We start from the raw sequence: 72,089 nt of genomic DNA on the forward strand, positions 1-72,089 counted from the left end.
TAATAGCGTAAGATTTTATCTTAAAATAGAAGAACTTTTCGTGGTTCTTGTCAATTTTTGTTGGTTTTCATTCAATGAACTTATTTCAGTCAGCAAGATCTTTCTTCTTCAAAGCAAAAAGATTTTATCTTCAAATACAAGAACTTTTCGCGGTTTTGTTGTTTTTCAGCAAATGAACATATTTCAGCGAGCTGGGAGTTTTTTCCTTAATAGAGTAAGATTTTATCTTAAAATACAAGAACTTTTCGTGGTTCTTGTCAATATTTGTTGGTTTTCATCTAATGAACTTATTTCAGTCAGCTAGATCTTTCTTCTTCAAAGCAAAAAGATTTTATCTTCAAATACAAGAACTTTTCGTGGTTTTGTTGGTTTTCAGCAAATGAACATATTTCAGCGAGCTGGAAGTTTTTTCCTTAATAGAGTAAGATTTTATCTTAAAATACAAGAACTTTTCGTGGTTCTTGTCAATTTTTGTTGGTTTTCATCTAATGAACTTATTTCAGTCAGCTAGATCTTTCTTCTTCAAAGCAAAAAGATTTTATCTTCAAATACAAGAACTTTTCGTGGTTTTGATGGTTTTCAGCAAATGAACAGATTTCAGCGAGCTGGAAGTTTTTTCTTTAATAGCCTAAGATTTTATCTTAAAATACAAGAACTTTTCGTGGTTCTTGTCAATTTTTGTTGGTTTTCATCTAATGAACTTATTTCAGTCAGCTGGATCTTTCTTCTTCAAAGCAAAAAGATTTTATCTTCAAATACAAGAACTTTTCGTGGTTTTGATGGTTTTCAGCAAATGAACATATTTCAGCGAGCTGGAAGTTTTTTCCTGAATTGAGTAAGATTTTATCTTAAAATACAAGAACTTTTCGTGGTTCTTGTCAATTTTTGTTGGTTTTCATCTAATGAACTTATTTCAGTCAGCCAGATCTTTCATCTTCAAAGCAAAAAGATTTTATCTTCAAATACAAGAACTTTTCGTGGTTTTGATGGTTTTCAGCAAATGAACATATTTCAGCGAGCTGGAAGTTTTTTCCTGAATAGAGTAAGATTTTATCTTAAAATACAAGAACTTTTCGTGGTTCTTGTCAATTTTTGTTGGTTTTCATCTAATGAACTTATTTCAGTCAGCTAGATCTTTCTTCTTCAAAGAAAAAAGATTTTATCTTCAAATACAAGAACTTTTCGTGGTTTTGTTGGTTTTCAGCAAATGAACATATTTCAGCGAGCTGGGAGTTTTTTCTTTAATAGCGTAAGATTTTATCTTAAAATACAAGAACTTTTCGTGGTTCTTGTCAATTTTTGTTGGTTTTCATCTAATGAACTTATTTCAGTCAGCTGCATCTTTCTTCTTCAAAGCAAACAGATTTTATCTTCAAATACAAGAACTTTTCGTGGTTTTGTTGTTTTTCAGCAAAGGAACATATTTCAGCGAGCTGGGAGTTTTTTCTTTAATAGTGTAAGATTTTATCTTAAAATACAAGAACTTTTCGTGGTTCTTGTCAATTTTTGTTGGTTTTCATCTAATGAACTTATTTCAGTCAGCTAGATCTTTCTTCTTCAAAGCAAAAAGATTTTATCTTCAAATACAAGAACTTTTCGTGGTTTTGATGGTTTTCAGCAAATGAACATATTTCAGCGAGCTGGAAGTTTTTTCCTTAATAGAGTAAGATTTTATCTTAAAATACAAGAACTTTTCGTGGTTCTTGTCAATTTTTGTTGGTTTTCATCTAATGAACTTATTTCAGTCAGCTGGATCTTTCTTCTTCAAAGCAAAAAGATTTTATCTTCAAATACAAGAACTTTTCGTGGTTTTGATGGTTTTCACCAAATGAACATATTTCAGCGAGCTGGAAGTTTTTTCCTGAATAGAGTAAGATTTTATCTTAAAATACAAGAACTTTTCGTGGTTCTTGTCAATTTTTGTTGGTTTTCATCTAATGAACTTATTTCAGTCAGCTAGATCTTTCTTCTTCAAAGCATAAAGATTTTATCTTCAAATACAAGAACTTTTCGTGGTTTTGATGGTTTTCAGCAAATGAACATATTTCAGCGAGCTGGGAGTTTTTTCCTTAATAGAGTAAGATTTTATCTTAAAATACAAGAATTTTTCGTGGTTCTTGTCAATTTTTGTTGGTTTTCATCTAATGAACTTATTTCAGTCAGCTAGATCTTTCTTCTTCAAAGCAAAAAGATTTTATCTTCAAATACAAGAACTTTTCGTGGTTTTGATGGTTTTCAGCAAATGAACATATTTCAGCGAGCTGGAAGTTTTTTCCTGAATAGAGTAAGATTTTATCTTAAAATACAAGAACTTTTCGTGGTTCTTGTCAATTTTTGTTGGTTTTCATCTAATGAACTTATTTCAGTCAGCTAGATCTTTCTTCTTCAAAGCAAAAAGATTTTATCTTCAAATACAAGAACTTTTCGTGGTTTTGATGGTTTTCAGCAAATGAACAGATTTCAGCGAGCTGGAAGTTTTTTCTTTAATAGCCTAAGATTTTATCTTAAAATACAAGAACTTTTCGTGGTTCTTGTCAATTTTTGTTGGTTTTCATCTAATGAACTTATTTCAGTCAGCTCGATCTTTCTTCGTCAAAGCAAAAAGATTTTATCTTCAAATACAAGAACTTTTCGTGGTTTTGATGGTTTTCACCAAATGAACATATTTCAGCGAGCTGGAAGTTTTTTCCTGAATAGAGTAAGATTTTATCTTAAAATACAAGAACTTTTCGTGGTTCTTGTCAATTTTTGTTGGTTTTCATCTGATGAACTTATTTCAGTCAGCGAGATCTTTCTTCTTCAAAGCAAAAAGATTTTATCTTCAAATACAAGAACTTTTCGTGGTTTTGATGGTTTTCAGCAAATGAACATATTTCAGCGAGCTGGAAGTTTTTTCCTGAATAGAGTAAGATTTTATCTTAAAATACAAGAACTTTTCGTGGTTCTTGTCAATTTTTGTTGGTTTTCATCTAATGAACTTATTTCAGTCAGCTAGATCTTTCTTCTTCAAAGAAAAAAGATTTTATCTTCAAATACAAGAACTTTTCGTGGTTTTGTTGGTTTTCAGCAAATGAACATATTTCAGCGAGCTGGGAGTTTTTTCTTTAATAGCGTAAGATTTTATCTTAAAATACAAGAACTTTTCGTGGTTCTTGTCAATTTTTGTTGGTTTTCATCTAATGAACTTATTTCAGTCAGCTAGATCTTTCTTCTTCAAAGCAAAAAGATTTTATCTTCAAATACAAGAACTTTTCGCGGTTTTGTTGTTTTTCAGCAAATGAACATATTTCAGCGAGCTGGGAGTTTTTTCTTTAACAGAGTAAGATTTTATCTTAAAATACAAGAACTTTTCGTGGTTCTTGTCAATTTTTGTTGGTTTTCATCTAATGAACTTATTTCAGTCAGCTAGATCTTTCTTCTTCAAAGCAAAAAGATTTTAGCTTCAAATACAAGAACTTTCCGTGGTTTTGATGGTTTTCAGCAAATGAACATATTTCAGCGAGCTGGAAGTTTTTTCCTTAATAGAGTAAGATTTTATCTTAAAATACAAGAACTTTTCGTGGTTCTTGTCAATTTTTGTTGGTTTTCATCTAATGAACTTATTTCAGTCAGCTGGATCTTTCTTCTTCAAAGAAAAAAGATTTTATCTTCAAATACAAGAACTTTTCGTGGTTTTGTTGGTTTTCAGCAAATGAACATATTTCAGCGAGCTGGGAATTTTTTCTTTAATAGCGTAAGATTTTATCTTAAAATACAAGAACTTTTCGTGGTTCTTGTCAATTTTTGTTGGTTTTCATCTAATGAACTTATTTCAGTCAGCTAGATCTTTCTTCTTCAAAGCAAAAAGATTTTATCTTCAAACACAAGAACTTTTCGTGGTTTTGATGGTTTTCAGCAAATGAACATATTTCAGCGAGCTGGAAGTTTTTTCCTGAATAGAGTAAGATTTAACTTAAAATACAAGAACTTTTCGTGGTTCTTGTCAATTTTTGTTGGTTTTCATCTAATGAACTTATTTCAGTCAGCTGGATCTTTCTTCTTCAAAGCAAAAAGATTTTATCTTCAAATACAAGAACTTTTTGTGGTTTTGATGGTTTTCAGCAAATGAACAGATTTCAGCGAGCTGGAAGTTTTTTCTTTAATAGCCTAAGATTTTATCTTAAAATACAAGAACTTTTCGTGGTTCTTGTCAATTTTTGTTGGTTTTCATCTAATGAACTTATTTCAGTCAGCTCGATCTTTCTTCGTCAAAGCAAAAAGATTTTATCTTCAAATACAAGAACTTTTGGTGGTTTTGTTGGTTTTCAGCAAATGAACAGATTTCAGCGAGCTGGAAGTTTTGTCCTTAATAGAGTAAGATTTTATCTTAAAATACAAGAACTTTTCGTGGTTCTTGTCAATTTTTGTTGGTTTTCATCTAATGAACTTATTTCAGTCAGCTAGATCTTTCTTCTTCAAAGCAAAAAGATTTTATCTTCAAATACAAGAACTTTTCGTGGTTTTGATGGTTTTCAGCAAATGAACAGATTTCAGCGAGCTGGAAGTTTTTTCTTTCATTGCCTAAGATTTTATCTTAAAATACAAGAACTTTTCGTGGTTCTTGTCAATTTTTGTTGGTTTTCATCGAATGAACTTATTTCAGTCAGCTAGATCTTTCTTCTTCAAAGCAAAAAGATTTTATCTTCAAATACAAGAACTTTTCGTGGTTTTGATGGTTTTCAGCAAATGAACATATTTCAGCGAGCTGGAAGTTTTTTCCTGAATAGAGTAAGATTTTATCTTAAAATACAAGAACTTTTCGTAGTTCTTGTCAATTTTTGTTGGTTTTCATCTAATGAACTTATTTCAGTCAGCTAGATCTTTCTTCTTCAAAGCAAAAAGATTTTATCTTCAAATACAAGAACTTTTCGTGGTTTTGTTGGTTTTCAGCAAATGAACATATTTCAGCGAGCTGGGAGTTTTTTCTTTAATAGCGTAAGATTTTATCTTAAAATACAAGAACTTTTCGTGGTTCTTGTCAATTTTTGTTGGTTTTCATCCAATGAACTTATTTCAGTCAGCTAGATCTTTCTTCTTCAAAGCAAAAAGATTTTATCTTCAAATACAAGAACTTTTCGTGGTTTTGATGGTTTTCAGCAAATGAACATATTTCAGCGAGCTGGAAGTTTTTTCCTTAATAGAGTAAGATTTTATCTTAAAATACAAGAACTTTTCGTGGTTCTTGTCAATTTTTGTTGGTTTTCATCTAATGAACTTATTTCAGTCAGCTGGATCTTTCTTCTTCAAAGCAAAAAGATTTTATCTTCAAATACAAGAACTTTTCGTGGTTTTGATGGTTTTCACCAAATGAACATATTTCAGCGAGCTGGAAGTTTTTTCCTGAATAGAGTAAGATTTTATCTTAAAATACAAGAACTTTTCGTGGTTCTTGTCAATTTTTGTTGGTTTTCATCTAATGAACTTATTTCAGTCAGCTAGATCTTTCTTCTTCAAAGCATAAAGATTTTATCTTCAAATACAAGAACTTTTCGTGGTTTTGATGGTTTTCAGCAAATGAACATATTTCAGCGAGCTAGGAGTTTTTTCCTTAATAGAGTAAGATTTTATCTTAAAATACAAGAATTTTTCGTGGTTCTTGTCAATTTTTGTTGGTTTTCATCTAATGAACTTATTTCAGTCAGCTAGATCTTTCTTCTTCAAAGCAAAAAGATTTTATCTTCAAATACAAGAACTTTTCGTGGTTTTGATGGTTTTCAGCAAATGAACATATTTCAGCGAGCTGGAAGTTTTTTCCTGAATAGAGTAAGATTTTATCTTAAAATACAAGAACTTTTCGTGGTTCTTGTCAATTTTTGTTGGTTTTCATCTAATGAACTTATTTCAGTCAGCTAGATCTTTCTTCTTCAAAGCAAAAAGATTTTATCTTCAAATACAAGAACTTTTCGTGGTTTTGATGGTTTTCAGCAAATGAACAGATTTCAGCGAGCTGGAAGTTTTTTCTTTAATAGCCTAAGATTTTATCTTAAAATACAAGAACTTTTCGTGGTTCTTGTCAATTTTTGTTGGTTTTCATCTAATGAACTTATTTCAGTCAGCTCGATCTTTCTTCGTCAAAGCAAAAAGATTTTATCTTCAAATACAAGAACTTTTCGTGGTTTTGATGGTTTTCACCAAATGAACATATTTCAGCGAGCTGGAAGTTTTTTCCTGAATAGAGTAAGATTTTATCTTAAAATACAAGAACTTTTCGTGGTTCTTGTCAATTTTTGTTGGTTTTCATCTGATGAACTTATTTCAGTCAGCGAGATCTTTCTTCTTCAAAGCAAAAAGATTTTATCTTCAAATACAAGAACTTTTCGTGGTTTTGATGGTTTTCAGCAAATGAACATATTTCAGCGAGCTGGAAGTTTTTTCCTGAATAGAGTAAGATTTTATCTTAAAATACAAGAACTTTTCGTGGTTCTTGTCAATTTTTGTTGGTTTTCATCTAATGAACTTATTTCAGTCAGCTAGATCTTTCTTCTTCAAAGAAAAAAGATTTTATCTTCAAATACAAGAACTTTTCGTGGTTTTGATGGTTTTCAGCAAATGAACATATTTCAGCGAGCTGGGAGTTTTTTCTTTAATAGCGTAAGATTTTATCTTAAAATACAAGAACTTTTCGTGGTTCTTGTCAATTTTTGTTGGTTTTCATCTAATGAACTTATTTCAGTCAGCTAGATCTTTCTTCTTCAAAGCAAAAAGATTTTATCTTCAAATACAAGAACTTTTCGCGGTTTTGTTGTTTTTCAGCAAATGAACATATTTCAGCGAGCTGGGAGTTTTTTCTTTAACAGAGTAAGATTTTATCTTAAAATACAAGAACTTTTCGTGGTTCTTGTCAATTTTTGTTGGTTTTCATCTAATGAACTTATTTCAGTCAGCTAGATCTTTCTTCTTCAAAGCAAAAAGATTTTATCTTCAAATACAAGAACTTTCCGTGGTTTTGATGGTTTTCAGCAAATGAACATATTTCAGCGAGCTGGAAGTTTTTTCCTTAATAGAGTAAGATTTTATCTTAAAATACAAGAACTTTTCGTGGTTCTTGTCAATTTTTGTTGGTTTTCATCTAATGAACTTATTTCAGTCAGCTGGATCTTTCTTCTTCAAAGAAAAAAGATTTTATCTTCAAATACAAGAACTTTTCGTGGTTTTGTTGGTTTTCAGCAAATGAACATATTTCAGCGAGCTGGGAATTTTTTCTTTAATAGCGTAAGATTTTATCTTAAAATACAAGAACTTTTCGTGGTTCTTGTCAATTTTTGTTGGTTTTCATCTAATGAACTTATTTCAGTCAGCTAGATCTTTCTTCTTCAAAGCAAAAAGATTTTATCTTCAAACACAAGAACTTTTCGTGGTTTTGATGGTTTTCAGCAAATGAACATATTTCAGCGAGCTGGAAGTTTTTTCCTGAATAGAGTAAGATTTTATCTTAAAATACAAGAACTTTTCGTGGTTCTTGTCAATTTTTGTTGGTTTTCATCTAATGAACTTATTTCAGTCAGCTGGATCTTTCTTCTTCAAAGCAAAAAGATTTTATCTTCAAATACAAGAACTTTTTGTGGTTTTGATGGTTTTCAGCAAATGAACAGATTTCAGCGAGCTGGAAGTTTTTTCTTTAATAGCCTAAGATTTTATCTTAAAATACAAGAACTTTTCGTGGTTCTTGTCAATTTTTGTTGGTTTTCATCTAATGAACTTATTTCAGTCAGCTCGATCTTTCTTCGTCAAAGCAAAAAGATTTTATCTTCAAATACAAGAACTTTTGGTGGTTTTGTTGGTTTTCAGCAAATGAACAGATTTCAGCGAGCTGGAAGTTTTGTCCTTAATAGAGTAAGATTTTATCTTAAAATACAAGAACTTTTCGTGGTTCTTTTCAATTTTTGTTGGTTTTCATCTAATGAACTTATTTCAGTCAGCTAGATCTTTCTTCTTCAAAGCAAAAAGATTTTATCTTCAAATACAAGAACTTTTCGTGGTTTTGATGGTTTTCAGCAAATGAACAGATTTCAGCGAGCTGGAAGTTTTTTCTTTAATAGCCTAAGATTTTATCTTAAAATACAAGAACTTTTCGTGGTTCTTGTCAATTTTTGTTGGTTTTCATCGAATGAACTTATTTCAGTCAGCTAGATCTTTCTTCTTCAAAGCAAAAAGATTTTATCTTCAAATACAAGAACTTTTCGTGGTTTTGATGGTTTTCAGCAAATGAACAGATTTCAGCGAGCTGGAAGTTTTGTCCTTAATAGAGTAAGATTTTATCTTAAAATACAAGAACTTTTCGTGGTTCTTTTCAATTTTTGTTGGTTTTCATCTAATGAACTTATTTCAGTCAGCTAGATCTTTCTTCTTCAAAGCAAAAAGATTTTATCTTCAAATACAAGAACTTTTCGTGGTTTTGATGGTTTTCAGCAAATGAACAGATTTCAGCGAGCTGGAAGTTTTTTCTTTAATAGCCTAAGATTTTATCTTAAAATACAAGAACTTTTCGTGGTTCTTGTCAATTTTTGTTGGTTTTCATCGAATGAACTTATTTCAGTCAGCTAGATCTTTCTTCTTCAAAGCAAAAAGATTTTATCTTCAAATACAAGAACTTTTCGTGGTTTTGATGGTTTTCAGCAAATGAACATATTTCAGCGAGCTGGAAGTTTTTTCCTGAATAGAGTAAGATTTTATCTTAAAATACAAGAACTTTTCGTAGTTCTTGTCAATTTTTGTTGGTTTTCATCTAATGAACTTATTTCAGTCAGCTAGATCTTTCTTCTTCAAAGCAAAAAGATTTTATCTTCAAATACAAGAACTTTTCGTGGTTTTGTTGGTTTTCAGCAAATGAACATATTTCAGCGAGCTGGGAGTTTTTTCTTTAATAGCGTAAGATTTTATCTTAAAATACAAGAACTTTTCGTGGTTCTTGTCAATTTTTGTTGGTTTTCATCCAATGAACTTATTTCAGTCAGCTAGATCTTTCTTCTTCAAAGCAAAAAGATTTTATCTTCAAATACAAGAACATTTCGCGGTTTTGTTGTTTTTCAGCAAATGAACATATTTCAGCGAGCTGGGAGTTTTTTCTTTAACAGAGTAAGATTTTATCTTAAAATACAAGAACTTTTCGTGGTTCTTGTCAATTTTTGTTGGTTTTCATCTAATGAACTTATTTCAGTCAGCTAGATCTTTCTTCCTCAAAGCAAAAAGATTTTATCTTCAAATACAAGAACTTTTCGTGGTTTTGATGGTTTTCAGCAAATGAACATATTTCAGCGAGCTGGAAGTTTTTTCTTTAATAGCCTCAGATTTTACCTTAAAATACAAGAGCTTTTCGTAGTTCTTGTCAATTTTTGTTGGTTTTCATCTAATGAACTTATTTCAGTCAGCTAGATCTTTCTTCTTCAAAGCAAAAAGATTTTATCTTCAAATACAAGAACTTTTCGTGGTTTTGATGGTTTTCAGCAAATGAACAGATTTCAGCGAGCTGGAAGTTTTTTCTTTAATAGCCTAAGATTTTATCTTAAAATACAAGAACTTTTCGTGGTTCTTGTCAATTTTTGTTGGTTTTCATCTGATGAACTTATTTCAGTCAGCTAGATCTTTCTTCTTCAAAGCAAAAAGATTTTATCTTCAAATACAAGAACTTTTCGTGGTTTTGATGGTTTTCAGCAAATGAACATATTTCAGCGAGCTGGAAGTTTTTTCCTTAATAGAGTAAGATTTTATCTTAAAATACAAGAACTTTTCGTGGTTCTTGTCAATTTTTGTTGGTTTTCATCTAATGAACTTATTTCAGTCAGCTAGATCTTTCTTCTTCAAAGCAAAAAGATTTTATCTTCAAATACAAGAACTTTTCGTGGTTTTGATGGTTTTCAGCAAATGAACAGATTTCAGCGAGCTGGAAGTTTTTTCTTTCATTGCCTAAGATTTTATCTTAAAATACAAGAACTTTTCGTGGTTCTTGTCAATTTTTGTTGGTTTTCTTCGAATGAACTTATTTCAGTCAGCGAGATCTTTCTTCTTCAAAGCAAAAAGATTTTATCTTCAAATACAAGAACTTTTCGTGGTTTTGATGGTTTTCAGCAAATGAACATATTTCAGCGAGCTGGAAGTTTTTTCCTGAATAGAGTAAGATTTTATCTTAAAATACAAGAACTTTTCGTGGTTCTTGTCAATTTTTGTTGGTTTTCATCTAATGAACTTATTTCAGTCAGCTGGATCTTTCTTCTTCAAAGCAAAAAGATTTTATCTTCAAATACAAGAACTTTTTGTGGTTTTGATGGTTTTCAGCAAATGAACAGATTTCAGCGAGCTGGAAGTTTTTTCTTTAATAGCCTAAGATTTTATCTTAAAATACAAGAACTTTTCGTGGTTCTTGTCAATTTTTGTTGGTTTTCATCTAATGAACTTATTTCAGTCAACTCGATCTTTCTTCGTCAAAGCAAAAAGATTTTATCTTCAAATACAAGAACTTTTCGTGGTTTTGTTGGTTTTCAGCAAATGAACAGATTTCAGCGAGCTGGAAGTTTTGTCCTTAATAGAGTAAGATTTTATCTTAAAATACAAGAACTTTTCGTGGTTCTTGTCAATTTTTGTTGGTTTTCATCTAATGAACTTATTTCAGTCAGCTAGATCTTTCTTCTTCAAAGCAAAAAGATTTTATCTTCAAATACAAGAACTTTTCGTGGTTTTGATGGTTTTCAGCAAATGAACAGATTTCAGCGAGCTGGAAGTTTTTTCTTTAATAGCCTAAGATTTTATCTTAAAATACAAGAACTTTTCGTGGTTCTTGTCAATTTTTGTTGGTTTTCATCGAATGAACTTATTTCAGTCAGCTAGATCTTTCTTCTTCAAAGCAAAAAGATTTTATCTTCAAATACAAGAACTTTTCGTGGTTTTGATGGTTTTCAGCAAATGAACATATTTCAGCGAGCTGGAAGTTTTTTCCTGAATAGAGTAAGATTTTATCTTAAAATACAAGAACTTTTCGTAGTTCTTGTCAATTTTTGTTGGTTTTCATCTAATGAACTTATTTCAGTCAGCTAGATCTTTCTTCTTCAAAGCAAAAAGATTTTATCTTCAAATACAAGAACTTTTCGTGGTTTTGTTGGTTTTCAGCAAATGAACAGATTTCAGCGAGCTGGAAGTTTTTTCTTTAATAGCCTAAGATTTTATCTTAAAATACAAGAACTTTTCGTGGTTCTTGTCAATTTTTGTTGGTTTTCATCGAATGAACTTATTTCAGTCAGCTAGATCTTTCTTCTTCAAAGCAAAAAGATTTTATCTTCAAATACAAGAACTTTTCGTGGTTTTGATGGTTTTCAGCAAATGAACATATTTCAGCGAGCTGGAAGTTTTTTCCTGAATAGAGTAAGATTTTATCTTAAAATACAAGAACTTTTCGTAGTTCTTGTCAATTTTTGTTGGTTTTCATCTAATGAACTTATTTCAGTCAGCTAGATCTTTCTTCTTCAAAGCAAAAAGATTTTATCTTCAAATACAAGAACTTTTCGTGGTTTTGTTGGTTTTCAGCAAATGAACATATTTCAGCGAGCTGGGAGTTTTTTCTTTAATAGCGTAAGATTTTATCTTAAAATACAAGAACTTTTCGTGGTTCTTGTCAATTTTTGTTGGTTTTCATCCAATGAACTTATTTCAGTCAGCTAGATCTTTCTTCTTCAAAGCAAAAAGATTTTATCTTCAAATACAAGAACATTTCGCGGTTTTGTTGTTTTTCAGCAAATGAACATATTTCAGCGAGCTGGGAGTTTTTTCTTTAACAGAGTAAGATTTTATCTTAAAATACAAGAACTTTTCGTGGTTCTTGTCAATTTTTGTTGGTTTTCATCTAATGAACTTATTTCAGTCAGCTAGATCTTTCTTCCTCAAAGCAAAAAGATTTTATCTTCAAATACAAGAACTTTTCGTGGTTTTGATGGTTTTCAGCAAATGAACATATTTCAGCGAGCTGGAAGTTTTTTCTTTAATAGCCTCAGATTTTACCTTAAAATACAAGAGCTTTTCGTAGTTCTTGTCAATTTTTGTTGGTTTTCATCTAATGAACTTATTTCAGTCAGCTAGATCTTTCTTCTTCAAAGCAAAAAGATTTTATCTTCAAATACAAGAACTTTTCGTGGTTTTGATGGTTTTCAGCAAATGAACATATTTCAGCGAGCTGGAAGTTTTTACCTTAATAGAGTAAGATTTTATCTTAAAATACAAGAACTTTTCGTGGTTCTTGTCAATTTTTGTTGTTTTTCATCTAATGAACTTATTTCAGTCAGCTAGATCTTTCTTCTTCAAAGCAAAAAGATTTTATCTTCAAATACAAGAACTTTTCGTGGTTTTGATGGTTTTCAGCAAATGAACATATTTCAGCGAGCTGGAAGTTTTTTCTTTCATTGCCTAAGATTTTATCTTAAAATACAAGAACTTTTCGTGGTTCTTGTCAATTTTTGTTGGTTTTCTTCGAATGAACTTATTTCAGTCAGCGAGATCTTTCTTCTTCAAAGCAAAAATATTTTATCTTCAAATACAAGAACTTTTCGTGGTTTTGATGGTTTTCAGCAAATGAACATATTTCAGCGAGCTGGAAGTTTTTTCCTGAATAGAGTAAGATTTTATCTTAAAATACAAGAACTTTTCGTGGTTCTTGTCAATTTTTGTTGGTTTTCATCTAATGAACTTGTTTCAGTCAGCTGGATCTTTCTTCTTCAAAGCAAAAAGATTTTATCTTCAAATACAAGAACTTTTCGTGGTTTTGATGGTTTTCAGCAAATGAACATATTTCAGCGAGCTGGAAGTTTTTTCCTGAATAGAGTAAGATTTTATCTTAAAATACAAGAACTTTTCGTGGTTCTTGTCAATTTTTGTTGGTTTTCATCTAATGAACTTATTTCAGTCAGCTAGATCTTTCTTCTTCAAAGAAAAAAGATTTTATCTTCAAATACAAGAACTTTTCGTGGTTTTGTTGGTTTTCAGCAAATGAACATATTTCAGCGAGCTGGGAGTTTTTTCTTTAATAGCGTAAGATTTTATCTTAAAATACAAGAACTTTTCGTGGTTCTTGTCAATTTTTGTTGGTTTTCATCTAATGAACTTATTTCAGTCAGCTAGATCTTTCTTCTTCAAAGCAAAAAGATTTTATCTTCAAATACAAGAACTTTTCGCGGTTTTGTTGTTTTTCAGCAAATGAACATATTTCAGCGAGCTGGGAGTTTTTTCTTTAACAGAGTAAGATTTTATCTTAAAATACAAGAACTTTTCGTGGTTCTTGTCAATTTTTGTTGGTTTTCATCTAATGAACTTATTTCAGTCAGCTAGATCTTTCTTCTTCAAAGCAAAAAGATTTTATCTTCAAATACAAGAACTTTTCGTGGTTTTGATGGTTTTCAGCAAATGAACATATTTCAGCGAGCTGGAAGTTTTTTCCTTAATAGAGTAAGATTTTATCTTAAAATACAAGAACTTTTCGTGGTTCTTGTCAATTTTTGTTGGTTTTCATCTAATGAACTTATTTCAGTCAGCTGGATCTTTCTTCTTCAAAGCAAAAAGATTTTATCTTCAAATACAAGAACTTTTCGCGGTTTTGTTGTTTTTCAGCAAATGAACAGATTTCAGCGAGCTGGAAGTTTTTTCTTTAATAGCCTAAGATTTTATCTTAAAATACAAGAACTTTTCGTGGTTCTTGTCAATTTTTGTTGGTTTTCATCTAATGAACTTATTTCAGTCAGCTCGATCTTTCTTCGTCAAAGCAAAAAGATTTTATCTTCAAATACAAGAACTTTTGGTGGTTTTGTTGGTTTTCAGCAAATGAACAGATTTCAGCGAGCTGGAAGTTTTGTCCTTAATAGAGTAAGATTTTATCTTAAAATACAAGAACTTTTCGTGGTTCTTGTCAATTTTTGTTGGTTTTCATCTAATGAACTTATTTCAGTCAGCTAGATCTTTCTTCTTCAAAGCAAAAAGATTTTATCTTCAAATACAAGAACTTTTCGTGGTTTTGATGGTTTTCAGCAAATGAACAGATTTCAGCGAGCTGGAAGTTTTTTCTTTAATAGCCTAAGATTTTATCTTAAAATACAAGAACTTTTCGTGGTTCTTGTCAATTTTTGTTGGTTTTCATCGAATGAACTTATTTCAGTCAGCTAGATCTTTCTTCTTCAAAGCAAAAAGATTTTATCTTCAAATACAAGAACTTTTCGTGGTTTTGATGGTTTTCAGCAAATGAACATATTTCAGCGAGCTGGAAGTTTTTTCCTGAATAGAGTAAGATTTTATCTTAAAATACAAGAACTTTTCGTAGTTCTTGTCAATTTTTGTTGGTTTTCATCTAATGAACTTATTTCAGTCAGCTAGATCTTTCTTCTTCAAAGCAAAAAGATTTTATCTTCAAATACAAGAACTTTTCGTGGTTTTGTTGGTTTTCAGCAAATGAACATATTTCAGCGAGCTGGGAGTTTTTTCTTTAATAGCGTAAGATTTTATCTTAAAATACAAGAACTTTTCGTGGTTCTTGTCAATTTTTGTTGGTTTTCATCCAATGAACTTATTTCAGTCAGCTAGATCTTTCTTCTTCAAAGCAAAAAGATTTTATCTTCAAATACAAGAACATTTCGCGGTTTTGTTGTTTTTCAGCAAATGAACATATTTCAGCGAGCTGGGAGTTTTTTCTTTAACAGAGTAAGATTTTATCTTAAAATACAAGAACTTTTCGTGGTTCTTGTCAATTTTTGTTGGTTTTCATCTAATGAACTTATTTCAGTCAGCTAGATCTTTCTTCCTCAAAGCAAAAAGATTTTATCTTCAAATACAAGAACTTTTCGTGGTTTTGATGGTTTTCAGCAAATGAACATATTTCAGCGAGCTGGAAGTTTTTTCTTTAATAGCCTCAGATTTTACCTTAAAATACAAGAGCTTTTCGTAGTTCTTGTCAATTTTTGTTGGTTTTCATCTAATGAACTTATTTCAGTCAGCTAGATCTTTCTTCTTCAAAGCAAAAAGATTTTATCTTCAAATACAAGAACTTTTCGTGGTTTTGATGGTTTTCAGCAAATGAACAGATTTCAGCGAGCTGGAAGTTTTTTCTTTAATAGCCTAAGATTTTATCTTAAAATACAAGAACTTTTCGTGGTTCTTGTCAATTTTTGTTGGTTTTCATCTGATGAACTTATTTCAGTCAGCTAGATCTTTCTTCTTCAAAGCAAAAAGATTTTATCTTCAAATACAAGAACTTTTCGTGGTTTTGATGGTTTTCAGCAAATGAACATATTTCAGCGAGCTGGAAGTTTTTTCCTTAATAGAGTAAGATTTTATCTTAAAATACAAGAACTTTTCGTGGTTCTTGTCAATTTTTGTTGGTTTTCATCTAATGAACTTATTTCAGTCAGCTAGATCTTTCTTCTTCAAAGCAAAAAGATTTTATCTTCAAATACAAGAACTTTTCGTGGTTTTGATGGTTTTCAGCAAATGAACAGATTTCAGCGAGCTGGAAGTTTTTTCTTTCATTGCCTAAGATTTTATCTTAAAATACAAGAACTTTTCGTGGTTCTTGTCAATTTTTGTTGGTTTTCTTCGAATGAACTTATTTCAGTCAGCGAGATCTTTCTTCTTCAAAGCAAAAAGATTTTATCTTCAAATACAAGAACTTTTCGTGGTTTTGATGGTTTTCAGCAAATGAACATATTTCAGCGAGCTGGAAGTTTTTTCCTGAATAGAGTAAGATTTTATCTTAAAATACAAGAACTTTTCGTGGTTCTTGTCAATTTTTGTTGGTTTTCATCTAATGAACTTATTTCAGTCAGCTGGATCTTTCTTCTTCAAAGCAAAAAGATTTTATCTTCAAATACAAGAACTTTTTGTGGTTTTGATGGTTTTCAGCAAATGAACAGATTTCAGCGAGCTGGAAGTTTTTTCTTTAATAGCCTAAGATTTTATCTTAAAATACAAGAACTTTTCGTGGTTCTTGTCAATTTTTGTTGGTTTTCATCTAATGAACTTATTTCAGTCAACTCGATCTTTCTTCGTCAAAGCAAAAAGATTTTATCTTCAAATACAAGAACTTTTGGTGGTTTTGTTGGTTTTCAGCAAATGAACAGATTTCAGCGAGCTGGAAGTTTTGTCCTTAATAGAGTAAGATTTTATCTTAAAATACAAGAACTTTTCGTGGTTCTTGTCAATTTTTGTTGGTTTTCATCTAATGAACTTATTTCAGTCAGCTAGATCTTTCTTCTTCAAAGCAAAAAGATTTTATCTTCAAATACAAGAACTTTTCGTGGTTTTGATGGTTTTCAGCAAATGAACAGATTTCAGCGAGCTGGAAGTTTTTTCTTTAATAGCCTAAGATTTTATCTTAAAATACAAGAACTTTTCGTGGTTCTTGTCAATTTTTGTTGGTTTTCATCGAATGAACTTATTTCAGTCAGCTAGATCTTTCTTCTTCAAAGCAAAAAGATTTTATCTTCAAATACAAGAACTTTTCGTGGTTTTGATGGTTTTCAGCAAATGAACATATTTCAGCGAGCTGGAAGTTTTTTCCTGAATAGAGTAAGATTTTATCTTAAAATACAAGAACTTTTCGTAGTTCTTGTCAATTTTTGTTGGTTTTCATCTAATGAACTTATTTCAGTCAGCTAGATCTTTCTTCTTCAAAGCAAAAAGATTTTATCTTCAAATACAAGAACTTTTCGTGGTTTTGTTGGTTTTCAGCAAATGAACAGATTTCAGCGAGCTGGAAGTTTTTTCTTTAATAGCCTAAGATTTTATCTTAAAATACAAGAACTTTTCGTGGTTCTTGTCAATTTTTGTTGGTTTTCATCGAATGAACTTATTTCAGTCAGCTAGATCTTTCTTCTTCAAAGCAAAAAGATTTTATCTTCAAATACAAGAACTTTTCGTGGTTTTGATGGTTTTCAGCAAATGAACATATTTCAGCGAGCTGGAAGTTTTTTCCTGAATAGAGTAAGATTTTATCTTAAAATACAAGAACTTTTCGTAGTTCTTGTCAATTTTTGTTGGTTTTCATCTAATGAACTTATTTCAGTCAGCTAGATCTTTCTTCTTCAAAGCAAAAAGATTTTATCTTCAAATACAAGAACTTTTCGTGGTTTTGTTGGTTTTCAGCAAATGAACATATTTCAGCGAGCTGGGAGTTTTTTCTTTAATAGCGTAAGATTTTATCTTAAAATACAAGAACTTTTCGTGGTTCTTGTCAATTTTTGTTGGTTTTCATCCAATGAACTTATTTCAGTCAGCTAGATCTTTCTTCTTCAAAGCAAAAAGATTTTATCTTCAAATACAAGAACATTTCGCGGTTTTGTTGTTTTTCAGCAAATGAACATATTTCAGCGAGCTGGGAGTTTTTTCTTTAACAGAGTAAGATTTTATCTTAAAATACAAGAACTTTTCGTGGTTCTTGTCAATTTTTGTTGGTTTTCATCTAATGAACTTATTTCAGTCAGCTAGATCTTTCTTCCTCAAAGCAAAAAGATTTTATCTTCAAATACAAGAACTTTTCGTGGTTTTGATGGTTTTCAGCAAATGAACATATTTCAGCGAGCTGGAAGTTTTTTCTTTAATAGCCTCAGATTTTACCTTAAAATACAAGAGCTTTTCGTAGTTCTTGTCAATTTTTGTTGGTTTTCATCTAATGAACTTATTTCAGTCAGCTAGATCTTTCTTCTTCAAAGCAAAAAGATTTTATCTTCAAATACAAGAACTTTTCGTGGTTTTGATGGTTTTCAGCAAATGAACATATTTCAGCGAGCTGGAAGTTTTTTCCTTAATAGAGTAAGATTTTATCTTAAAATACAAGAACTTTTCGTGGTTCTTGTCAATTTTTGTTGTTTTTCATCTAATGAACTTATTTCAGTCAGCTAGATCTTTCTTCTTCAAAGCAAAAAGATTTTATCTTCAAATACAAGAACTTTTCGTGGTTTTGATGGTTTTCAGCAAATGAACATATTTCAGCGAGCTGGAAGTTTTTTCTTTCATTGCCTAAGATTTTATCTTAAAATACAAGAACTTTTCGTGGTTCTTGTCAATTTTTGTTGGTTTTCTTCGAATGAACTTATTTCAGTCAGCGAGATCTTTCTTCTTCAAAGCAAAAAGATTTTATCTTCAAATACAAGAACTTTTCGTGGTTTTGATGGTTTTCAGCAAATGAACATATTTCAGCGAGCTGGAAGTTTTTTCCTGAATAGAGTAAGATTTTATCTTAAAATACAAGAACTTTTCGTGGTTCTTGTCAATTTTTGTTGGTTTTCATCTAATGAACTTGTTTCAGTCAGCTGGATCTTTCTTCTTCAAAGCAAAAAGATTTTATCTTCAAATACAAGAACTTTTCGTGGTTTTGATGGTTTTCAGCAAATGAACATATTTCAGCGAGCTGGAAGTTTTTTCCTGAATAGAGTAAGATTTTATCTTAAAATACAAGAACTTTTCGTGGTTCTTGTCAATTTTTGTTGGTTTTCATCTAATGAACTTATTTCAGTCAGCTAGATCTTTCTTCTTCAAAGAAAAAAGATTTTATCTTCAAATACAAGAACTTTTCGTGGTTTTGTTGGTTTTCAGCAAATGAACATATTTCAGCGAGCTGGGAGTTTTTTCTTTAATAGCGTAAGATTTTATCTTAAAATACAAGAACTTTTCGTGGTTCTTGTCAATTTTTGTTGGTTTTCATCTAATGAACTTATTTCAGTCAGCTAGATCTTTCTTCTTCAAAGCAAAAAGATTTTATCTTCAAATACAAGAACTTTTCGCGGTTTTGTTGTTTTTCAGCAAATGAACATATTTCAGCGAGCTGGGAGTTTTTTCTTTAACAGAGTAAGATTTTATCTTAAAATACAAGAACTTTTCGTGGTTCTTGTCAATTTTTGTTGGTTTTCATCTAATGAACTTATTTCAGTCAGCTAGATCTTTCTTCTTCAAAGCAAAAAGATTTTATCTTCAAATACAAGAACTTTTCGTGGTTTTGATGGTTTTCAGCAAATGAACATATTTCAGCGAGCTGGAAGTTTTTTCCTTAATAGAGTAAGATTTTATCTTAAAATACAAGAACTTTTCGTGGTTCTTGTCAATTTTTGTTGGTTTTCATCTAATGAACTTATTTCAGTCAGCTGGATCTTTCTTCTTCAAAGCAAAAAGATTTTATCTTCAAATACAAGAACTTTTCGCGGTTTTGTTGTTTTTCAGCAAATGAACATATTTCAGCGAGCTGGGAGTTTTTTCTTTAACAGAGTAAGATTTTATCTTAAAATACAAGAACTTTTCGTGGTTCTTATCAATTTTTGTTGGTTTTCATCTAATGAACTTATTTCAGTCAGCTAGATCTTTCTTCTTCAAAGCAAAAAGATTTTATCTTCAAATACAAGAACTTTTCGTGGTTTTGATGGTTTTCAGCAAATGAACAGATTTCAGCGAGCTGGAAGTTTTTTCCTGAATAGAGTAAGATTTTATCTTAAAATACAAGAACTTTTCGTGGTTCTTGTCAATTTTTGTTGGTTTTCATCTAATGAACTTATTTCAGTCAGCTGGATCTTCCTTCTTCAAAGCAAAAAGATTTTATCTTCAAATACAAGAACTTTTCGTGGTTTTGATGGTTTTCAGCAAATGAACAGATTTCAGCGAGCTGGAAGTTTTTTCTTTAATAGAGTAAGATTTTATCTTAAAATACAAGAACTTTTCGTGGTTCTTGTCAATTTTTGTAGGTTTTCATCTAATGAACTTATTTCAGTCAGCTCGATCTTTCTTCGTCAAAGCAAAAAGATTTTATCTTCAAATACAAGAACTTTTCGTGGTTCTTGTCAATTTTTGTTGGTTTTCATCTAATGAACTTATTTCAGTCAGCTAGATCTTTCTTCTTCAAAGCAAAAAGATTTTATCTTCAAATACAAGAACTTTTCATGGTTTTGATGGTTTTCAGCAAATGAACATATTTCAGCGAGCTGGAAGTTTTTTCCTGAATAGAGTAAGATTTTATCTTAAAATACAAGAACTTTTCGTGGTTCTTGTCAATTTTTTTGGTTTTCATCTAATGAACTTATTTCAGTCAGCTGGATCTTTCTTCTTCAAAGCAAAAAGATTTTTTCTTCAAATACAAGAACTTTTCGTGGTTTTGATGGTTTTCAGCAAATGAACAGATTTCAGCGAGCTGGAAGTTTTTTCCTTAATAGAGTAAGATTTTATCTTAAAATACAAGAACTTTTCGTGGTTCTTGTCAATTTTTGTTGGTTTTCATCTAATGAACTTATTTCAGTCAGCTCGATCTTTCTTCGTCAAAGCAAAAAGATTTTATCTTCAAATACAAGAACTTTTGGTGGTTTTGTTGGTTTTCAGCAAATGAACAGATTTCAGCGAGCTGGAAGTTTTTTCCTTAATAGAGTAAGATTTTATCTTAAAATACAAGAACTTTTCGTGGTTCTTGTCAATTTTTGTTGGTTTTCATCTAATGAACTTATTTCAGTCAGCCAGATCTTTCTTCTTCAAAGCAAAAAGATTTTATCTTCAAATACAAGAACTTTTCGTGGTTTTGATTGTTTTCAGCAAATGAACAGATTTCAGCGAGCTGGAAGTTTTTTCTTTAATAGCCTAAGATTTTATCTTAAAATACAAGAACTTTTCGTGGTTCTTGTCAATTTTTGTTGGTTTTCATCTAATGAACTTATTTCAGTCAGCCAGATCTTTCTTCTTCAAAGCAAAAAGATTTTATCTTCAAATACAAGAACATTTCGCGGTTTTGTTGTTTTTCAGCAAATGAACATATTTCAGCGAGCTGGGAGTTTTTTCTTTAACAGAGTAAGATTTTATCTTAAAATACAAGAACTTTTCGTGGTTCTTGTCAATTTTTGTTGGTTTTCATCTAATGAACTTATTTCAGTCAGCTAGACGTTTCTTCCTCAAAGCAAAAAGATTTTATCTTCAAATACAAGAACTTTTCGTGGTTTTGATGGTTTTCAGCAAATGAACATATTTCAGCGAGCTGGGAGTTTTTTCTTTAATAGCGTAAGATTTTATCTTAAAATACAAGAACTTTTCGTGGTTCTTGTCAATTTTTGTTGGTTTTCATCTAATGAACTTATTTCAGTCAGCTCGATCTTTCTTCTTCAAAGCAAAAAGATTTTATCTTCAAATACAAGAACTTTTCGTGGTTTTGATGGTTTTCAGCAAATGAACATATTTCAGCGAGCTGGAAGTTTTTTCCTTAATAGAGTAAGATTTTATCTTAAAATACAAGAACTTTTCGTGGTTCTTGTCAATTTTTGTTGGTTTTCATCTAATGAACTTATTTCAGTCAGCTAGATCTTTCTTCTTCAAAGCAAAAAGATTTTATCTTCAAATACAAGAACTTTTCGTGGTTTTGATGGTTTTCAGCAAATGAACATATTTCAGCGAGCTGGAAGTTTTTTCCTGAATAGAGTAAGATTTTATCTTAAAATACAAGAACTTTTCGTGGTTCTTGTCAATTTTTGTTGGTTTTCATCTAATGAACTTATTTCAGTCAGCTAGATCTTTCTTCTTCAAAGAAAAAAGATTTTATCTTCAAATACAAGAACTTTTCGTGGTTTTGTTGGTTTTCAGCAAATGAACATATTTCAGCGAGCTGGGAGTTTTTTCTTTAATAGCGTAAGATTTTATCTTAAAATACAAGAACTTTTCGTGGTTCTTGTCAATTTTTGTTGGTTTTCATCTAATGAACTTATTTCAGTCAGCTAGATCTTTCTTCTTCAAAGCAAAAAGATTTTATCTTCAAATACAAGAACTTTTCGCGGTTTTGTTGTTTTTCAGCAAATGAACATATTTCAGCGAGCTGGGAGTTTTTTCATTAACAGAGTAAGATTTTATCTTAAAATACAAGAACTTTTCGTGGTTCTTGTCAATTTTTGTTGGTTTTCATCTAATGAACTTATTTCAGTCAGCTGGATCTTTCTTCTTCAAAGCAAAAAGATTTTATCTTCAAATACAAGAACTTTTCGTGGTTTTGATGGTTTTCAGCAAATGAACAGATTTCAGCGAGCTGGAAGTTTTTTCTTTAATAGAGTAAGATTTTATCTTAAAATACAAGAACTTTTCGTGGTTCTTGTCAATTTTTGTAGGTTTTCATCTAATGAACTTATTTCAGTCAGCTCGATCTTTCTTCGTCAAAGCAAAAAGATTTTATCTTCAAATACAAGAACTTTTCGTGGTTCTTGTCAATTTTTGTTGGTTTTCATCTAATGAACTTATTTCAGTCAGCTAGATCTTTCTTCTTCAAAGCAAAAAGATTTTATCTTCAAATACAAGAACTTTTCATGGTTTTGATGGTTTTCAGCAAATGAACATATTTCAGCGAGCTGGAAGTTTTTTCCTGAATAGAGTAAGATTTAATCTTAAAATACAAGAACTTTTCGTGGTTCTTGTCAATTTTTTTGGTTTTCATCTAATGAACTTATTTCAGTCAGCTGGATCTTTCTTCTTCAAAGCAAAAAGATTTTTTCTTCAAATACAAGAACTTTTCGTGGTTTTGATGGTTTTCAGCAAATGAACAGATTTCAGCGAGCTGGAAGTTTTTTCTTTAATAGAGTAAGATGTTATCTTAAAATACAAGAACTTTTCGTGGTTCTTGTCAATTTTTGTTGGTTTTCATCTAATGAACTTATTTCAGTCAGCTCGATCTTTCTTCGTCAAAGCAAAAAGATTTTATCTTCAAATACAAGAACTTTTGGTGGTTTTGTTGGTTTTCAGCAAATGAACAGATTTCAGCGAGCTGGAAGTTTTTTCCTTAATAGAGTAAGATTTTATCTTAAAATACAAGAACTTTTCGTGGTTCTTGTCAATTTTTGTTGGTTTTCATCTAATGAACTTATTTCAGTCAGCCAGATCTTTCTTCTTCAAAGCAAAAAGATTTTATCTTCAAATACAAGAACTTTTCGTGGTTTTGATTGTTTTCAGCAAATGAACAGATTTCAGCGAGCTGGAAGTTTTTTCTTTAATAGCCTAAGATTTTATCTTAAAATACAAGAACTTTTCGTGGTTCTTGTCAATTTTTGTTGGTTTTCATCTAATGAACTTATTTCAGTCAGCCAGATCTTTCTTCTTCAAAGCAAAAAGATTTTATCTTCAAATACAAGAACATTTCGCGGTTTTGTTGTTTTTCAGCAAATGAACATATTTCAGCGAGCTGGGAGTTTTTTCTTTAACAGAGTAAGATTTTATCTTAAAATACAAGAACTTTTCGTGGTTCTTGTCAATTTTTGTTGGTTTTCATCTAATGAACTTATTTCAGTCAGCTAGACCTTTCTTCCTCAAAGCAAAAAGATTTTATCTTCAAATACAAGAACTTTTCGTGGTTTTGATGGTTTTCAGCAAATGAACATATTTCAGCGAGCTGGGAGTTTTTTCTTTAACAGCGTAAGATTTTATCTTAAAATACAAGAACTTTTCGTGGTTCTTGTCAATTTTTGTTGGTTTTCATCTAATGAACTTATTTCAGTCAGCTCGATCTTTCTTCTTCAAAGCAAAAAGATTTTATCTTCAAATACAAGAACTTTTCGTGGTTTTGATGGTTTTCAGCAAATGAACATATTTCAGCGAGCTGGAAGTTTTTTCCTTAATAGAGTAAGATTTTATCTTAAAATACAAGAACTTTTCGTGGTTCTTGTCAATTTTTGTTGGTTTTCATCTAATGAACTTATTTCAGTCAGCTAGATCTTTCTTCTTCAAAGCAAAAAGATTTTATCTTCAAATACAAGAACTTTTCGTGGTTTTGATGGTTTTCAGCAAATGAACATATTTCAGCGAGCTGGAAGTTTTTTCCTGAATAGAGTAAGATTTTATCTTAAAATACAAGAACTTTTCGTGGTTCTTGTCAATTTTTGTTGGTTTTCATCTAATGAACTTATTTCAGTCAGCTAGATCTTTCTTCTTCAAAGAAAAAAGATTTTATCTTCAAATACAAGAACTTTTCGTGGTTTTGTTGGTTTTCAGCAAATGAACATATTTCAGCGAGCTGGGAGTTTTTTCTTTAATAGCGTAAGATTTTATCTTAAAATACAAGAACTTTTCGTGGTTCTTGTCAATTTTTGTTGGTTTTCATCTAATGAACTTATTTCAGTCAGCTAGATCTTTCTTCTTCAAAGCAAAAAGATTTTATCTTCAAATACAAGAACTTTTCGTGGTTTTGATGGTTTTCAGCAAATGAACATATTTCAGCGAGCTGGAAGTTTTTTCCTGAATAGCGTAAGATTTTATCTTAAAATACAAGAACTTTTCGTGGTTCTTGTCAATTTTTGTTGGTTTTCATCTAATGAACTTATTTCAGTCAGCTAGATCTTTCTTCTTCAAAGCAAAAAGATTTTATCTTCAAATACAAGAACTTTTCGCGGTTTTGTTGTTTTTCAGCAAATGAACATATTTCAGCGAGCTGGGAGTTTTTTCATTAACAGAGTAAGATTTTATCTTAAAATACAAGAACTTTTCGTGGTTCTTGTCAATTTTTGTTGGTTTTCATCTAATGAACTTATTTCAGTCAGCTGGATCTTTCTTCTTCAAAGCAAAAAGATTTTATCTTCAAATACAAGAACTTTTCGTGGTTTTGATGGTTTTCAGCAAATGAACAGATTTCAGCGAGCTGGAAGTTTTTTCTTTAATAGAGTAAGATTTTATCTTAAAATACAAGAACTTTTCGTGGTTCTTGTCAATTTTTGTAGGTTTTCATCTAATGAACTTATTTCAGTCAGCTCGATCTTTCTTCGTCAAAGCAAAAAGATTTTATCTTCAAATACAAGAACTTTTCGTGGTTCTTGTCAATTTTTGTTGGTTTTCATCTAATGAACTTATTTCAGTCAGCTAGATCTTTCTTCTTCAAAGCAAAAAGATTTTATCTTCAAATACAAGAACTTTTCATGGTTTTGATGGTTTTCAGCAAATGAACATATTTCAGCGAGCTGGAAGTTTTTTCCTGAATAGAGTAAGATTTTATCTTAAAATACAAGAACTTTTCGTGGTTCTTGTCAATTTTTTTGGTTTTCATCTAATGAACTTATTTCAGTCAGCTGGATCTTTCTTCTTCAAAGCAAAAAGATTTTTTCTTCAAATACAAGAACTTTTCGTGGTTTTGATGGTTTTCAGCAAATGAACAGATTTCAGCGAGCTGGAAGTTTTTTCTTTAATAGAGTAAGATGTTATCTTAAAATACAAGAACTTTTCGTGGTTCTTGTCAATTTTTGTTGGTTTTCATCTAATGAACTTATTTCAGTCAGCTCGATCTTTCTTCGTCAAAGCAAAAAGATTTTATCTTCAAATACAAGAACTTTTGGTGGTTTTGTTGGTTTTCAGCAAATGAACAGATTTCAGCGAGCTGGAAGTTTTTTCCTTAATAGAGTAAGATTTTATCTTAAAATACAAGAACTTTTCGTGGTTCTTGTCAATTTTTGTTGGTTTTCATCTAATGAACTTATTTCAGTCAGCCAGATCTTTCTTCTTCAAAGCAAAAAGATTTTATCTTCAAATACAAGAACTTTTCGTGGTTTTGATTGTTTTCAGCAAATGAACAGATTTCAGCGAGCTGGAAGTTTTTTCTTTAATAGCCTAAGATTTTATCTTAAAATACAAGAACTTTTCGTGGTTCTTGTCAATTTTTGTTGGTTTTCATCTAATGAACTTATTTCAGTCAGCCAGATCTTTCTTCTTCAAAGCAAAAAGATTTTATCTTCAAATACAAGAACATTTCGCGGTTTTGTTGTTTTTCAGCAAATGAACATATTTCAGCGAGCTGGGAGTTTTTTCTTTAACAGAGTAAGATTTTATCTTAAAATACAAGAACTTTTCGTGGTTCTTGTCAATTTTTGTTGGTTTTCATCTAATGAACTTATTTCAGTCAGCTAGACCTTTCTTCCTCAAAGCAAAAAGATTTTATCTTCAAATACAAGAACTTTTCGTGGTTTTGATGGTTTTCAGCAAATGAACATATTTCAGCGAGCTGGGAGTTTTTTCTTTAATAGCGTAAGATTTTATCTTAAAATACAAGAACTTTTCGTGGTTCTTGTCAATTTTTGTTGGTTTTCATCTAATGAACTTATTTCAGTCAGCTCGATCTTTCTTCTTCAAAGCAAAAAGATTTTATCTTCAAATACAAGAACTTTTCGTGGTTTTGATGGTTTTCAGCAAATGAACATATTTCAGCGAGCTGGAAGTTTTTTCCTTAATAGAGTAAGATTTTATCTTAAAATACAAGAACTTTTCGTGGTTCTTGTCAATTTTTGTTGGTTTTCATCTAATGAACTTATTTCAGTCAGCTAGATCTTTCTTCTTCAAAGCAAAAAGATTTTATCTTCAAATACAAGAACTTTTCGTGGTTTTGATGGTTTTCAGCAAATGAACATATTTCAGCGAGCTGGAAGTTTTTTCCTGAATAGAGTAAGATTTTATCTTAAAATACAAGAACTTTTCGTGGTTCTTGTCAATTTTTGTTGGTTTTCATCTAATGAACTTATTTCAGTCAGCTAGATCTTTCTTCTTCAAAGAAAAAAGATTTTATCTTCAAATACAAGAACTTTTCGTGGTTTTGTTGGTTTTCAGCAAATGAACATATTTCAGCGAGCTGGGAGTTTTTTCTTTAATAGCGTAAGATTTTATCTTAAAATACAAGAACTTTTCGTGGTTCTTGTCAATTTTTGTTGGTTTTCATCTAATGAACTTATTTCAGTCAGCTAGATCTTTCTTCTTCAAAGCAAAAAGATTTTATCTTCAAATACAAGAACTTTTCGCGGTTTTGTTGTTTTTCAGCAAATGAACATATTTCAGCGAGCTGGGAGTTTTTTCATTAACAGAGTAAGATTTTATCTTAAAATACAAGAATTTTTCGTGGTTCTTGTCAATTTTTGTTGGTTTTCATCTAATGAACTTATTTCAGTCAGCTAGATCTTTCTTCTTCAAAGCAAAAAGATCTTATCTTCAAATACAAGAACTTTTCGTGGTTTTGATGGTTTTCAGCAAATGAACATATTTCAGCGAGCTGGAAGTTTTTTCCTTAATAGAGTAAAATTTTATCTTAAAATACAAGAACTTTTCGTGGTTCTTGTCAATTTTTTTGGTTTTCATCTAATGAACTTATTTCAGTCAGCTGGATCTTTCTTCTTCAAAGCAAAAAGATTTTTTCTTCAAATACAAGAACTTTTCGTGGTTTTGATGGTTTTCAGCAAATGAACAGATTTCAGCGAGCTGGAAGTTTTTTCTTTAATAGAGTAAGATTTTATCTTAAAATACAAGAACTTTTCGTGGTTCTTGTCAATTTTTGTTGGTTTTCATCTAATGAACTTATTTCAGTCAGCTCGATCTTTCTTCGTCAAAGCAAAAAGATTTTATCTTCAAATACAAGAACTTTTGGTGGTTTTGTTGGTTTTCAGCAAATGAACAGATTTCAGCGAGCTGGAAGTTTTTTCCTTAATAGAGTAAGATTTTATCTTAAAATACAAGAACTTTTCGTGGTTCTTGTCAATTTTTGTTGGTTTTCATCTAATGAACTTATTTCAGTCAGCCAGATCTTTCTTCTTCAAAGCAAAAAGATTTTATCTTCAAATACAAGAACTTTTCGTGGTTTTGATTGTTTTCAGCAAATGAACAGATTTCAGCGAGCTGGAAGTTTTTTCTTTAATAGCCTAAGATTTTATCTTAAAATACAAGAACTTTTCGTGGTTCTTGTCAATTTTTGTTGGTTTTCATCTAATGAACTTATTTCAGTCAGCCAGATCTTTCTTCTTCAAAGCAAAAAGATTTTATCTTCAAATACAAGAACATTTCGCGGTTTTGTTGTTTTTCAGCAAATGAACATATTTCAGCGAGCTGGGAGTTTTTTCTTTAACAGAGTAAGATTTTATCTTAAAATACAAGAACTTTTCGTGGTTCTTGTCAATTTTTGTTGGTTTTCATCTAATGAACTTATTTCAGTCAGCTAGACCTTTCTTCCTCAAAGCAAAAAGATTTTATCTTCAAATACAAGAACTTTTCGTGGTTTTGATGGTTTTCAGCAAATGAACATATTTCAGCGAGCTGGGAGTTTTTTCTTTAATAGCGTAAGATTTTATCTTAAAATACAAGAACTTTTCGTGGTTCTTGTCAATTTTTGTTGGTTTTCATCTAATGAACTTATTTCAGTCAGCTCGATCTTTCTTCTTCAAAGCAAAAAGATTTTATCTTCAAATACAAGAACTTTTCGTGGTTTTGATGGTTTTCAGCAAATGAACATATTTCAGCGAGCTGGAAGTTTTTTCCTTAATAGAGTAAGATTTTATCTTAAAATACAAGAACTTTTCGTGGTTCTTGTCAATTTTTGTTGGTTTTCATCTAATGAACTTATTTCAGTCAGCTAGATCTTTCTTCTTCAAAGCAAAAAGATTTTATCTTCAAATACAAGAACTTTTCGTGGTTTTGATGGTTTTCAGCAAATGAACATATTTCAGCGAGCTGGAAGTTTTTTCCTGAATAGAGTAAGATTTTATCTTAAAATACAAGAACTTTTCGTGGTTCTTGTCAATTTTTGTTGGTTTTCATCTAATGAACTTATTTCAGTCAGCTAGATCTTTCTTCTTCAAAGAAAAAAGATTTTATCTTCAAATACAAGAACTTTTCGTGGTTTTGTTGGTTTTCAGCAAATGAACATATTTCAGCGAGCTGGGAGTTTTTTCTTTAATAGCGTAAGATTTTATCTTAAAATACAAGAACTTTTCGTGGTTCTTGTCAATTTTTGTTGGTTTTCATCTAATGAACTTATTTCAGTCAGCAAGATCTTTCTTCTTCAAAGCAAAAAGATTTTATCTTCAAATACAAGAACTTTTCGCGGTTTTGTTGTTTTTCAGCAAATGAACATATTTCAGCGAGCTGGGAGTTTTTTCATTAACAGAGTAAGATTTTATCTTAAAATACAAGAACTTTTCGTGGTTCTTGTTAATTTTTGTTGGTTTTCATCTAATGAACTTATTTCAGTCAGCTAGATCTTTCTTCTTCAAAGCAAAAAGATCTTATCTTCAAATACAAGAACTTTTCGTGGTTTTGATGGTTTTCAGCAAATGAACATATTTCAGCGAGCTGGAAGTTTTTTCCTTAATAGAGTAAAATTTTATCTTAAAATACAAGAACTTTTCGTGGTTCTTGTCAATTTTTGTTGGTTTTCATCTAATGAACTTATTTCAGTCAGCTGGATCTTTCTTCTTCAAAGCAAAAAGATTTTATCTTCAAATACAAGAACTTTTCGCGGTTTTGTTGTTTTTCAGCAAATGAACATATTTCAGCGAGCTGGGAGTTTTTTCTTTAACAGAGTAAGATTTTATCTTAAAATACAAGAACTTTTTGTGGTTCTTGTCAATTTTTGTTGGTTTTCATCTAATGAACTTATTTCAGTCAGCTAGATCTTTCTTCTTCAAAGCAAAAAGATTTTATCTTCAAATACAAGAACTTTTCGTGGTTTTGATGGTTTTCAGCAAATGAACAGATTTCAGCGAGCTGGAAGTTTTTTCTTTAATAGAGTAAGATTTTATCTTAAAATACAAGAACTTTTCGTGGTTCTTGTCAATTTTTGTTGGTTTTCATCTAATGAACTTATTTCAGTCAGCCAGATCTTTCTTCTTCAAAGCAAAAAGATTTTATCTTCAAATACAAGAACATTTCGCGGTTTTGTTGTTTTTCAGCAAATGAACATATTTCAGCGAGCTGGGAGTTTTTTCTTTAACAGAGTAAGATTTTATCTTAAAATACAAGAACTTTTCGTGGTTCTTGTCAATTTTTGTTGGTTTTCATCTAATGAACTTATTTCAGTCAGCTAGACCTTTCTTCCTCAAAGCAAAAAGATTTTATCTTCAAATACAAGAACTTTTCGTGGTTTTGATGGTTTTCAGCAAATGAACATATTTCAGCGAGCTGGGAGTTTTTTCTTTAATAGCGTAAGATTTTATCTTAAAATACAAGAACTTTTCGTGGTTCTTGTCAATTTTTGTTGGTTTTCATCTAATGAACTTATTTCAGTCAGCTCGATCTTTCTTCTTCAAAGCAAAAAGATTTTATCTTCAAATACAAGAACTTTTCGTGGTTTTGATGGTTTTCAGCAAATGAACATATTTCAGCGAGCTGGAAGTTTTTTCCTTAATAGAGTAAGATTTTATCTTAAAATACAAGAACTTTTCGTGGTTCTTGTCAATTTTTGTTGGTTTTCATCTAATGAACTTATTTCAGTCAGCTAGATCTTTCTTCTTCAAAGCAAAAAGATTTTATCTTCAAATACAAGAACTTTTCGTGGTTTTGATGGTTTTCAGCAAATGAACATATTTCAGCGAGCTGGAAGTTTTTTCCTGAATAGAGTAAGATTTTATCTTAAAATACAAGAACTTTTCGTGGTTCTTGTCAATTTTTGTTGGTTTTCATCTAATGAACTTATTTCAGTCAGCTAGATCTTTCTTCTTCAAAGAAAAAAGATTTTATCTTCAAATACAAGAACTTTTCGTGGTTTTGTTGGTTTTCAGCAAATGAACATATTTCAGCGAGCTGGGAGTTTTTTCTTTAATAGCGTAAGATTTTATCTTAAAATACAAGAACTTTTCGTGGTTCTTGTCAATTTTTGTTGGTTTTCATCTAATGAACTTATTTCAGTCAGCAAGATCTTTCTTCTTCAAAGCAAAAAGATTTTATCTTCAAATACAAGAACTTTTCGCGGTTTTGTTGTTTTTCAGCAAATGAACATATTTCAGCGAGCTGGGAGTTTTTTCATTAACAGAGTAAGATTTTATCTTAAAATACAAGAACTTTTCGTGGTTCTTGTTAATTTTTGTTGGTTTTCATCTAATGAACTTATTTCAGTCAGCTAGATCTTTCTTCTTCAAAGCAAAAAGATCTTATCTTCAAATACAAGAACTTTTCGTGGTTTTGATGGTTTTCAGCAAATGAACAGATTTCAGCGAGCTGGAAGTTTTTTCTTTAATAGAGTAAGATTTTATCTTAAAATACAAGAACTTTTCGTGGTTCTTGTCAATTTTTGTTGGTTTTCATCTAATGAACTTATTTCAGTCAGCTCGATCTTTCTTCGTCAAAGCAAAAAGATTTTATCTTCAAATACAAGAACTTTTGGTGGTTTTGTTGGTTTTCAGCAAATGAACATATTTCAGCGAGCTGGGAGTTTTTTCTTTAATAGCGTAAGATTTTATCTTAAAATACAAGAACTTTTCGTGGTTCTTGTCAATTTTTGTTGGTTTTCATCTAATGAACTTATTTCAGTCAGCTAGATCTTTCTTCTTCAAAGCAAAAAGATTTTATCTTCAAATACAAGAACTTTTCGCGGTTTTGTTGTTTTTCAGCAAATGAACATATTTCAGCGAGCTGGGAGTTTTTTCTTTAACAGAGTAAGATTTTATCTTAAAATACAAGAACTTTTCGTGGTTCTTGTCAAGTTTTGTTGGTTTTCATCTAATGAACTTATTTCAGTCAGCTAGATCTTTCTTCTTCAAAGCAAAAAGATTTTATCTTCAAATACAAGAACTTTTCGTGGTTTTGATGGTTTTCAGCAAATGAACATATTTCAGCGAGCTGGAAGTTTTTTCCTTAATAGAGTAAGATTTTATCTTAAAATACAAGAACTTTTCGTGGTTCTTGTCAATTTTTGTTGGTTTTCATCTAATGAACTTATTTCAGTCAGCTGGATCTTTCTTCTTCAAAGCAAAAAGATTTTATCTTCAAATACAAGAACTTTTCGCGGTTTTGTTGTTTTTCAGCAAATGAACATATTTCAGCGAGCTGGGAGTTTTTTCTTTAACAGAGTAAGATTTTATCTTAAAATACAAGAACTTTTCGTGGTTCTTGTCAATTTTTGTTGGTTTTCATCTAATGAACTTATTTCAGTCAGCTAGATCTTTCTTCTTCAAAGCAAAAAGATTTTATCTTCAAATACAAGAACTTTTCGTGGTTTTGATGGTTTTCAGCAAATGAACATATTTCAGCGAGCTGGAAGTTTTTTCCTGAATAGAGTAAGATTTTATCTTAAAATACAAGAACTTTTCGTGGTTCTTGTCAAGTTTTGTTGGTTTTCATCTAATGAACTTATTTCAGTCAGCTCGATCTTTCTTCGTCAAAGCAAAAAGATTTTATCTTCAAATACAAGAACTTTTGGTGGTTTTGTTGGTTTTCAGCAAATGAACAGATTTCAGCGAGCTGGAAGTTTTTTCCTTAATAGAGTAAGATTTTATCTTAAAATACAAGAACTTTTCGTGGTTCTTGTCAATTTTTGTTGGTTTTCATCTAATGAACTTATTTCAGTCAGCTGGATCTTTCTTCTTCAAAGCAAAAAGATTTTATCTTCAAATACAAGAACTTTTTGTGGTTTTGATGGTTTTCAGCAAATGAACAGATTTCAGCGAGCTGGAAGTTTTTTTTTTAATAGCCTAAGATTTTATCTTAAAATACAAGAACTTTTCGTGGTTCTTGTCAATTTTTGTTGGTTTTCATCGAATGAACTTATTTCAGTCAGCTCGATCTTTCTTCATCAAAGCAAAAAGATTTTATCTTCAAATACAAGAACTTTTGGTGGTTTTGTTGGTTTTCAGCAAATGAACATATTTCAGCGAGCTGGAAGTTTTTTCCTTAATAGAGTAAGATTTTATCTTAAAATACAAGAACTTTTCGTGGTTCTTGTCAATTTTTGTTGGTTTTCATCTAATGAACTTATTTCAGTCAGCTAGATCTTTCTTCTTCAAAGCAAAAAGATTTTATCTTCAAATACAAGAACTTTTCGTGGTTTTGATGGTTTTCAGCAAATGAACAGATTTCAGCGAGCTGGAAGTTTTTTCTTTAATAGCCTAAGATTTTATCTTAAAATACAAGAACTTTTCGTGGTTCTTGTCAATTTTTGTTGGTTTTCATCGAATGAACTTATTTCAGTCAGCTAGATCTTTCTTCTTCAAAGCAAAAAGATTTTATCTTCAAATACAAGAACTTTTCGTGGTTTTGATGGTTTTCAGCAAATGAACATATTTCAGCGAGCTGGAAGTTTTTTCCTGAATAGAGTAAGATTTTATCTTAAAATACAAGAACTTTTCGTGGTTCTTGTCAATTTTTGTTGGTTTTCATCTAATGAACTTATTTCAGTCAGCTGGATCTTTCTTCTTCAAAGCAAAAAGATTTTATCTTCAAATACAAGAACTTTTCGTGGTTTTGTTGGTTTTCAGCAAATGAACATATTTCAGCGAGCTGGGAGTTTTTTCTTTAATAGCGTAAGATTTTATCTTAAAATACAAGAACTTTTCGTGGTTCTTGTCAATTTTTGTTGGTTTTCATCCAATGAACTTATTTCAGTCAGCGAGATCTTTCTTCTTCAAAGCAAAAAGATTTTATCTTCAAATACAAGAACATTTCGCGGTTTTGTTGTTTTTCAGCAAATGAACATATTTCAGCGAGCTGGGAGTTTTTTCTTTAACAGAGTAAGATTTTATCTTAAAATACAAGAACTTTTCGTGGTTCTTGTCAATTTTTGTTGGTTTTCATCTCATGAAGTTATTTCAGTCAGCTAGATCTTTCTTCCTCAAAGCAAAAAGATTTTATCTTCAAATACAAGAACTTTTCGTGGTTTTGATGGTTTTCAGCAAATGAACATATTTCAGCGAGCTGGGAGTTTTTTCTTTAATAGCGTAAGATTTTATCTTAAAATACAAGAACTTTTCGTGGTTCTTGTCAATTTTTGTTGGTTTTCATCTAATGAACTTATTTCAGTCAGCTAGATGTTTCTTCTTCAAAGCAAAAAGATTTTATCTTCAAATACAAGAACTTTTCGTGGTTTTGATGGTTTTCAGCAAATGAACATATTTCAGCGAGCTGGAAGTTTTTTCCTTAATAGAGTAAGATATTATCTTAAAATACAAGAACTTTTCGTGGTTCTTGTCAATTTTTGTTGGTTTTCATCTAATGAACTTATTTCAGTCAGCTAGATCTTTCTTCTTCAAAGCAAAAAGATTTTATCTTCAAATACAAGAACTTTTCGTGGTTTTGATGGTTTTCAGCAAATGAACAGATTTCAGCGAGCTGGAAGTTTTTTCTTTAATAGCCTAAGATTTTATCTTAAAATACAAGAACTTTTCGTGGTTCTTGTCAATTTTTGTTGGTTTTCATCGAATGAACTTATTTCAGTCAGCTAGATCTTTCTTCTTCAAAGCAAAAAGATTTTATCTTCAAATACAAGAACTTTTCGTGGTTTTGATGGTTTTCAGCAAATGAACATATTTCAGCGAGCTGGAAGTTTTTTCCTGAATAGAGTAAGATTTTATCTTAAAATACAAGAACTTTTCGTGGTTTTTGTCAATTTTTGTTGGTTTTCATCTAATGAACTTATTTCAGTCAGCTGGATCTTTCTTCTTCAAAGCAAAAAGATTTTATCTTCAAATACAAGAACTTTTCGTGGTTTTGATGGTTTTCAGCAAATGAACATATTTCAGCGAGCTGGAAGTTTTTTCCTGAATAGAGTAAGATTTTATCTTAAAATACAAGAACTTTTCGTGGTTCTTGTCAATTTTTGTTGGTTTTCATCTAATGAACTTATTTCAGTCAGCTAGATCTTTCTTCTTCAAAGAAAAAAGATTTTATCTTCAAATACAAGAACTTTTCGTGGTTTTGTTGGTTTTCAGCAAATGAACATATTTCAGCGAGCTGGGAGTTTTTTCTTTAATAGCGTAAGATTTTATCTTAAAATACAAGAACTTTTCGTGGTTCTTGTCAATTTTTGTTGGTTTTCATCTAATGAACTTATTTCAGTCAGCTAGATCTTTCTTCTTCAAAGCAAAAAGATTTTATCTTCAAATACAAGAACTTTTCGCGGTTTTGTTGTTTTTCAGCAAATGAACATATTTCAGCGAGCTGGGAGTTTTTTCTTTAACAGAGTAAGATTTTATCTTAAAATACAAGAACTTTTCGTGGTTCTTGTCAATTTTTGTTGGTTTTCATCTAATGAACTTATTTCAGTCAGCTAGATCTTTCTTCTTCAAAGCAAAAAGATTTTATCTTCAAATACAAGAACTTTTCGTGGTTTTGATGGTTTTCAGCAAATGAACATATTTCAGCGAGCTGGAAGTTTTTTCCTTAATAGAGTAAGATTTTATCTTAAAATACAAGAACTTTTCGTGGTTCTTGTCAATTTTTGTTGGTTTTCATCTAATGAACTTATTTCAGTCAGCTGGATCTTTCTTCTTCAAAGCAAAAAGATTTTATCTTCAAATACAAGAACTTTTCGCGGTTTTGTTGTTTTTCAGCAAATGAACATATTTCAGCGAGCTGGGAGTTTTTTCTTTAACAGAGTAAGATTTTATCTTAAAATACAAGAACTTTTCGTGGTTCTTGTCAATTTTTGTTGGTTTTCATCTAATGAACTTATTTCAGTCAGCTAGATCTTTCTTCTTCAAAGCAAAAAGATTTTATCTTCAAATACAAGAACTTTTCGTGGTTTTGATGGTTTTCAGCAAATGAACATATTTCAGCGAGCTGGAAGTTTTTTCCTGAACAGAGTAAGATTTTATCTTAAAATACAAGAACTTTTCGTGGTTCTTGTCAATTTTTGTTGGTTTTCATCTAATGAACTTATTTCAGTCAGCTGGATCTTTCTTCTTCAAAGCAAAAAGATTTTATCTTCAAATACAAGAACTTTTCGTGGTTTTGATGGTTTTCAGCAAATGAACAGATTTCAGCGAGCTGGAAGTTTTTTCTTTAATAGAGTAAGATTTTATCTTAAAATACAAGAACTTTTCGTGGTTCTTGTCAATTTTTGTTGGTTTTCATCTAATGAACTTATTTCAGTCAGCTCGATCTTTCTTCGTCAAAGCAAAAAGATTTTATCTTCAAATACAAGAACTTTTGGTGGTTTTGTTGGTTTTCAGCAAATGAACAGATTTCAGCGAGCTGGAAGTTTTTTCCTTAATAGAGTAAGATTTTATCTTAAAATACAAGAACTTTTCGTGGTTCTTGTCAATTTTTGTTGGTTTTCATCTAATGAACTTATTTCAGTCAGCTAGATCTTTCTTCTTCAAAGCAAAAAGATTTTATCTTCAAATACAAGAACATTTCGCGGTTTTGTTGTTTTTCAGCAAATGAACATATTTCAGCGAGCTGGGAGTTTTTTCTTTAACAGAGTAAGATTTTATCTTAAAATACAAGAACTTTTCGTGGTTCTTGTCAATTTTTGTTGGTTTTCATCTAATGAAGTTATTTCAGTCAGCTAGATCTTTCTTCCTCAAAGCAAAAAGATTTTATCTTCAAATACAAGAACTTTTCGTGGTTTTGATGGTTTTCAGCAAATGAACATATTTCAGCGAGCTGGGAGTTTTTTCTTTAATAGCGTAAGATTTTATCTTAAAATACAAGAACTTTTCGTGGTTCTTGTCAATTTTTGTTGGTTTTCATCGAATGAACTTATTTCAGTCAGCTCGATCTTTCTTCTTCAAAGCAAAAAGATTTTATCTTCAAATACAAGAACTTTTCGTGGTTTTGATGGTTTTCAGCAAATGAACATATTTCAGCGAGCTGGAAGTTTTTTCCTGAATAGAGTAAGATTTTATCTTAAAATACAAGAACTTTTCGTGGTTCTTGTCAATTTTTGTTGGTTTTCATCTAATGAACTTATTTCAGTCAGCAAGATCTTTCTTCTTCAAAGAAAAAAGATTTTATCTTCAAATACAAGAACTTTTCGTGGTTTTGTTGGTTTTCAGCAAATGAACATATTTCAGCGAGCTGGGAGTTTTTTCTTTAATAGCGTAAGATTTTATCTTAAAATACAAGAACTTTTCGTGGTTCTTGTCAATTTTTGTTGGTTTTCATCTAATGAACTTATTTCAGTCAGCTAGATCTTTCTTCTTCAAAGCAAAAAGATTTTATCTTCAAATACAAGAACTTTTCGCGGTTTTGTTGTTTTTCAGCAAATGAACATATTTCAGCGAGCTGGGAGTTTTTTCTTTAACAGAGTAAGATTTTATCTTAAAATACAAGAACTTTTCGTGGTTCTTGTCAAGTTTTGTTGGTTTTCATCTAATGAACTTATTTCAGTCAGCTCGATCTTTCTTCTTCAAAGCAAAAAGATTTTATCTTCAAATACAAGAACTTTTCGTGGTTTTGATGGTTTTCAGCAAATGAACATATTTCAGCGAGCTGGAAGTTTTTTCCTTAATAGAGTAAGATTTTATCTTAAAATACAAGAACTTTTCGTGGTTCTTGTCAATTTTTGTTGGTTTTCATCTAATGAACTTATTTCAGTCAGCTGGATCTTTCTTCTTCAAAGCAAAAAGATTTTATCTTCAAATACAAGAACTTTTCGCGGTTTTGTTGTTTTTCAGCAAATGAACATATTTCAGCGAGCTGGGAGTTTTTTCTTTAACAGAGTAAGATTTTATCTTAAAATACAAGAACTTTTCGTGGTTCTTGTCAATTTTTGTTGGTTTTCATCTAATGAACTTATTTCAGTCAGCTAGATCTTTCTTCTTCAAAGCAAAAAGATTTTATCTTCAAATACAAGAACTTTTCGTGGTTTTGATGGTTTTCAGCAAATGAACATATTTCAGCGAGCTGGAAGTTTTTTCCTGAATAGAGTAAGATTTTATCTTAAAATACAAGAACTTTTCGTGGTTCTTGTCAAGTTTTGTTGGTTTTCATCTAATGAACTTATTTCAGTCAGCTCGATCTTTCTTCGTCAAAGCAAAAAGATTTTATCTTCAAATACAAGAACTTTTGGTGGTTTTGTTGGTTTTCAGCAAATGAACAGATTTCAGCGAGCTGGAAGTTTTTTCCTTAATAGAGTAAGATTTTATCTTAAAATACAAGAACTTTTCGTGGTTCTTGTCAATTTTTGTTGGTTTTCATCTAATGAACTTATTTCAGTCAGCTGGATCTTTCTTCTTCAAAGCAAAAAGATTTTATCTTCAAATACAAGAACTTTTTGTGGTTTTGATGGTTTTCAGCAAATGAACAGATTTCAGCGAGCTGGAAGTTTTTTTTTTAATAGCCTAAGATTTTATCTTAAAATACAAGAACTTTTCGTGGTTCTTGTCAATTTTTGTTGGTTTTCATCGAATGAACTTATTTCAGTCAGCTCGATCTTTCTTCATCAAAGCAAAAAGATTTTATCTTCAAATACAAGAACTTTTGGTGGTTTTGTTGGTTTTCAGCAAATGAACATATTTCAGCGAGCTGGAAGTTTTTTCCTTAATAGAGTAAGATTTTATCTTAAAATACAAGAACTTTTCGTGGTTCTTGTCAATTTTTGTTGGTTTTCATCTAATGAACTTATTTCAGTCAGCTAGATCTTTCTTCTTCAAAGCAAAAAGATTTTATCTTCAAATACAAGAACTTTTCGTGGTTTTGATGGTTTTCAGCAAATGAACAGATTTCAGCGAGCTGGAAGTTTTTTCTTTAATAGCCTAAGATTTTATCTTAAAATACAAGAACTTTTCGTGGTTCTTGTCAATTTTTGTTGGTTTTCATCGAATGAACTTATTTCAGTCAGCTAGATCTTTCTTCTTCAAAGCAAAAAGATTTTATCTTCAAATACAAGAACTTTTCGTGGTTTTGATGGTTTTCAGCAAATGAACATATTTCAGCGAGCTGGAAGTTTTTTCCTGAATAGAGTAAGATTTTATCTTAAAATACAAGAACTTTTCGTGGTTCTTGTCAATTTTTGTTGGTTTTCATCTAATGAACTTATTTCAGTCAGCTGGATCTTTCTTCTTCAAAGCAAAAAGATTTTATCTTCAAATACAAGAACTTTTCGTGGTTTTGTTGGTTTTCAGCAAATGAACATATTTCAGCGAGCTGGGAGTTTTTTCTTTAATAGCGTAAGATTTTATCTTAAAATACAAGAACTTTTCGTGGTTCTTGTCAATTTTTGTTGGTTTTCATCCAATGAACTTATTTCAGTCAGCTAGATCTTTCTTCTTCAAAGCAAAAAGATTTTATCTTCAAATACAAGAACATTTCGCGGTTTTGTTGTTTTTCAGCAAATGAACATATTTCAGCGAGCTGGGAGTTTTTTCTTTAACAGAGTAAGATTTTATCTTAAAATACAAGAACTTTTCGTGGTTCTTGTCAATTTTTGTTGGTTTTCATCTCATGAAGTTATTTCAGTCAGCTAGATCTTTCTTCCTCAAAGCAAAAAGATTTTATCTTCAAATACAAGAACTTTTCGTGGTTTTGATGGTTTTCAGCAAATGAACATATTTCAGCGAGCTGGGAGTTTTTTCTTTAATAGCGTAAGATTTTATCTTAAAATACAAGAACTTTTCGTGGTTCTTGTCAATTTTTGTTGGTTTTCATCTAATGAACTTATTTCAGTCAGCTAGATGTTTCTTCTTCAAAGCAAAAAGATTTTATCTTCAAATACAAGAACTTTTCGTGGTTTTGATGGTTTTCAGCAAATGAACATATTTCAGCGAGCTGGAAGTTTTTTCCTTAATAGAGTAAGATATTATCTTAAAATACAAGAACTTTTCGTGGTTCTTGTCAATTTTTGTTGGTTTTCATCTAATGAACTTATTTCAGTCAGCTAGATCTTTCTTCTTCAAAGCAAAAAGATTTTATCTTCAAATACAAGAACTTTTCGTGGTTTTGATGGTTTTCAGCAAATGAACAGATTTCAGCGAGCTGGAAGTTTTTTCTTTAATAGCCTAAGATTTTATCTTAAAATACAAGAACTTTTCGTGGTTCTTGTCAATTTTTGTTGGTTTTCATCGAATGAACTTATTTCAGTCAGCTAGATCTTTCTTCTTCAAAGCAAAAAGATTTTATCTTCAAATACAAGAACTTTTCGTGGTTTTGATGGTTTTCAGCAAATGAACATATTTCAGCGAGCTGGAAGTTTTTTCCTGAATAGAGTAAGATTTTATCTTAAAATACAAGAACTTTTCGTGGTTCTTGTCAATTTTTGTTGGTTTTCATCTAATGAACTTATTTCAGTCAGCTGGATCTTTCTTCTTCAAAGCAAAAAGATTTTATCTTCAAATACAAGAACTTTTCGTGGTTTTGATGGTTTTCAGCAAATGAACATATTTCAGCGAGCTGGAAGTTTTTTCCTGAATAGAGTAAGATTTTATCTTAAAATACAAGAACTTTTCGTGGTTCTTGTCAATTTTTGTTGGTTTTCATCTAATGAACTTATTTCAGTCAGCTAGATCTTTCTTCTTCAAAGAAAAAAGATTTTATCTTCAAATACAAGAACTTTTCGTGGTTTTGTTGGTTTTCAGCAAATGAACATATTTCAGCGAGCTGGGAGTTTTTTCTTTAATAGCGTAAGATTTTATCTTAAAATACAAGAACTTTTCGTGGTTCTTGTCAATTTTTGTTGGTTTTCATCTAATGAACTTATTTCAGTCAGCTAGATCTTTCTTCTTCAAAGCAAAAAGATTTTATCTTCAAATACAAGAACTTTTCGCGGTTTTGTTGTTTTTCAGCAAATGAACATATTTCAGCGAGCTGGGAGTTTTTTCTTTAACAGAGTAAGATTTTATCTTAAAATACAAGAACTTTTCGTGGTTCTTGTCAATTTTTGTTGGTTTTCATCTAATGAACTTATTTCAGTCAGCTAGATCTTTCTTCTTCAAAGCAAAAAGATTTTATCTTCAAATACAAGAACTTTTCGTGGTTTTGATGGTTTTCAGCAAATGAACATATTTCAGCGAGCTGGAAGTTTTTTCCTTAATAGAGTAAGATTTTATCTTAAAATACAAGAACTTTTCGTGGTTCTTGTCAATTTTTGTTGGTTTTCATCTAATGAACTTATTTCAGTCAGCTGGATCTTTCTTCTTCAAAGCAAAAAGATTTTATCTTCAAATACAAGAACTTTTCGCGGTTTTGTTGTTTTTCAGCAAATGAACATATTTCAGCGAGCTGGGAGTTTTTTCTTTAACAGAGTAAGATTTTATCTTAAAATACAAGAACTTTTCGTGGTTCTTGTCAATTTTTGTTGGTTTTCATCTAATGAACTTATTTCAGTCAGCTAGATCTTTCTTCTTCAAAGCAAAAAGATTTTATCTTCAAATACAAGAACTTTTCGTGGTTTTGATGGTTTTCAGCAAATGAACATATTTCAGCGAGCTGGAAGTTTTTTCCTGAACAGAGTAAGATTTTATCTTAAAATACAAGAACTTTTCGTGGTTCTTGTCAATTTTTGTTGGTTTTCATCTAATGAACTTATTTCAGTCAGCTGGATCTTTCTTCTTCAAAGCAAAAAGATTTTATCTTCAAATACAAGAACTTTTCGTGGTTTTGATGGTTTTCAGCAAATGAACAGATTTCAGCGAGCTGGAAGTTTTTTCTTTAATAGAGTAAGATTTTATCTTAAAATACAAGAACTTTTCGTGGTTCTTGTCAATTTTTGTTGGTTTTCATCTAATGAACTTATTTCAGTCAGCTCGATCTTTCTTCGTCAAAGCAAAAAGATTTTATCTTCAAATACAAGAACTTTTGGTGGTTTTGTTGGTTTTCAGCAAATGAACAGATTTCAGCGAGCTGGAAGTTTTTTCCTTAATAGAGTAAGATTTTATCTTAAAATACAAGAACTTTTCGTGGTTCTTGTCAATTTTTGTTGGTTTTCATCTAATGAACTTATTTCAGTCAGCTAGATCTTTCTTCTTCAAAGCAAAAAGATTTTATCTTCAAATACAAGAACATTTCGCGGTTTTGTTGTTTTTCAGCAAATGAACATATTTCAGCGAGCTGGGAGTTTTTTCTTTAACAGAGTAAGATTTTATCTTAAAATACAAGAACTTTTCGTGGTTCTTGTCAATTTTTGTTGGTTTTCATCTAATGAAGTTATTTCAGTCAGCTAGATCTTTCTTCCTCAAAGCAAAAAGATTTTATCTTCAAATACAAGAACTTTTCGTGGTTTTGATGGTTTTCAGCAAATGAACATATTTCAGCGAGCTGGGAGTTTTTTCTTTAATAGCGTAAGATTTTATCTTAAAATACAAGAACTTTTCGTGGTTCTTGTCAATTTTTGTTGGTTTTCATCGAATGAACTTATTTCAGTCAGCTCGATCTTTCTTCTTCAAAGCAAAAAGATTTTATCTTCAAATACAAGAACTTTTCGTGGTTTTGATGGTTTTCAGCAAATGAACATATTTCAGCGAGCTGGAAGTTTTTTCCTGAATAGAGTAAGATTTTATCTTAAAATACAAGAACTTTTCGTGGTTCTTGTCAATTTTTGTTGGTTTTCATCTAATGAACTTATTTCAGTCAGCTAGATCTTTCTTCTTCAAAGAAAAAAGATTTTATCTTCAAATACAAGAACTTTTCGTGGTTTTGTTGGTTTTCAGCAAATGAACATATTTCAGCGAGCTGGGAGTTTTTTCTTTAATAGCGTAAGATTTTATCTTAAAATACAAGAACTTTTCGTGGTTCTTGTCAATTTTTGTTGGTTTTCATCTAATGAACTTATTTCAGTCAGCTAGATCTTTCTTCTTCAAAGCAAAAAGATTTTATCTTCAAATACAAGAACTTTTCGCGGTTTTGTTGTTTTTCAGCAAATGAACATATTTCAGCGAGCTGGGAGTTTTTTCTTTAACAGAGTAAGATTTTATCTTAAAATACAAGAACTTTTCGTGGTTCTTGTCAATTTTTGTTGGTTTTCATCTAATGAACTTATTTCAGTCAGCTAGATCTTTCTTCTTCAAAGCAAAAAGATTTTATCTTCAAATACAAGAACTTTTCGTGGTTTTGATGGTTTTCAGCAAATGAACATATTTCAGCGAGCTGGGAGTTTTTTCCTTAATAGAGTAAGATTTTATCTTAAAATACAAGAACTTTTCGTGGTTCTTGTCAATTTTTGTTGGTTTTCATCTAATGAACTTATTTCAGTCAGCTAGATCTTTCTTCTTCAAAGCAAAAAGATTTTATCTTCAAATACAAGAACTTTTCGTGGTTTTGATGGTTTTCAGCAAATGAACAGATTTCAGCGAGCTGGAAGTTTTTTCTTTAATAGCCTAAGATTTTATCTTAAAATACAAGAACTTTTCGTGGTTCTTGTCAATTTTTGTTGGTTTTCATCGAATGAACTTATTTCAGTCAGCTAGATCTTTCTTCTTCAAAGCAAAAAGATTTTATCTTCAAATACAAGAACTTTTCGTGGTTTTGATGGTTTTCAGCAAATGAACATATTTCAGCGAGCTGGAAGTTTTTTCCTGAATAGAGTAAGATTTTATCTTAAAATACAAGAACTTTTCGTGGTTCTTGTCAATTTTTGTTGGTTTTCATCTAATGAACTTATTTCAGTCAGCTGGATCTTTCTTCTTCAAAGCAAAAAGATTTTATCTTCAAATACAAGAACTTTTCGTGGTTTTGTTGGTTTTCAGCAAATGAACATATTTCAGCGAGCTGGGAGTTTTTTCTTTAATAGCGTAAGATTTTATCTTAAAATACAAGAACTTTTCGTGGTTCTTGTCAATTTTTGTTGGTTTTCATCCAATGAACTTATTTCAGTCAGCTAGATCTTTCTTCTTCAAAGCAAAAAGATTTTATCTTCAAATACAAGAACATTTCGCGGTTTTGTTGTTTTTCAGCAAATGAACATATTTCAGCGAGCTGGGAGTTTTTTCTTTAACAGAGTAAGATTTTATCTTAAAATACAAGAACTTTTCGTGGTTCTTGTCAATTTTTGTTGGTTTTCATCTAATGAAGTTATTTCAGTCAGCTAGATCTTTCTTCCTCAAAGCAAAAAGATTTTATCTTCAAATACAAGAACTTTTCGTGGTTTTGATGGTTTTCAGCAAATGAACATATTTCAGCGAGCTGGGAGTTTTTTCTTTAATAGCGTAAGATTTTATCTTAAAATACAAGAACTTTTCGTGGTTCTTGTCAATTTTTGTTGGTTTTCATCGAATGAACTTATTTCAGTCAGCTAGATGTTTCTTCTTCAAAGCAAAAAGATTTTATCTTCAAATACAAGAACTTTTCGTGGTTTTGATGGTTTTCAGCAAATGAACATATTTCAGCGAGCTGGAAGTTTTTTCCTTAATAGAGTAAGATATTATCTTAAAATACAAGAACTTTTCGTGGTTCTTGTCAATTTTTGTTGGTTTTCATCTAATGAACTTATTTCAGTCAGCTAGATCTTTCTTCTTCAAAGCAAAAAGATTTTATCTTCAAATACAAGAACTTTTCGTGGTTTTGATGGTTTTCAGCAAATGAACAGATTTCAGCGAGCTGGAAGTTTTTTCTTTAATAGCCTAAGATTTTATCTTAAAATACAAGAACTTTTCGTGGTTCTTGTCAATTTTTGTTGGTTTTCATCGAATGAACTTATTTCAGTCAGCTAGATCTTTCTTCTTCAAAGCAAAAAGATTTTATCTTCAAATACAAGAACTTTTCGTGGTTTTGATGGTTTTCAGCAAATGAACATATTTCAGCGAGCTGGAAGTTTTTTCCTGAATAGAGTAAGATTTTATCTTAAAATACAAGAACTTTTCGTGGTTCTTGTCAATTTTTGTTGGTTTTCATCTAATGAACTTATTTCAGTCAGCTGGATCTTTCTTCTTCAAAGCAAAAAGATTTTATCTTCAAATACAAGAACTTTTCGTGGTTTTGATGGTTTTCAGCAAATGAACATATTTCAGCGAGCTGGAAGTTTTTTCCTGAATAGAGTAAGATTTTATCTTAAAATACAAGAACTTTTCGTGGTTCTTGTCAATTTTTGTTGGTTTTCATCTAATGAACTTATTTCAGTCAGCTAGATCTTTCTTCTTCAAAGAAAAAAGATTTTATCTTCAAATACAAGAACTTTTCGTGGTTTTGTTGGTTTTCAGCAAATGAACATATTTCAGCGAGCTGGGAGTTTTTTCTTTAATAGCGTAAGATTTTATCTTAAAATACAAGAACTTTTCGTGGTTCTTGTCAATTTTTGTTGGTTTTCATCTAATGAACTTATTTCAGTCAGCTAGATCTTTCTTCTTCAAAGCAAAAAGATTTTATCTTCAAATACAAGAACTTTTCGCGGTTTTGTTGTTTTTCAGCAAATGAACATATTTCAGCGAGCTGGGAGTTTTTTCTTTAACAGAGTAAGATTTTATCTTAAAATACAAGAACTTTTCGTGGTTCTTGTCAATTTTTGTTGGTTTTCATCTAATGAACTTATTTCAGTCAGCTAGATCTTTCTTCTTCAAAGCAAAAAGATTTTATCTTCAAATACAAGAACTTTTCGTGGTTTTGATGGTTTTCAGCAAATGAACATATTTCAGCGAGCTGGAAGTTTTTTCCTTAATAGAGTAAGATTTTATCTTAAAATACAAGAACTTTTCGTGGTTCTTGTCAATTTTTGTTGGTTTTCATCTAATGAACTTATTTCAGTCAGCTGGATCTTTCTTCTTCAAAGCAAAAAGATTTTATCTTCAAATACAAGAACTTTTCGCGGTTTTGTTGTTTTTCAGCAAATGAACATATTTCAGCGAGCTGGGAGTTTTTTCTTTAACAGAGTAAGATTTTATCTTAAAATACAAGAACTTTTCGTGGTTCTTGTCAATTTTTGTTGGTTTTCATCGAATGAACTTATTTCAGTCAGCTAGATCTTTCTTCTTCAAAGCAAAAAGATTTTATCTTCAAATACAAGAACTTTTCGTGGTTTTGATGGTTTTCAGCAAATGAACATATTTCAGCGAGCTGGAAGTTTTTTCCTGAATAGAGTAAGATTTTATCTTAAAATACAAGAACTTTTCGTGGTTCTTGTCAATTTTTGTTGGTTTTCATCTAATGAAGTTATTTCAGTCAGCTAGATCTTTCTTCCTCAAAGCAAAAAGATTTTATCTTCAAATACAAGAACTTTTCGTGGTTTTGATGGTTTTCAGCAAATGAACATATTTCAGCGAGCTGGGAGTTTTTTCTTTAATAGCGTAAGATTTTATCTTAAAATACAAGAACTTTTCGTGGTTCTTGTCAATTTTTGTTGGTTTTCATCTAATGAACTTATTTCAGTCAGCTAGATGTTTCTTCTTCAAAGCAAAAAGATTTTATCTTCAAATACAAGAACTTTTCGTGGTTTTGATGGTTTTCAGCAAATGAACATATTTCAGCGAGCTGGAAGTTTTTTCCTTAATAGAGTAAGATATTATCTTAAAATACAAGAACTTTTCGTGGTTCTTGTCAATTTTTGTTGGTTTTCATCTAATGAACTTATTTCAGTCAGCTAGATCTTTCTTCTTCAAAGCAAAAAGATTTTATCTTCAAATACAAGAACTTTTCGTGGTTTTGATGGTTTTCAGCAAATGAACAGATTTCAGCGAGCTGGAAGTTTTTTCTTTAATAGCCTAAGATTTTATCTTAAAATACAAGAACTTTTCGTGGTTCTTGTCAATTTTTGTTGCTTTTCATCGAATGAACTTATTTCAGTCAGCTAGATCTTTCTTCTTCAAAGCAAAAAGATTTTATCTTCAAATACAAGAACTTTTCGTGGTTTTGATGGTTTTCAGCAAATGAACATATTTCAGCGAGCTGGGAGTTTTTTCCTTAATAGAGTAAGATTTTATCTTAAAATACAAGAACTTTTCGTGGTTCTTGTCAATTTTTGTTGGTTTTCATCTAATGAACTTATTTCAGTCAGCTAGATCTTTCTTCTTCAAAGCAAAAAGATTTTATCTTCAAATACAAGAACTTTTCGTGGTTTTGATGGTTTTCAGCAAATGAACAGATTTCAGCGAGCTGGAAGTTTTTTCTTTAATAGCCTAAGATTTTATCTTAAAATACAAGAACTTTTCGTGGTTCTTGTCAATTTTTGTTGGTTTTCATCGAATGAACTTATTTCAGTCAGCTCGATCTTTCTTCTTCAAAGCAAAAAGATTTTATCTTCAAATACAAGAACTTTTCGTGGTTTTGATGGTTTTCAGCAAATGAACATATTTCAGCGAGCTGGAAGTTTTTTCCTGAATAGAGTAAGATTTTATCTTAAAATACAAGAACTTTTCGTGGTTCTTGTCAATTTTTGTTGGTTTTCATCTAATGAACTTATTTCAGTCAGCTGGATCTTTCTTCTTCAAAGCAAAAAGATTTTATCTTCAAATACAAGAACTTTTCGTGGTTTTGTTGGTTTTCAGCAAATGAACATATTTCAGCGAGCTGGGAGTTTTTTCTTTAATAGCGTAAGATTTTATCTTAAAATACAAGAACTTTTCGTGGTTCTTGTCAATTTTTGTTGGTTTTCATCCAATGAACTTATTTCAGTCAGCTAGATCTTTCTTCTTCAAAGCAAAAAGATTTTATCTTCAAATACAAGAACATTTCGCGGTTTTGTTGTTTTTCAGCAAATGAACATATTTCAGCGAGCTGGGAGTTTTTTCTTTAACAGAGTAAGATTTTATCTTAAAATACAAGAACTTTTCGTGGTTCTTGTCAATTTTTGTTGGTTTTCATCGAATGAACTTATTTCAGTCAGCTAGATCTTTCTTCTTCAAAGCAAAAAGATTTTATCTTCAAATACAAGAACTTTTCGTGGTTTTGATGGTTTTCAGCAAATGAACATATTTCAGCGAGCTGGGAGTTTTTTCTTTAATAGCGTAAGATTTTATCTTAAAATACAAGAACTTTTCGTGGTTCTTGTCAATTTTTGTTGGTTTTCATCTAATGAACTTATTTCAGTCAGCTGGATCTTTCTTCTTCAAAGCAAAAAGATTTTATCTTCAAATACAAGAACTTTTCGTGGTTTTGATGGTTTTCAGCAAATGAACATATTTCAGCGAGCTGGGAGTTTTTTCTTTAATAGCGTAAGATTTTATCTTAAAATACAAGAACTTTTCGTGGTTCTTGTCAATTTTTGTTGGTTTTCATCTAATGAACTTATTTCAGTCAGCTAGATCTTTCTTCTTCAAAGCAAAAAGATTTTATCTTCAAATACAAGAACTTTTCGCGGTTTTGTTGTTTTTCAGCAAATGAACATATTTCAGCGAGCTGGGAGTTTTTTCTTTAACAGAGTAAGATTTTATCTTAAAATACAAGAACTTTTCGTGGTTCTTGTCAATTTTTGTTGGTTTTCATCTAATGAACTTATTTCAGTCAGCTAGATCTTTCTTCTTCAAAGCAAAAAGATTTTATCTTCAAATACAAGAACTTTTCGTGGTTTTGATGGTTTTCAGCAAATGAACATATTTCAGCGAGCTGGAAGTTTTTTCCTTAATAGAGTAAGATTTTATCTTAAAATACAAGAACTTTTCGTGGTTCTTGTCAATTTTTGTTGGTTTTCATCTAATGAACTTATTTCAGTCAGCTGGATCTTTCTTCTTCAAAGCAAAAAGATTTTATCTTCAAATACAAGAACTTTTCGCGGTTTTGTTGTTTTTCAGCAAATGAACATATTTCAGCGAGCTGGGAGTTTTTTCTTTAACAGAGTAAGATTTTATCTTAAAATACAAGAACTTTTCGTGGTTCTTGTCAATTTTTGTTGGTTTTCATCTAATGAACTTATTTCAGTCAGCTAGATCTTTCTTCTTCAAAGCAAAAAGATTTTATCTTCAAATACAAGAACTTTTCGTGGTTTTGATGGTTTTCAGCAAATGAACATATTTCAGCGAGCTGGAAGTTTTTTCCTGAATAGAGTAAGATTTTATCTTAAAATACAAGAACTTTTCGTGGTTCTTGTCAATTTTTGTTGGTTTTCATCTAATGAAGTTATTTCAGTCAGCTAGATCTTTCTTCCTCAAAGCAAAAAGATTTTATCTTCAAATACAAGAACTTTTGGTGGTTTTGATGGTTTTCAGCAAATGAACATATTTCAGCGAGCTGGGAGTTTTTTCTTTAATAGCGTAAGATTTTATCTTAAAATACAAGAACTTTTCGTGGTTCTTGTCAATTTTTGTTGGTTTTCATCTAATGAACTTATTTCAGTCAGCTAGATCTTTCTTCTTCAAAGCAAAAAGATTTTATCTTCAAATACAAGAACTTTTCGTGGTTTTGATGGTTTTCAGCAAATGAACATATTTCAGCGAGCTGGAAGTTTTTTCCTTAATAGAGTAAGATATTATCTTAAAATACAAGAACTTTTCGTGGTTCTTGTCAATTTTTGTTGGTTTTCATCTAATGAACTTATTTCAGTCAGCTAGATCTTTCTTCTTCAAAGCAAAAAGATTTTATCTTCAAATACAAGAACTTTTCGTGGTTTTGATGGTTTTCAGCAAATGAACATATTTCAGCGAGCTGGAAGTTTTTTCTTTAATAGCCTAAGATTTTATCTTCAAATACAAGAACTTTTCGTGGTTTTGATGGTTTTCAGCAAATGAACATATTTCAGCGAGCTGGAAGTTTTTTCCTGAATAGAGTAAGATTTTATCTTAAAATACAAGAACTTTTCGTGGTTCTTGTCAATTTTTGTTGGTTTTCATCTAATGAACTTATTTCAGTCAGCTAGATCTTTCTTCTTCAAAGAAAAAAGATTTTATCTTCAAATACAAGAACTTTTCGTGGTTTTGTTGGTTTTCAGCAAATGAACATATTTCAGCGAGCTGGGAGTTTTTTCTTTAATAGCGTAAGATTTTATCTTAAAATACAAGAACTTTTCGTGGTTCTTGTCAATTTTTGTTGGTTTTCATCTAATGAACTTATTTCAGTCAGCTAGATCTTTCTTCTTCAAAGCAAAAAGATTTTATCTTCAAATACAAGAACTTTTCGCGGTTTTGTTGTTTTTCAGCAAATGAACATATTTCAGCGAGCTGGGAGTTTTTTCTTTAACAGAGTAAGATTTTATCTTAAAATACAAGAACTTTTCGTGGTTCTTGTCAATTTTTGTTGGTTTTCATCTAATGAACTTATTTCAGTCAGCTAGATCTTTCTTCTTCAAAGCAAAAAGATTTTATCTTCAAATACAAGAACTTTTCGTGGTTTTGATGGTTTTCAGCAAATGAACATATTTCAGCGAGCTGGATGTTTTTTCCTTAATAGAGTAAGATTTTATCTTAAAATACAAGAACTTTTCGTGGTTCTTGTCAATTTTTGTTGGTTTTCATCTAATGAACTTATTTCAGTCAGCTGGATCTTTCTTCTTCAAAGCAAAAAGATTTTATCTTCAAATACAAGAACTTTTCGCGGTTTTGTTGTTTTTCAGCAAATGAACATATTTCAGCGAGCTGGGAGTTTTTTCTTTAACAGAGTAAGATTTTATCTTAAAATACAAGAACTTTTCGTGGTTCTTGTCAATTTTTGTTGGTTTTCATCTAATGAACTTATTTCAGTCAGCTAGATCTTTCTTCTTCAAAGCAAAAAGATTTTATCTTCAAATACAAGAACTTTTCGTGGTTTTGATGGTTTTCAGCAAATGAACATATTTCAGCGAGCTGGAAGTTTTTTCCTGAATAGAGTAAGATTTTATCTTAAAATACAAGAACTTTTCGTGGTTCTTGTCAATTTTTGTTGGTTTTCATCTAATGAACTTATTTCAGTCAGCTGGATCTTTCTTCTTCAAAGCAAAAAGATTTTATCTTCAAATACAAGAACTTTTCGTGGTTTTGATGGTTTTCAGCAAATGAACAGATTTCAGCGAGCTGGAAGTTTTTTCTTTAATAGAGTAAGATTTTATCTTAAAATACAAGAACTTTTCGTGGTTCTTGTCAATTTTTGTTGGTTTTCATCTAATGAACTTATTTCAGTCAGCTCGATCTTTCTTCGTCAAAGCAAAAAGATTTTATCTTCAAATACAAGAACTTTTGGTGGTTTTGTTGGTTTTCAGCAAATGAACAGATTTCAGCGAGCTGGAAGTTTTTTCCTTAATAGAGTAAGATTTTATCTTAAAATACAAGAACTTTTCGTGGTTCTTGTCAATTTTTGTTGGTTTTCATCTAATGAACTTATTTCAGTCAGCTAGATCTTTCTTCTTCAAAGCAAAAAGATTTTATCTTCAAATACAAGAACATTTCGCGGTTTTGTTGTTTTTCAGCAAATGAACATATTTCAGCGAGCTGGGAGTTTTTTCTTTAACAGAGTAAGATTTTATCTTAAAATACAAGAACTTTTCGTGGTTCTTGTCAATTTTTGTTGGTTTTCATCTAATGAAGTTATTTCAGTCAGCTAGATCTTTCTTCCTCAAAGCAAAAAGATTTTATCTTCAAATACAAGAACTTTTCGTGGTTTTGATGGTTTTCAGCAAATGAACATATTTCAGCGAGCTGGGAGTTTTTTCTTTAATAGCGTAAGATTTTATCTTAAAATACAAGAACTTTTCGTGGTTCTTGTCAATTTTTGTTGGTTTTCATCGAATGAACTTATTTCAGTCAGCTCGATCTTTCTTCTTCAAAGCAAAAAGATTTTATCTTCAAATACAAGAACTTTTCGTGGTTTTGATGGTTTTCAGCAAATGAACATATTTCAGCGAGCTGGAAGTTTTTTCCTGAATAGAGTAAGATTTTATCTTAAAATACAAGAACTTTTCGTGGTTCTTGTCAATTTTTGTTGGTTTTCATCTAATGAACTTATTTCAGTCAGCTAGATCTTTCTTCTTCAAAGAAAAAAGATTTTATCTTCAAATACAAGAACTTTTCGTGGTTTTGTTGGTTTTCAGCAAATGAACATATTTCAGCGAGCTGGGAGTTTTTTCTTTAATAGCGTAAGATTTTATCTTAAAATACAAGAACTTTTCGTGGTTCTTGTCAATTTTTGTTGGTTTTCATCGAATGAACTTATTTCAGTCAGCTGGATCTTTCTTCTTCAAAGCAAAAAGATTTTATCTTCAAATACAAGAACTTTTCGTGGTTTTGATGGTTTTCAGCAAATGAACATATTTCAGCGAGCTGGAAGTTTTTTCCTGAATAGAGTAAGATTTTATCTTAAAATACAAGAACTTTTCGTGGTTCTTGTCAATTTTTGTTGGTTTTCATCTAATGAACTTATTTCAGTCAGCTGGATCTTTCTTCTTCAAAGCAAAAAGATTTTATCTTCAAATACAAGAACTTTTCGTGGTTTTGATGGTTTTCAGCAAATGAACAGATTTCAGCGAGCTGGAAGTTTTTTCTTTAATAGCCTAAGATTTTATCTTAAAATACAAGAACTTTTCGTGGTTCTTGTCAATTTTTGTTGGTTTTCATCTCATGAACTTATTTCAGTCAGCTCGATCTTTCTTCGTCAAAGCAAAAAGATTTTATCTTCAAATACAAGAACTTTTGGTGGTTTTGTTGGTTTTCAGCAAATGAACAGATTTCAGCGAGCTGGAAGTTTTTTCCTTAATAGAGTAAGATTTTATCTTAAAATACAAGAACTTTTCGTGGTTCTTGTCAATTTTTGTTGGTTTTCATCTCATGAACTTATTTCAGTCAGCTAGATCTTTCTTCTTCAAAGCAAAAAGATTTTATCTTCAAATACAAGAACTTTTCGTGGTTTTGATGGTTTTCAGCAAATGAACATATTTCAGCGAGCTGGAAGTTTTTTCCTTAATAGAGTAAGATTTTATCTTAAAATACAAGAACTTTTCGTGGTTCTTGTCAATTTTTGTTGGTTTTCATCTAATGAACTTATTTCAGTCAGCTAGATCTTTCTTCTTCAAAGCAAAAAGATTTTATCTTCAAATACAAGAACTTTTCGTGGTTTTGATGGTTTTCAGCAAATGAACAGATTTCAGCGAGCTGGAAGTTTTTTCTTTAATAGCCTAAGATTTTATCTTAAAATACAAGAGCTTTTCGTGGTTCTTGTCAATTTTTGTTGGTTTTCATCGAATGAACTTATTTCAGTCAGCGAGATCTTTCTTCTTCAAAGCAAAAAGATTTTATCTTCAAATACAAGAACTTTTCGTGGTTTTGATGGTTTTCAGCAAATGAACATATTTCAGCGAGCTGGAAGTTTTTTCTTTAATAGCCTAAGATTTTATCTTAAAATACAAGAACTTTTCGTGGTTCTTGTCAATTTTTGTTGGTTTTCATCTAATGAACTTATTTCAGTCAGCTGGATCTTTCTTCTTCAAAGCAAAAAGATTTTATCTTCAAATACAAGAACTTTTCGTGGTTTTGATGGTTTTCAGCAAATGAACATATTTCAGCGAGCTGGAAGTTTTTTCCTGAATAGAGTAAGATTTTATCTTAAAATACAAGAACTTTTCGTGGTTCTTGTCAATTTTTGTTGGTTTTCATCTAATGAACTTATTTCAGTCATCTAGCTCTTTCTTCTTCAAAGAAAAAAGATTTTATCTTCAAATACAAGAACTTTTCGTGGTTTTGTTGGTTTTCAGCAAATGAACATATTTCAGCGAGCTGGGAGTTTTTTCTTTAATAGCGTAAGATTTTATCTTAAAATACAAGAACTTTTCGTGGTTCTTGTCAATTTTTGTTGGTTTTCATCGAATGAACTTATTTCAGTCAGCTGGATCTTTCTTCTTCAAAGCAAAAAGATTTTATCTTCAAATACAAGAACTTTTCGTGGTTTTGATGGTTTTCAGCAAATGAACATATTTCAGCGAGCTGGAAGTTTTTTCCTGAATAGAGTAAGATTTTATCTTAAAATACAAGAACTTTTCGTGGTTCTTGTCAATTTTTGTTGGTTTTCATCTAATGAACTTATTTCAGTCAGCTGGATCTTTCTTCTTCAAAGCAAAAAGATTTTATCTTCAAATACAAGAACTTTTCGTGGTTTTGATGGTTTTCAGCAAATGAACAGATTTCAGCGAGCTGGAAGTTTTTTCTTTAATAGCCTAAGATTTTATCTTAAAATACAAGAACTTTTCGTGGTTCTTGTCAATTTTTGTTGGTTTTCATCTAATGAACTTATTTCAGTCAGCTAGATCTTTCTTCTTCAAAGCAAAAAGATTTTATCTTCAAATACAAGAACATTTCGCGGTTTTGTTGTTTTTCAGCAAATGAACATATTTCAGCGAGCTGGGAGTTTTTTCTTTAACAGAGTAAGATTTTATCTTAAAATACAAGAACTTTTCGTGGTTCTTGTCAATTTTTGTTGGTTTTCATCTAATGAACTTATTTCAGTCATCTAGCTCTTTCTTCTTCAAAGAAAAAAGATTTTATCTTCAAATACAAGAACTTTTCGTGGTTTTGTTGGTTTTCAGCAAATGAACATATTTCAGCGAGCTGGGAGTTTTTTCTTTAATAGCGTAAGATTTTATCTTAAAATACAAGAACTTTTCGTGGTTCTTGTCAATTTTTGTTGGTTTTCATCTAATGAACTTATTTCAGTCAGCTAGATCTTTCTTCTTCAAAGCAAAAAGATTGTATCTTCAAATACAAGAACTTTTCGCGGTTTTGTTGTTTTTCAGCAAATGAACATATTTCAGCGAGCTGGGAGTTTTTTCTTTAACAGAGTAAGATTTCATCTTAAAATACAAGAACTTTTCGTGGTTCTTGTCAATTTTTGTTGGTTTTCATCTGATGAACTTATTTCAGTCAGCTAGATCTTTCTTCTTCAAAGCAAAAAGATTTTATCTTCAAATACAAGAACTTTTCGTGGTTTTGACGGTTTTCAGCAAATGAACATATTTCAGCGAGCTGGAAGTTTTTTCCTGAATAGAGTAAGATTTTATCTTAAAATACAAGAACTTTTCGTGGTTCTTGTCAATTTTTGTTGGTTTTCATCTAATGAACTTATTTCAGTCAGCTAGATCTTTCTTCTTCAAAGCAAAAAGATTTTATCTTCAAATACAAGAACTTTTCGTGGTTTTGATGGTTTTCAGCAAATGAACAGATTTCAGCGAGCTGGAAGTTTTTTCTTTAATAGCCTAAGATTTTATCTTAAAATACAAGAACTTTTCGTGGTTCTTGTCAATTTTTGTTGGTTTTCATCTAATCAACTTATTTCAGTCAGCTAGATCTTTCTTCTTCAAAGCAAAAAGATTTTATCTTCAAATACAAGAACTTTTCGTGGTTTTGATGGTTTTCAGCAAATGAACATATTTCAGCGAGCTGGAAGTTTTTTCCTTAATAGAGTAAGATTTTATCTTAAAATACAAGAACTTTTCGTGGTTCTTGTCAATTTTTGTTGGTTTTCATCTAATGAACTTATTTCAGTCAGCTAGATCTTTCTTCTTCAAAGCAAAAAGATTTTATCTTCAAATACAAGAACTTTTCGTGGTTTTGATGGTTTTCAGCAAATGAACATATTTCAGCGAGCTGGAAGTTTTTTCCTTAATAGAGTAAGATTTTATCTTAAAATACAAGAACTTTTCGTGGTTCTTGTCAATTTTTGTTGGTTTTCATCTAATGAACTTATTTCAGTCAGCTAGATCTTTCTTCTTCAAAGCAAAAAGATTTTATCTTCAAATTCAAGAACTTTTCGTGGTTTTGATGGTTTTCAGCAAATGAACATATTTCAGCGAGCTGCAAGTTTTTTCCTTAATAGAGTAAGATTTTATCTTAAAATACAAGAACTTTTCGTGGTTCTTGTCAATTTTTGTTGGTTTTCATCTAATGAACTTATTTCAGTCAGCTAGATCTTTCTTCTTCAAAGAAAAAAGATTTTATCTTCAAATACAAGAACTTTTCGTGGTTTTGTTGGTTTTCAGCAAATGAACATATTTCAGCGAGCTGGGAGTTTTTTCTTTAATAGCGTAAGATTTTATCTTAAAATACAAGAACTTTTCGTGGTTCTTGTCAATTTTTGTTGGTTTTCATCTAATGAACTTATTTCAGTCAGCTAGATCTTTCTTCTTCAAAGCAAAAAGATTTTATCTTCAAATACAAGAACTTTTCGTGGTTTTGATGGTTTTCAGCAAATGAACATATTTCAGCGAGCTGGAAGTTTTTTCCTGAATAGAGTAAGATTTTATCTTAAAATACAAGAACTTTTCGTGGTTCTTGTCAATTTTTGTTGGTTTTCATCTAATGAACTTATTTCAGTCATCTAGCTCTTTCTTCTTCAAAGAAAAAAGATTTTATCTTCAAATACAAGAACTTTTCGTGGTTTTGTTGGTTTTCAGCAAATGAACATATTTCAGCGAGCTGGGAGTCTTTTCTTTAATAGCGTAAGATTTTATCTTAAAATACAAGAACTTTTCGTGGTTCTTGTCAATTTTTGTTGGTTTTCATCTAATGAACTTATTTCAGTCAGCTAGATCTTTCTTCTTCAAAGCAAAAAGATTGTATCTTCAAATACAAGAACTTTTCGCGGTTTTGTTGTTTTTCAGCAAATGAACATATTTCAGCGAGCTGGGAGTTTTTTCTTTAACAGAGTAAGATTTCATCTTAAAATACAAGAACTTTTCGTGGTTCTTGTCAATTTTTGTTGGTTTTCATCTGATGAACTTATTTCAGTCAGCTAGATCTTTCTTCTTCAAAGCAAAAAGATTTTATCTTCAAATACAAGAACTTTTCGTGGTTTTGATGGTTTTCAGCAAATGAACATATTTCAGCGAGCTGGAAGTTTTTTCCTGAATAGAGTAAGAGTTTATCTTAAAATACAAGAACTTTTCGTGGTTCTTGTCAATTTTTGTTGGTTTTCATCTAATGAACTTATTTCAGTCAGCTAGATCTTTCTTCTTCAAAGCAAAAAGATTTTATCTTCAAATACAAGAACTTTTCGTGGTTTTGATGGTTTTCAGCAAATGAACAGATTTCAGCGAGCTGGAAGTTTTTTCTTTAATAGCCTAAGATTTTATCTTAAAATACAAGAACTTTTCGTGGTTCTTGTCAATTTTTGTTGGTTTTCATCTAATGAACTTATTTCAGTCAGCTAGATCTTTCTTCTTCAAAGCAAAAAGATTTTATCTTCAAATACAAGAACTTTTCGTGGTTTTGATGGTTTTCAGCAAATGAACATATTTCAGCGAGCTGGAAGTTTTTTCCTTAATAGAGTAAGATTTTATCTTAAAATACAAGAACTTTTCGTGGTTCTTGTCAATTTTTGTTGGTTTTCATCTAATGAACTTATTTCAGTCAGCTAGATCTTTCTTCTTCAAAGCAAAAAGATTTTATCTTCAAATACAAGAACTTTTCGTGGTTTTGATGGTTTTCAGCAAATGAACATATTTCAGCGAGCTGGAAGTTTTTTCCTTAATAGAGTAAGATTTTATCTTAAAATACAAGAACTTTTCGTGGTTCTTGTCAATTTTTGTTGGTTTTCATCTAATGAACTTATTTCAGTCAGCTAGATCTTTCTTCTTCAAAGCAAAAAGATTTTATCTTCAAATTCAAGAACTTTTCGTGGTTTTGATGGTTTTCAGCAAATGAACATATTTCAGCGAGCTGGAAGTTTTTTCCTTAATAGAGTAAGATTTTATCTTAAAATACAAGAACTTTTCGTGGTTCTTGTCAATTTTTGTTGGTTTTCATCTAATGAACTTATTTCAGTCAGCTAGATCTTTCTTCTTCAAAGAAAAAAGATTTTATCTTCAAATACAAGAACTTTTCGTGGTTTTGTTGGTTTTCAGCAAATGAACATATTTCAGCGAGCTGGGAGTTTTTTCTTTAATAGCGTAAGATTTTATCTTAAAATACAAGAACTTTTCGTGGTTCTTGTCAATTTTTGTTGGTTTTCATCTAATGAACTTATTTCAGTCAGCTGGATCTTTCTTCTTCAAAGCAAAAAGATTTTATCTTCAAATACAAGAACTTTTCGTGGTTTTGATGGTTTTCAGCAAATGAACATATTTCAGCGAGCTGGAAGTTTTTTCCTGAATCGAGTAAGATTTTATCTTAAAATACAAGAACTTTTCGTGGTTCTTGTCAATTTTTGTTGGTTTTCATCTAATGAACTTATTTCAGTCAGCTAGATCTTTCTTCTTCAAAGCAAAAAGATTTTATCTTCAAATACAAGAACTTTTCGTGGTTTTGATGGTTTTCAGCAAATGAACAGATTTCAGCGAGCTGGAAGTTTTTTCTTCAATAGCCTAAGATTCTATCTTAAAATACAAGAACTTTTCGTGGTTCTTGTCAATTTTTGTTGGTTTTCATCTAATGAACTTATTTCAGTCAGCTAGATCTTTCTTCTTCAAAGCAAAAAGATTTTATCTTCAAATACAAGAACTTTTCGTGGTTTTGATGGTTTTCAGCAAATGAACATATTTCAGCGAGCTGGAAGTTTTTTCCTTAATAGAGTAAGATTTTATCTTAAAATACAAGAACTTTTCGTGGTTCTTGTCAATTTTTGTTGGTTTTCATCTAATGAACTTATTTCAGTCAGCTAGATCTTTCTTCTTCAAAGCAAAAAGATTTTATCTTCAAATTCAAGAACTTTTCGTGGTTTTGATGGTTTTCAGCAAATGAACATATTTCAGCGAGCTGGAAGTTTTTTCCTTAATAGAGTAAGATTTTATCTTAAAATACAAGAACTTTTCGTGGTTCTTGTCAATTTTTGTTGGTTTTCATCTAATGAACTTATTTCAGTCAGCTAGATCTTTCTTCTTCAAAGAAAAAAGATTTTATCTTCAAATACAAGAACTTTTCGTGGTTTTGTTGGTTTTCAGCAAATGAACATATTTCAGCGAGCTGGGAGTTTTTTCTTTAATAGCGTAAGATTTTATCTTAAAATACAAGAACTTTTCGTGGTTCTTGTCAATTTTTGTTGGTTTTCATCTAATGAACTTATTTCAGTCAGCTGGATCTTTCTTCTTCAAAGCAAAAAGATTTTATCTTCAAATACAAGAACTTTTCGTGGTTTTGATGGTTTTCAGCAAATGAACATATTTCAGCGAGCTGGAAGTTTTTTCCTGAATCGAGTAAGATTTTATCTTAAAATACAAGAACTTTTCGTGGTTCTTGTCAATTTTTGTTGGTTTTCATCTAATGAACTTATTTCAGTCAGCTAGATCTTTCTTCTTCAAAGCAAAAAGATTTTATCTTCAAATACAAGAACTTTTCGTGGTTTTGATGGTTTTCAGCAAATGAACAGATTTCAGCGAGCTGGAAGTTTTTTCTTCAATAGCCTAAGATTCTATCTTAAAATACAAGAACTTTTCGTGGTTCTTGTCAATTTTTGTTGGTTTTCATCTAATGAACTTATTTCAGTCAGCTAGATCTTTCTTCTTCAAAGCAAAAAGATTTTATCTTCAAATACAAGAACTTTTCGTGGTTTTGATGGTTTTCAGCAAATGAACATATTTCAGCGAGCTGCAAGTTTTTTCCTTAATAGAGTAAGATTTTATCTTAAAATACAAGAAATTTTCGTGGTTCTTGTCAATTTTTGTTGGTTTTCATCCAATGAACTTATTTCAGTCAGCCAGATCTTTCTTCTTCAAAGCAAAAAGATTTTATCTTCAAATACAAGAACTTTTCGTGGTTTTGATGGTTTTCAGCAAATGAACAGATTTCAGCGAGCTGGAAGTTTTTTCTTTAATAGCCTAAGATTTTATCTTAAAATACAAGAACTTTTCGTGGTTCTTGTCAATTTTTATTGGTTTTCATCTAATGAACTTATTTCAGTCAGCTAGAACTTTCATCTTCAAAGCAAAAAGATTTTATCTTCAAATACAAGAACTTTTCGTGGTTTTGATGGTTTTCAGCAAATGAACATATTTCAGCGAGCTGGAAGTTTTTTCCTTAATAGAGTAAGATTTTATCTTAAAATACAAGAACTTTTCGTGGTTCTTGTCAATTTTTGTTGGTTTTCATCTAATGAACTTATTTCAGTCAGCTAGATCTTTCTTCTTCAAAGCAAAAAGATTTTATCTTCAAATACAAGAACTTTTCGTGGTTTTGATGGTTTTCAGCAAATGAACATATTTCACCGAGCTGGAAGTTTTTTCCTTAATAGAGTATGATTTTATCTGAAAATACAAGAACTTTTCGTGGTTCTTGTCAATTTTTGTTGGTTTTCATCTAATGAACTTATTTCAGTCAGCTAGATCTTTCTTCTTCAAAGCAAAAAGATTTTATCTTCAAATTCAAGAACTTTTCGTGGTTTTTGATGGTTTTCAGCAAATGAACAGATTTCAGCGAGCTGGAAGTTTTTTCTTTAATAGCCTAAGATTTTATCTTAAAATACAAGAACTTTTCGTGGTTCTTGTCAATTTTTGTTGGTTTTCATCGAATGAACTTATTTCAGTCAGCTAGATCTTTCTTCTTCAAAGCAAAAAGATTTTATCTTCAAATACAAGAACTTTTCGTGGTTTTGATGGTTTTCAGCAAATGAACATATTTCAGCGAGCTGGAAGTTTTTTCCTGAATAGAGTAAGATTTTATCTTAAAATACAAGAACTTTTCGTGGTTCTTGTCAATTTTTGTTGGTTTTCATCTAATGAACTTATTTCAGTCAGCTGGATCTTTCTTCTTCAAAGCAAAAAGATTTTATCTTCAAATACAAGAACTTTTCGTGGTTTTGATGGTTTTCAGCAAATGAACATATTTCAGCGAGCTGCAAGTTTTTTCCTGAATAGAGTAAGATTTTATCTTAAAATACAAGAACTTTTCGTGGTTCTTGTCAATTTTTGTTGGTTTTCATCTAATGAACTTATTTCAGTCATCTAGCTCTTTCTTCTTCAAAGAAAAAAGATTTTATCTTCAAATACAAGAACTTTTCGTGGTTTTGTTGGTTTTCAGCAAATGAACATATTTCAGCGAGCTGGGAGTTTTTTCTTTAATAGCGTAAGATTTTATCTTAAAATACAAGAACTTTTCGTGGTTCTTGTCAATTTTTGTTGGTTTTCATCTAATGAACTTATTTCAGTCAGCTAGATCTTTCTTCTTCAAAGCAAAAAGATTGTATCTTCAAATACAAGAACTTTTCGCGGTTTTGTTGTTTTTCAGCAAATGAACATATTTCAGCGAGCTGGGAGTTTTTTCTTTAACAGAGTAAGATTTCATCTTAAAATACAAGAACTTTTCGTGGTTCTTGTCAATTTTTGTTGGTTTTCATCTGATGAACTTATTTCAGTCAGCTAGATCTTTCTTCTTCAAAGCAAAAATATTTTATCTTCAAATACAAGAACTTTTCGTGGTTTTGATGGTTTTCAGCAAATGAACATATTTCAGCGAGCTGGAAGTTTTTTCCTGAATAGAGTAAGATTTTATCTTAAAATACAAGAACTTTTCGTGGTTCTTGTCAATTTTTGTTGGTTTTCATCTAATGAACTTATTTCAGTCAGCTAGATCTTTCTTCTTCAAAGCAAAAAGATTTTATCTTCAAATACAAGAACTTTTCGTGGTTTTGATGGTTTTCAGCAAATTAACAGATTTCAGCGAGCTGGAAGTTTTTTCTTTAATAGCCTAAGATTTTATCTTAAAATACAAGAACTTTTCGTGGTTCTTGTCAATTTTTGTTGGTTTTCATCTAATGAACTTATTTCAGTCAGCTAGATCTTTCTTCTTCAAAGCAAAAAGATTTTATCTTCAAATACAAGAACTTTTCGTGGTTTTGATGGTTTTCAGCAAATGAACATATTTCAGCGAGCTGGAAGTTTTTTCCTTAATAGAGTAAGATTTTATCTTAAAATACAAGAACTTTTCGTGGTTCTTGTCAATTTTTGTTGGTTTTCATCTAATGAACTTATTTCAGTCAGCTAGATCTTTCTTCTTCAAAGCAAAAAGATTTTATCTTCAAATACAAGAACTTTTCGTGGTTTTGATGGTTTTCAGCAAATGAACATATTTCAGCGAGCTGGAAGTTTTTTCCTTAATAGAGTAAGATTTTATCTTAAAATACAAGAACTTTTCGTGGTTCTTGTCAATTTTTGTTGGTTTTCATCTAATGAACTTATTTCAGTCAGCTAGATCTTTCTTCTTCAAAGCAAAAAGATTTTATCTTCAAATTCAAGAACTTTTCGTGGTTTTGATGGTTTTCAGCAAATGAACATATTTCAGCGAGCTGCAAGTTTTTTCCTTAATAGAGTAAGATTTTATCTTAAAATACAAGAACTTTTCGTGGTTCTTGTCAATTTTTGTTGGTTTTCATCTAATGAACTTATTTCAGTCAGCTGGATCTTTCTTCTTCAAAGCAAAAAGATTTTATCTTCAAATACAAGAACTTTTCGTGGTTTTGATGGTTTTCAGCAAATGAACAGATTTCAGCGAGCTGGGAGTTTTTTCTTTAATAGCGTAAGATTTTATCTTAAAATACAAGAACTTTTCGTGGTTCTTGTCAATTTTTGTTGGTTTTCATCTAATGAACTTATTTCAGTCAGCTAGATCTTTCTTCTTCAAAGCAAAAAGATTGTATCTTCAAATACAAGAACTTTTCGCGGTTTTGTTGTTTTTCAGCAAATGAACATATTTCAGCGAGCTGGGAGTTTTTTCTTTAACAGAGTAAGATTTCATCTTAAAATACAAGAACTTTTCGTGGTTCTTGTCAATTTTTGTTGGTTTTCATCTGATGAACTTATTTCAGTCAGCTAGATCTTTCTTCTTCAAAGCAAAAAGATTTTATCTTCAAATACAAGAACTTTTCGTGGTTTTGATGGTTTTCAGCAAATGAACATATTTCAGCGAGCTGGAAGTTTTTTCCTGAATAGAGTAAGATTTTATCTTAAAATACAAGAACTTTTCGTGGTTCTTGTCAATTTTTGTTGGTTTTCATCTAATGAACTTATTTCAGTCAGCTAGATCTTTCTTCTTCAAAGCAAAAAGATTTTATCTTCAAATACAAGAACTTTTCGTGGTTTTGATGGTTTTCAGCAAATGAACAGATTTCAGCGAGCTGGAAGTTTTTTCTTTAATAGCCTAAGATTTTATCTTAAAATACAAGAACTTTTCGTGGTTCTTGTCAATTTTTGTTGGTTTTCATCTAATGAACTTATTTCAGTCAGCTAGATCTTTCTTCTTCAAAGCAAAAAGATTTTATCTTCAAATACAAGAACTTTTCGTGGTTTTGATGGTTTTCAGCAAATGAACATATTTCAGCGAGCTGGAAGTTTTTTCCTTAATAGAGTAAGATTTTATCTTAAAATACAAGAACTTTTCGTGGTTCTTGTCAATTTTTGTTGGTTTTCATCTAATGAACTTATTTCAGTCAGCTAGATCTTTCTTCTTCAAATCAAAAAGATTTTATCTTCAAATACAAGAACTTTTCGTGGTTTTAATGGTTTTCAGCAAATGAACATATTTCAGCGAGCTGGAAGTTTTTTCCTTAATAGAGTAAGATTTTATCTTAAAATACAAGAACTTTTCGTGGTTCTTGTCAATTTTTGTTGGTTTTCATCTAATGAACTTATTTCAGTCAGCTAGATCTTTCTTCTTCAAAGCAAAAAGATTTTATCTTCAAATTCAAGAACTTTTCGTGGTTTTGATGGTTTTCAGCAAATGAACATATTTCAGCGAGCTGCAAGTTTTTTCCTTAATAGAGTAAGATTTTATCTTAAAATACAAGAACTTTTCGTGGTTCTTGTCAATTTTTGTTGGTTTTCATCTAATGAACTTATTTCAGTCAGCTAGATCTTTCTTCTTCAAAGAAAAAAGATTTTATCTTCAAATACAAGAACTTTTCGTGGTTTTGTTGGTTTTCAGCAAATGAACATATTTCAGCGAGCTGGGAGTTTTTTCTTTAATAGCGTAAGATTTTATCTTAAAATACAAGAACTTTTCGTGGTTCTTGTCAATTTTTGTTGGTTTTCAACTAATGAACTCATTTCAGTCAGCTAGATCTTTCTTCTTCAAAGCAAAAAGATTTTATCTTCAAATACAAGAACTTTTCGTGGTTTTGATGGTTTTCAGCAAATGAACAGATTTCAGCGAGCTGGAAGTTTTTTCTTTAATAGCCTAAGATTTTATCTTAAAATACAAGAACTTTTCGTGGTTCTTGTCAATTTTTGTTGGTTTTCATCGAATGAACTTATTTCAGTCAGCGAGATCTTTCTTCTTCAAAGCAAAAAGATTTTATCTTCAAATACAAGAACTTTTCGTGGTTTTGATGGTTTTCAGCAAATGAACATATTTCAGCGAGCTGGAAGTTTTTTCCTGAATAGAGTAAGATTTTATCTTAAAATACAAGAACTTTTCGTGGTTCTTGTCAATTTTTGTTGGTTTTCATCTAATGAACTTATTTCAGTCAGCTGGATCTTTCTTCTTCAAAGCAAAAAGATTTTATCTTCAAATACAAGAACTTTTCGTGGTTTTGATGGTTTTCAGCAAATGAACATATTTCAGCGAGCTGGAAGTTTTTTCCTGAATAGAGTAAGATTTTATCTTAAAATACAAGAACTTTTCGTGGTTCTTGTCAATTTTTGTTGGTTTTCATCTAATGAACTTATTTCAGTCATCTAGCTCTTTCTTCTTCAAAGAAAAAAGATTTTATCTTCAAATACAAGAACTTTTCGTGGTTTTGTTGGTTTTCAGCAAATGAACATATTTCAGCGAGCTGGGAGTTTTTTCTTTAATAGCGTAAGATTTTATCTTAAAATACAAGAACTTTTCGTGGTTCTTGTCAATTTTTGTTGGTTTTCATCTAATGAACTTATTTCAGTCAGCTAGATCTTTCTTCTTCAAAGCAAAAAGATTTTATCTTCAAATTCAAGAACTTTTCGTGGTTTTGATGGTTTTCAGGAAATGAACATATTTCAGCGAGCTTCAAGTTTTGTCCTTAATAGAGTAAGATTTTATCTTAAAATACAAGAACTTTTCGTGGTTCTTGTCAATTTTTGTTGGTTTTCATCTAATGAACTTATTTCAGTCAGCTAGATCTTTCTTCTTCAAAGCAAAAAGATTTTATCTTCAAATTCAAGAACTTTTCGTGGTTTTGATGGTTTTCAGCAAATGAACATATTTCAGCGAGCTTCAAGTTTTGTCCTTAATAGAGTAAGATTTTATCTTAAAATACAAGAACTTTTCGTGGTTCTTGTCAATTTTTGTTGGTTTTCATCTAATGAACTTATTTCAGTCAGCTAGATCTTTCTTCTTCAAAGAAAAAAGATTTTATCTTCAAATACAAGAACTTTTCGTGGTTTTGTTGGTTTTCAGCAAATGAACATATTTCAGCGAGCTGGGAGTTTTTTCTTTAATAGCGTAAGATTTTATCTTAAAATACAAGAACTTTTCGTCGTTCTTGTCAATTTTTGTTGGTTTTCATCTAATGAACTTATTTCAGTCAGCTAGATCTTTCTTCTTCAAAGCAAAAAGATTTTATCTTCAAATACAAGAACTTTTCGTGGTTTTGATGGTTTTCAGCAAATGAACATATTTCAGCGAGCTGGAAGTTTTTTCCTGAATCGAGTAAGATTTTATCTTAAAATACAAGAACTTTTCGTGGTTCTTGTCAATTTTTGTTGGTTTTCATCTAATGAACTTATTTCAGTCAGCTAGATCTTTCTTCTTCAAAGCAAAAAGATTTTATCTTCAAATACAAGAACTTTTCGTGGTTTTGATGGTTTTCAGCAAATGAACAGATTTCAGCGAGCTGGAAGTTTTTTCTTTAACAGCCTAAGATTCTATCTTAAAATACAAGAACTTTTCGTGGTTCTTGTCAATTTTTGTTGGTTTTCATCTAATGAACTTATTTCAGTCAGCTAGATCTTTCTTCTTCAAAGCAAAAAGATTTTATCTTCAAATACAAGAACTTTTCGTGGTTTTGATGGTTTTCAGCAAATGAACAGATTTCAGCGAGCTGGAAGTTTTTTCTTTAATAGCCTAAGATTTTATCTTAAAATACAAGAACTTTTCGTGGTTCTTGTCAATTTTTGTTGGTTTTCATCTAATGAACTTATTTCAGTCAGCTAGATCTTTCATCTTCAAAGCAAAAAGATTTTATCTTCAAATACAAGAACTTTTCGTGGTTTTGATGGTTTTCAGCAAATGAACATATTTCAGCGAGCTGGAAGTTTTTTCCTTAATAGAGTAAGATTTTATCTTAAAATACAAGAACTTTTCGTGGTTCTTGTCAATTTTTGTTGGTTTTCATCTAATGAACTTATTTCAGTCAGCTAGATCTTTCTTCTTCAAAGCAAAAAGATTTTATCTTCAAATACAAGAACTTTTCGTGGTTTTGATGGTTTTCAGCAAATGAACATATTTCACCGAGCTGGAAGTTTTTTCCTTAATAGAGTAAGATTTTATCTGAAAATACAAGAACTTTTCGTGGTTCTTGTCAATTTTTGTTGGTTTTCATCTAATGAACTTATTTCAGTCAGCTAGATCTTTCTTCTTCAAAGCAAAAAGATTTTATCTTCAAATTCAAGAACTTTTCGTGGTTTTGATGGTTTTCAGGAAATGAACATATTTCAGCGAGCTGCAAGGTTTTTCCTTAATAGAGTAAGATTTTATCTTAAAATACAAGAACTTTTCATGGTTCTTGTCAATTTTTGTTGGTTTTCATCTAATGAACTTATTTCAGTCAGCTAGATCTTTCTTCTTCAAAGAAAAAAGATTTTATCTTCAAATACAAGAACTTTTCGTGGTTTTGTTGGTTTTCAGCAAATGAACATATTTCAGCGAGCTGGGAGTTTTTTCTTTAATAGCGTAAGATTTTATCTTAAAATACAAGAACTTTTCGTGGTTCTTGTCAATTTTTGTTGGTTTTCATCTAATGAACTTATTTCAGTCAGCGAGATCTTTCTTCTTCAAAGAAAAAGATTTTATCTTCAAATACAAGAACTTTTCGCGGTTTTGTTGTTTTTCAGCAAATGAACATATTTCAGCGAGCTGGGAGTTTTTTCTTTAACAGAGTAAGATTTTATCTTAAAATACAAGAACTTTTCGTGGTTCTTGTCAATTTTTGTTGGTTTTCATCTAATGAACTTATTTCAGTCAGCTAGATCTTTCTTCTTCAAAGCAAAAAGATTTTATCTTCAAATACAAGAACTTTTCGTGGTTTTGATGGTTTTCAGCAAATGAACATATTTCAGCGAGCTGGAAGTTTTTTCCTTAATAGAGTAAGATTTTATCTTAAAATACAAGAACTTTTCGTGGTTCTTGTCAATTTTTGTTGGTTTTCATCTAATGAACTTATTTCAGTCAGCTAGATCTTTCTTCTTCAAAGAAAAAAGATTTTATCTTCAAATACAAGAACTTTTCGTGGTTTTGTTGGTTTTCAGCAAATGAACATATTTCAGCGAGCTGGGAGTTTTTTCTTTAATAGCGTAAGATTTTATCTTAAAATACAAGAACTTTTCGTGGTTCTTGTCAATTTTTGTTGGTTTTCATCTAATGAACTTATTTCAGTCAGCTAGATCTTTCTTCTTCAAAGCAAAAAGATTTTATCTTCAAATACAAGAACTTTTGGTGGTTTTGATGGTTTTCAGCAAATGAACATATTTCAGCGAGCTGGAAGTTTTTTTCCTGAATAGAGTAAGATTTTATCTTAAAATACAAGAACTTTTCGTGGTTCTTGTCAATTTTTGTTGGTTTTCATCTAATGAACTTATTTCAGTCAGCTAGATCTTTCTTCTTCAAAGAAAAAAGATTTTATCTTCAAATACAAGAACTTTTCGTGTTTTTGTTGGTTTTCAGCAAATTAACATATTTCAGCGAGCTGGGAGTTTTTTCTTTAATAGCGTAAGATTTTATCTTAAAATACAAGAACTTTTCGTGGTTCTTGTCAATTTTTGTTGGTTTTCATCTAATGAACTTATTTCAGTCAGCTAGATCTTTCTTCTTCAAAGCAAAAAGATTTTATCTTCAAATACAAGAACTTTTCGTGGTTTTGATGGTTTTCAGCAAATGAACATATTTCACCGAGCTGGAAGTTTTTTCCTTAATAGAGTAAGATTTTATCTGAAAATACAAGAACTTTTCGTGGTTCTTGTCAATTTTTGTTGGTTTTCATCTAATGAACTTATTTCAGTCAGCTAGATCTTTCTTCTTCAAAGCAAAAAGATTTTATCTTCAAATTCAAGAACTTTTCGTGGTTTTGATGGTTTTCAGCAAATGAACATATTTCAGCGAGCTGCAAGGTTTTTCCTTAATAGAGTAAGATTTTATCTTAAAATACAAGAACTTTTCATGGTTCTTGTCAATTTTTGTTGGTTTTCATCTAATGAACTTATTTCAGTCAGCTAGATCTCTCTTCTTCAAAGAAAAAAGATTTTATCTTCAAATACAAGAACTTTTCGTGGTTTTGTTGGTTTTCAGCAAATGAACATATTTCAGCGAGCTGGGAGTTTTTTCTTTAATAGCGTAAGATTTTATCTTAAAATACAAGAACTTTTCGTGGTTCTTGTCAATTTTTGTTGGTTTTCATCTAATGAACTTATTTCAGTCAGCGAGATCTTTCTTCTTCAAAGAAAAAGATTTTATCTTCAAATACAAGAACTTTTCGCGGTTTTGTTGTTTTTCAGCAAATGAACATATTTCAGCGAGCAGGGAGTTTTTTCTTTAACAGAGTAAGATTTTATCTTAAAATACAAGAACTTTTCGTGGTTCTTGTCAATTTTTGTTGGTTTTCATCTAATTAACTTATTTCAGTCAGCTAGATCTTTCTTCTTCAAAGCAAAAAGATTTTATCTTCAAATACAAGAACTTTTCGTGGTTTTGATGGTTTTCAGCAAATGAACATATTTCAGCGAGCTGGAAGTTTTTTCCTTAATAGAGTAAGATTTTATCTTAAAATACAAGAACTTTTCGTGGTTCTTGTCAATTTTTGTTGGTTTTCATCTAATGAACTTATTTCAGTCAGCTAGATCTTTCTTCTTCAAAGAAAAAAGATTTTATCTTCAAATACAAGAACTTTTCGTGGTTTTGTTGGTTTTCAGCAAATGAACATATTTCAGCGAGCTGGGAGTTTTTTCTTTAATAGCGTAAGATTTTATCTTAAAATACAAGAACTTTTCGTGGTTCTTGTCAATTTTTGTTGGTTTTCATCTAATGAACTTATTTCAGTCAGCTAGATCTTTCTTCTTCAAAGCAAAAAGATTTTATCTTCAAATACAAGAACTTTTCGTGGTTTTGATGGTTTTCAGCAAATGAACATATTTCAGCGAGCTGGAAGTTTTTTTCCTGAATAGAGTAAGATTTTATCTTAAAATACAAGAACTTTTCGTGGTTCTTGTCAATTTTTGTTGGTTTTCATCTAATGAACTTATTTCAGTCAGCTAGATCTTTCTTCTTCAAAGAAAAAAGATTTTATCTTCAAATACAAGAACTTTTCGTGTTTTTGTTGGTTTTCAGCAAATTAACATATTTCAGCGAGCTGGGAGTTTTTTCTTTCATAGCGTAAGATTTTATCTTAAAATACAAGAACTTTTCGTGGTTCTTGTCAATTTTTGTTGGTTTTCATCTAATGAACTTATTTCAGTCAGCTAGATCTTTCTTCTTCAAAGCAAAAAGATTTTATCTTCAAATACAAGAACTTTTCGCGGTTTTGTTGTTTTTCAGCAAATGAACATATTTCAGCGAGCTGGGAGTTTTTTCTTTAATAGCGTAAGATTTTATCTTAAAATACAAGAACTTTTCGTGGTTCTTGTCAATTTTTGTTGGTTTTCATCTAATGAACTTATTTCAGTCAGCTAGATCTTTCTTCTTCAAAGCAAAAAGATTTTATCTTCAAATACAAGAACTTTTCGCGGTTTTGTTGTTTGTCAGCAAATGAACATATTTCAGCGAGCTGGGAGTTTTTTCTTTAACAGAGTAAGATTTTATCTTAAAATACAAGAACTTTTCGTGGTTCTTGTCAATTTTTGTTGGTTTTCATCTAATGAACTTATTTCAGTCAGCTAGATCTTTCTTCTTCAAAGCAAAAAGATTTTATCTTCAAATACAAGAACTTTTCGTGGTTTTGATGGTTTTCAGCAAATGAACATATTTCAGCGAGCTGGAAGTTTTTTCCTTAATAGAGTAAGATTTTATCTTAAAATACAAGAACTTTTCGTGGTTCTTGTCAATTTTTGTTGGTTTTCATCTAATGAACTTATTTCAGTCAGCTAGATCTTTCTTCTTCAAAGAAAAAAGATTTTATCTTCAAATACAAGAACTTTTCGTGGTTTTGTTGGTTTTCAGCAAATGAACATATTTCAGCGAGCTGGGAGTTTTTTCTTTAATAGCGTAAGATTTTATCTTAAAATACAAGAACTTTTCGTGGTTCTTGTCAATTTTTGTTGGTTTTCATCTAATGAACTTATTTCAGTCAGCTAGATCTTTCTTCTTCAAAGCAAAAAGATTTTATCTTCAAATACAAGAACTTTTCGTGGTTTTGATGGTTTTCAGCAAATGAACATATTTCAGCGAGCTGGAAGTTTTTTCCTGAATAGAGTAAGATTTTATCTTAAAATACAAGAACTTTTCGTGGTTCTTGTCAATTTTTGTTGATTTTCTTCTAATGAACTTATTTCAGTCAGCTAGATCTTTCTTCTTCAAAGCAAAAAGATTTTATCTTCAAATACAAGAACTTTTCGTGGTTTTGATGGTTTTCAGCAAATGAACATATTTCAGCGAGCTGGAAGTTTTTTCCTGAATAGAGTAAGATTTTATCTTAAAATACAAGAACTTTTCGTGGTTCTTGTCAATTTTTGTTGGTTTTCATCTAATGAACTTATTTCAGTCAGCTAGATCTTTCTTCTTCAAAGCAAAAAGATTTTATCTTCAAATACAAGAACTTTTCGTGGTTTTGATGGTTTTCAGCAAATGAACATATTTCAGTGAGCTGGAAGTTTTTTCCTTAATAGAGTAAGATTTTATCTTAAAATACAAGAACTTTTCGTGGTTCTTGTCAATTTTTGTTGGTTTTCATCTAATGAACTTATTTCAGTCAGCTAGATCTTTCTTCTTCAAAGAAAAAAGATTTTATCTTCAAATACAAGAACTTTTCGTGGTTTTGTTGGTTTTCAGCAAATGAACATATTTCAGCGAGCTGGGAGTTTTTTCTTTAATAGCCTAAGATTTTATCTTAAAATACAAGAACTTTTCGTGGTTCTTGTCAATTTTTGTTGGTTTTCATCTAATGAACTTATTTCAGTCAGCTAGATCTTTCTTCTTCAAAGCAAAAAGATTTTATCTTCAAATACAAGAACTTTTCGCGGTTTTGTTGTTTTTCAGCAAATGAACATATTTCAGCGAGCTGGGAGTTTTTTCTTCAACAGAGTAAGATTTTATCTTAAAATACAAGAACTTTTCGTGGTTCTTGTCAATTTTTGTTGGTTTTCATCTAATGAACTTATTTCAGTCAGCTAGATCTTTCTTCTTCAAAGCAAAAAGATTTTATCTTCAAATACAAGAACTTTTCGTGGTTTTGATGGTTTTCAGCAAATGAACATATTTCAGCGAGCTGGAAGTTTTTTCCTTAATAGAGTAAGATTTTATCTTAAAATACAAGAACTTTTCGTGGTTCTTGTCAATTTTTGTTGGTTTTCATCTAATGAACTTATTTCAGTCAGCTAGATCTTTCTTCTTCAAAGAAAAAAGATTTTATCTTCAAATACAAGAACTTTTCGTGGTTTTGTTGGTTTTCAGCAAATGAACATATTTCAGCGAGCTGGGAGTTTTTTCTTTAATAGCGTAAGATTTTATCTTAAAATACAAGAACTTTTCGTGGTTCTTGTCAATTTTTGTTGGTTTTCATCTAATGAACTTATTTCAGTCAGCTAGATCTTTCTTCTTCAAAGCAAAAACATTTTATCTTCAAATACAAGAACTTTTCGTGGTTTTGATGGTTTTCAGCAAATGAACATATTTCAGCGAGCTGGAAGTTTTTTCCTGAATAGAGTAAGATTTTATCTTAAAATACAAGAACTTTTCGTGGTTCTTGTCAATTTTTGTTGGTTTTCATCTAATGAACTTATTTCAGTCAGCGAGATCTTTCTTCTTCAAAGCAAAAAGATTTTATCTTCAAATACAAGAACTTTTCGTGGTTTTGATGGTTTTCAGCAAATGAACATATTTCAGCGAGCTGGAAGTTTTTTCCTTAATAGAGTAAGATTTTATCTTAAAATACAAGAACTTTTCGTGTTTCTTGTCAATTTCTGTTGGTTTTCATCTAATGAACTTATTTCAGTCAGCTAGATCTTTCTTCTTCAAAGCAAAAAGATTTTATCTTCAAATACAACAACTTTTCGTGGTTTTGATGGTTTTCAGCAAATGAACATATTTCAGCGAGCTGGAAGTTTTTTCCTTAATAGAGTAAGATTTTATCTTAAAATACAAGAACTTTTCGTGGTTCTTGTCAATTTTTGTTGGTTTTCATCTAATGAACTTATTTCAGTCAGCTAGATCTTTCTTCTTCAAAGCAAAAAGATTTTATCTTCAAATACAAGAACTTTTCGCGGTTTTGTTGTTTTTCAGCAAATGAACATATTTCAGCGAGCTGGGAGTTTTTTCTTTAACAGAGTAAGATTTTATCTTAACATACAAGAACTTTTCGTGGTT

This window comes from Heptranchias perlo, unplaced genomic scaffold (genome assembly GCF_035084215.1).
Source record: "Heptranchias perlo isolate sHepPer1 unplaced genomic scaffold, sHepPer1.hap1 HAP1_SCAFFOLD_66, whole genome shotgun sequence".
In the NCBI taxonomy this organism is placed as follows: Eukaryota; Metazoa; Chordata; class Chondrichthyes; order Hexanchiformes; family Hexanchidae; genus Heptranchias; species Heptranchias perlo.